Here is a 72,089-nt window from a genome sequence, read left to right on the forward strand (position 1 = left end):
TTGATAGCATACCCAGAAGAAAACGAGTCGGGAAATTCATTTTATTATCATTATCATAAGGAAAGAACCCGTATGTTCTTTCTTGTGTTCTTTCTATGTAACCGAAGAGGCTACCGTATAATAACCAATCAACGAAAATAATCAAGAACTATTATTACCACCGTAACTCGAAATTCAGTTCCACGGCCTCTATAGTCGGAATTGGGTTTTACAGACGGATGCTCTACCAACAATATATAATATTTTTTTTTACAATGTCAAACTAAAAATGTACAAAAACTTAACAACGCCTGATTTCTTTAGAATCGCCCTGTTAGTCATTCTTTCTATTATTATTTTAAAACAATTGATAGTTATTGTATTTGACAAGAAACTCTACGTACATAATATTCTTTATTACATAATATTAAACAAAATTCTGCATAATATTTAAATATTTTCTTACAATCTTAATATGTTAGTGTAGTTTTATGATACAAAGTGATTATGGCCTTTCCCAAATAAGGAGTAATTAACATAAGGTATGGCGGAGTAATATTATATTTTAGTTTAATTTTAATAGCATTAAATTTTTTGTTACTTGGGTTCTTTTCCAAAATTGACTATTTCCACAAATTACGATTGGTACAATATTAACCTATAGTGAAAACGCTGCAACTGTATGCTATTTCACTATTTAAAAACTATGAATATTTGCTAAGTAAAATAACAATTTAGATTTTTTCTAAAACTGACCATTTTCCTGAAAGTATTATTTTCCATAATGCACTTATTCTGTAAGTATAGGTTCAAATTATTTTTTTCAAACTTGACTAAATCCAGTGTTTATAACAAAATCAGATTCACAATAAAACGAATTTGATAAACTCTTACTTTTATTCAACGAAAAATTGACAAATTTTGAGAAAGTAGAATTCTTTAAATTGAAAAATAATTTGAAAATTTGTCAAAAAAAATACAAATCCTGACGGGAATTGAAACTAAGTGCTTTACCAATTAAGCTACAGGCGTCTTATCTAATTATGATTAAAGTAACAAGTATTTAGTTTTTAAATGAAAGTTGAACCAAATAGGATTCAAACCAAGGCCTGAACAAAAACGATGCATAAATGCGAGTGAGAAAGTATTCGACACCCTTATAATCTCTACGACACGCGCTAGAGTAAGATAAAAGGTTTACAGATGTGTGAGATGATTTTCTGTGGTGTCGCCACCAAATCGTATGTTGCATAGCTAAGCGTCGATAACCTGCGAGCGCGTGTTGCTAAAATTTATATTTTTTGTGTTTAACATAGTCAGTGGTAAATATTTTTAGTTAATTAAGTAGAAAAGATGGTTCTGTGTGTTGTATTAAAATGTGGTAACAAGCAAGAAGATAATATTACGTTTCATAGGTAAGTTGATAGGTTATGTTCGTGATAATTTATTTGTATATTGTTATATATTTTAATATCAGTGACCTAGTGTTTCTTTAAAATAACTTAAATTATATTGGATATCTTTACCTAATGGTTGCATTTTGACCGCTTAAAATACTATATGACATAAAAAAATAGAAAATTATATTTTTATTCTGAGCACTTTGGGCGAGCACTAGCGAAATAGTCTATGGTCTCAAATATTTGTGTACGAATGCGTTCGCTCGCCCACAAACCAAACGCACGGCATGCAGCTTCATTTAGCAATGCAATGGGTGGCGTCTAGATGTATATATAGTCTAAGATTCAAACTCACGTTATTCTCTTTCCAGGTGAATGCTTTGGCCTCTAAGCTATCACCAATCTATGATGCATACAAATTATTTTTAAATTATGTTTTACCTCAGGTACATCAAATTCCACCAATCAAAATGCAATGCGCTATATGATCAATAAGGGTAAATGAAATGAAATTACTGAGTCAAATCCACCTAGATATAAAAGTGAAAATTAAATAAAAATATTATTGTATATACTTTTGTATGTACACACAAATAACGTATAATTTAATTTAGGGTTGATTGACTAAGTTTTCTAACCGCCAATCAAGCAATATTGACATATTTGGCCCGACAATTATTAGTTTTGAATAACATTATCTTACAATAATACTGATTCTATTTATTTTCAGATTCTTAAACAATGATATTCACAATCCAGATTATGGTCAGAGTGCTATTGTTGGTGACATTATGGTGCTCCGCCAAAAGTCAGATCTTGGATACAAGCTACCCAATGATATTTGAAGACCCACAGATAACCATACCTCCTCTGGCACAAAGGAAATCATACTTCGGCTACTCTGTCGTGCTTTATTCTGGATCCAATACTACATGGTAAATACACAAAATATATAAATACTTCAATTTAATGGTAACTTTTTAAAGCACTTCCTGCTAAATCAATACTGTTGTCAAATTTACAATAAAAAATGTCTCCACTGAAAACTAATTAATTGCAAAGTACAAACCCATCTGCCACTAGAAGAAAATCACAATTCACAATTGAACAACTATTTTCTTTGCATACCTATTACTAAGGTATATGGCAGCTTAACTACCTTTCAGGAAAATGTGGACACACCGAATAAATGCACCAATTGTTTTCCACATGCTACTAAAAGACATTGCTTCCAATGTGTAAGATTCTCGTCCTCCAGCATCCATCTTGTTATGTTACAAACCTATCTGCCACTAGAAGAAGATCACAATTCACTGTTGAACAACTATTTTCTTTGCATACTGTTACACCCCCGTATGGTCCCCATTTGGGGATGTCTCTGTGTATTTGGAGAGGCCCGAGTCGGTATCAAATCCAACAAATAGTAAAGCGCTGATTACGAAAATAAATAATAATAATAGAGCCGAGCCGGCAATGCCGTAGATTATGACCGTTGAAAATATTGCAACGTCGCCGTTTTTCGACAACGCTTTCGTTGAAAGCAAAATACAAGATCGCGGGCAGAACGCTGCCAACAGCCAGATCGCAAACGCGTACATTTCGTCCTCCGTAAAATAAATTATTAAAAATGTAACTATTATATAATATTAACTTAAATATACCTTGCCGTTTCCAAAACAATTCCGTTGTGCTATTTGTTCACCTCCACATCCCGAATTCAGACGAAAAACCATACTAAAAATAAAAGTGACAGCCTGTTTCTCACTTTCCAAAATGGAGGCTAGTGATAATACCTATTACTAAGGTATATGGCAGCTTAACTACCTTTCAGAAAAATATGGACACACCGAATAAATGCACCAATTGTTTTCCACGTGCTACTAAAAGACATTGCTTCCAATGTGTAAGATTCACGTCCTCCAGCATCCATATTGTTATATTTTCGGCAATGGAAATCCTTACCAATGGGCCCCGATCCTTCACGTGAAACAACTTGGAGAGTAGAGCTGACTAAATTTTGAATACGTTGAATGGTCCGAGTTGAATGATATTAGAATCGAACATACATAATTTCGAAAAACATTTTCTGAGAGAATATATTATTATTATAACCAATAGAAAAAATCTTTTTTTTTAAAGTAAGCCACCCCGGCGGGGAATCGAACCCTGCATCTCCCGGGTTTACGCCCCATCCACGCTAATAAATTGCTAATAAATTATTAGCAAGTTCAAGTAAGTTACATCATAAAAAATATTGGAGAAATCCACGACGTCGGTTAGTAATCGAAGTAATAGGTATCTACTTTGATTTATGAAACAAAAATCGATTGCCAAGGTAGCTTGATTTGGAAGAGCGCTGATGAGTAGGTATTAAAATTGACCAATAGTTAAAATTTGTCGCAATTAGTATGCTACTGCGTAGCATAGTGGTAATACGCGGACGGGGCGTAAGCCCGGGAGCTGCAGGGTTCGATTCCTCGCCGGGGTGGCTTACTTTTTTCAAAAAAAGATTTTTTCTATTGGTTATAATATATTCTCTCAGAAAGTGTCTTTCAAAATTATGTATGTTCAATAATTAGAATGATACATTCTTAAATCTTTTGAATTATTCGTTGAATAAAAGAAATAGTTAATTATAGATATTAGAATCATTTACAATAGTATAAACTTAAAATGAAATAGTACTCGTAAGTAAGATTAGTGACGCTTAGTTAAAGAACAAGGGTTTATATTGTATATATTGTATGTAGTAACACAGTTAGATAGGGTGGATAAATTGGGGTTGATCAACAATATTATAATATTGACTAGGTACGTTGCAATAGTCGAAATCATACCGATCGAATATTCTTAACAATGGTACATAATTAGTAACGTATGGTGTCGATGAATTAAACAGAAGACAATTTATTATCATTGAGGAGATTATGGAGAGGGGAGTTATGGATACATAACAATAATATTAGCCCGGTTTCTTAACTATAAAGGATCATAACCTTGTTATGTCAATTTATCAAGAGCTTTTTTGGCCAAATTTGAAAACAGATCCATTTGTTTGTCGTGTGTCGTGTAAACAGTAAGTCTAGAAGAGTACTACAGCGTATAAAGTTTTAAAGAAATATATTTTTTTACTACCTTTAACAGTGTACGGAAAATATACGTTTTCGTTAAGGGGACGTTAAGGGGTTACGAAACCAATCGCCTTAAGATAGTTAACTTTGATAAATACAAGAATAATGACATATGCACGCTATTTTATTCGGTCTATTAGGTAAATCAATAATACCGAAACAAATGTATTGTTTAAATACTTTTTTGAGATTGCACGCTTTGCCACTGTTGTTGGATTATTTCTTTATTTATTTAAAAAAAAACACATAGTGCACATAACAAATTATTAATTCAAGACATTCACAACATGACATTCATAATAAAAAGTACAAATAAATCTAATTAGTAGAGAAAAAACAAACCAAGAAACATTTTTATAGCAAAAGAAATAAAATAAAAAAACAACAATAATTATTCACGAGAAATACAAATTAAATAATAAAATAGAATTAAAAAAAAAATACATATCGCTTCGCTAAAGATGTCTACATATCTAGGGAGTGCATTGACCAGCCGCACAGCCCTCGCTATTGGTGCCTGGTGAGCCTGACATGAGGAAACAGTTTTCACTCAAAATAGATCATGACGACGCATAAACATTAAAATTTTCCAGAATATCAGGATTGGAAACGATATTCTATTATGTATTAATAATTACATTGCATATATTTATTTTATCCGGTTCTTTTTATATAGGATCCAAATCGGTGCACCAAGGGCCAATTGCACCGCCCAGGAAGGAATATTTGAACCAGGTCGAGTGTATAGATGCGGCCTTCCAGGACCGTGTTACTACCTGCCGATTGAGACCTCAGGTACATTGATACTCGAACACATTTAATTTATTTATCTGTGGTCCACTAGTATTATAAAAATTTTACGGACATCTCATTTCTTGTCGGCGCGATTACAATTTGTAAAAGTCCCACAAATGCATTTTACTTATGTAAGGACATAATGCATAGTATATAATACTTATTTAAACCAAAATAATAAAATAACGCATACACAGAAATATGTGGCACCCTGGTGGTGAAATTAAACGCTGTCATACAACAATTTTGTATTCTAAATACACAGCAAGTAAATATAGTTTCAAATTTAATGTTATACTTACTTCCGGCGAAAGAAAAAGATTTTGACCACAAATTATCTACGTAGTGTCGCAATTCTTTCAATCCAAGAAAATAAATGTTAGGAATATTAAATTTGTATCCACTATTCAATTACCTACCTAAAAATAATAAAGCAAATATTTAATGAATTATATAACAAATAAATGTATTTATTGGACTACTATAAATGGTAAAAAAAAATCTATCAATACAAACCTCCACTCTGTGGATAATAATGATCCTATCAGGATCGGACATGGTCAAAAAAAAATGCTATAAATGGACTACTTATTTATAATAATTCAAATATATTATTATTCATTTATTCATAAAATAATTCAGTGTATATCTGAGATTTTCATATTTTTCCCATTTAACATCAATTATTATTAAAAATATTTTAATATTTTCAAATTCAAATTTTATTTATTTTTACATAATATAGTGAATATTGCAAAGTATCAATTTAAAACGTTCACATCGTGACATTTAGAAACAAAGAAATAATAAGCAACAACAAACAAAAGTAAAATAAGCTTTAACCCTTTATAGGACAAAGGCCGAATTGTGTGAATCAAATTTTTCAAATTTCAAATTTTATTTATTTTAACAGAAGTAAAGTGAACATTACAAATTGTTAATTTAAGACGTTCACAGAATGTCATTTAGAAGAAAAGACATTAATAAAACAGTATCATATAAAAAAAAGAAATAGAGCAGTATTAAGTTATTAAACAGTAGAAAAGTGTAAATACAAAACAAATATTTTAGAAAAATTACACCGATTGAGCTATGTAAGCAGACTCTATTTTAAGAATGGCAGGTTAGTTCTGCTCCTTGGAAGAACAAACAACTGATGCTCCCGATTTCTAAGATAGTCATCAGGGATACACAAGTCAATACTACCAAGAATGGCAGAGTTCTCATTTATACCACGTATAAGTCGAAAAAACTACGTGGCCAAATATGTATATCTTCTAGCATTTAAACTACAGTATGTGAGCATACCTAAGTGTACGTCCTGAGTGGCAGCGTTCGGCGCAGTGTTAAGCGTTTTGCACAACTCAAACGTATAACCGTATAAATGTATAACAAAAAAAAGACATTTTCTACGAACATTTTCACACACGGTTATACGTTTGAGTTGCGCAAAACGCTCAACGCTGCGCCGAACGCTGGCACTGAGGCCTCACACTAAGAGAAAGTTAGTTGGATAAAACCACGGATAGTATCCATATAACCTCAAATAAAAGAGTCTCAAACATTTCTTTTGAACTATATTTAACTGATGCGGGGCCTAAGCAATCGACCACTCTCAAGCCGGCTTCTAACTAAGGAATTATAAAGAATTTTTAATACAGTAACCATTTGAAAAGACCTGGGAAGTACGTAAGACGAAGCCCAACAAGTCGATTGTCATTAATAGTCAATAGGTAGGTAGATAATAATTATTCCTAAACTAAAATTAACTGTTTTTTTACACATGTCCATATTAAGTAAATAATATGTAGCTATAATGATAATACAATTAATGACAGCAATTACCATTTCGCAGGTAATGAACGCACTTCAGATTATTATGATCTAAAAGATGGCGGATGGTTAGGAGGCTCTCAAGCTGTACACCAAATTGGAGATCAGGTTGCTGTAAGTGTTATTATAATTCCCGTTCGAATACAACTATAATTATTATTCGATTAATAATAAATCCATGTTAACTGTATCATTCCCAGGGGAGTATCATACGGGGGTTTTAGGGGTGCAAAACACCCGGGCGGAGGATTTCGGAGGCGGCAAGAGTTCGAAAAAATATATGATATTATTAAAAACATTAAATTAATATTCTGTTAAAAATCCTGCTTCAGTAGTGTCATCTCCCTCCATTTACGAAAGTGAAAAGATGCTGTCACTTTTTTTTTAATGTTTTTTGTCTGGATTCGGGACTTGGAGGTGAACAAATAACATACCAGAATTGTGGTCAGAAACGACGAGGTTTATTACGTGAATATTTGGGGCTACATTTTATATAATTACAATCTTTTGCGGAGATCGAAATACACGTCGCACCCCCAGTAAGATACTGTAGTAATCCAAAAATTGGCATTTCGCAGGAGAGCCATTTGAAGTTTCAAATATTCTTTGTAAATACAGGAAAAGTCTGAATGTAAAAATTATTACTCATTTTTATGGAAAAACATGATTTATTTTCAACTGTATTCATGATTTTTCTCTAAAACATATAAAAATGGAGATATTTGAATATTTCTGTTACGACTGTATTTTATTAGGACATTTGAAAATTTCATGGTAAAATTTGAATCAACTCAATACTTCCTATGTAAAATTCCCTACCATCACTTTAATAATTTTAGCTAATTTGTAGGGCACTGTAAAGGAAGGATTTCAAAATATTAAGTTATGGTACAATCTTTAAAGATTTATTGAAAAAAACAAGAAAAATACAATTATTAGTTCAAAACAACAAAAATTATTTATATATTTAATTTAATGGCCAAATAAAATTTTTAGGTACAATTTTTAATTTTTAATCATCACTTGGAAGAGAAACAAAAAAAATCATAATTAAATTCATGATGCTTAGCAGTGCAGAGAGAAAGCAAATCCGTTTTTTTAATAGTCGTTATTTTTGGCCCCTCTGATTATGCTTTGGATAAATTGAGACCATCTATTGGTAACGGTTCACCTATTTTCAGTTGACGAACTTGTCTTTACAATGGTAATCTTTTGGCTGGGCACAAATATCGGTCCACATTTTAGAGACCTAGTCTTCGGCAGATCAATTGTAAAATGGACACTATCGCCTTCATTTTGGGCATGCTTGGTGACTAAAAACTTATGGGAGATTGTTTTAATTTTTGGTGAATTCCCGATGACTTATAAATACATTGCAGCAATGTATTTATTTTTATTCTGCTCGGCACAATTGTCGCTGTAAAAAATAAAATGCTCGATGTGGTGATATTTTACATAATATGCAATGTAATCAAGTACACAGCTACCAATGTCATTGGATCCTCGTGCAGCTTGACTTGTCTCACAGTTTGCAATATTTTCAGTGATATTATAGACTGTAAGATTGTACATTGCCAACTTTCGTTTATAATAGAAAGTTGACACATTTCCGCAAGGAAGCGAAAAACAGCCTGAAAATTCAGCTGAAAGCCATTAGTTTAAGACCCTGCTACGTCTTTGGTCTTTTCATCCCTTGCCTCTTTTTTCCATGTTGATGTGTCTAATACTTTTCTTGAAGTTTTTATTTTTCTTGTGGTGAAGAATTATTGTATAGGTCGCATTTAACGCACTTTCTAGTCTTTTTTAGGCTCAAAGAAGCCAATATTAAATTTTTTATTAATAATATGGATGCGTATAAGTGTTCTTTTCCACATGGCATATTGTAGTCAAATGACATATTGTTTCCAAATGGCAGCTTGTTTTTGTATAACCGATACATTTCAGCAATTATTGTTAATTTACCATCTAAATACTATCTAGACGTCTATGCATGCAAATAATGTGACTCGATCACTGGGAAAGATTTAATGTGAGCTCTCATATCATTTTTTAAAACATCATCAATTTTTTGTGATTGCCAAGGTGACCTCTTTGTTCTGGAATTGGCGTTCCGGAAAGGAGATCTCTTGTTTTCCACGCAATGGAGAAGTACCTTTCACTCACCCCAAATGTGTTGATAAAGTATTTTTTGCATACTTGTATTTTACTTCCATTTAATCGAAGTTGACAACAAAAACTGTTGCCTCTGCTGCTTCCAGTTTTTTGTTTGAATACTTTGGAACAATAATATCCATGCAACTAGTGAGAAAATTACGCTCTATCTCAAGATCTCCCTGTAGTAACAGAGTAACGACAGTATTTTTTTGAAAATTATTGTTTTAGTTTTTTAGAAAGCTTCTTGTAAAATACTGTCGTAACTTAGTTACAACACTATTTTATTATCGATTTAACAGTTTTCGGAAAGTAATGTACTGTATTAAGTGCTTTCTCTCTGACACTATTTGAGTTTGACATACGACAGTATTTTATTAAAATAGCAAAAAAAAAACGAATCCAACCACATTCATAACTCGAAAACACCCATTTCAGACTTACGACAGTATCTCACTGGGGGTGCGACGTGTTTATAATTTTACTGTCAAATCTTTCTTTTTTCTTCTGCGCATGCGCGCCAAGTTCCGGCGCAGAAAGCGATGCGCAAAATGCTGTGTTGCCATTCTTGTTAAATCACATATTAAAGCATTGTCAGATTTATTATTTATTTATTTATTTTCGCAATCAACCCTTACTATGAGTTGACTCTATTATGATTTGGGCTTCTCTAGATCCATAGAGACATCCCCAAATGAGGACCATTCCGGGGTGTAACAGTAGGTACTTCATTGGATACATAATAATAATATATCCATTTAAGTCGCTTTATATTTTAATTCACAATATGACATTATTAATTTAATTAAGGTAAAATATGCCATAAATTTTGTTACTTATATATTTTGATAAAATAATTGTTTCAATTTTTTTTGACTTCTGGCATATTTCGACTATAAAAAAACATTTGGGAGAGGAGGATCCTTTGGAGCATTCCTGACCTGTATAATGTATATTATTAGGGCTTATAATTCTGTGGCTATTTGGCAGAAGCAGATATGTTCGTTTTACCTATTTTTCAGGGGAGCAATTTGAATGTTGTGTGTCTGGTGATAAATACTGTGAAATTAATTATGAAGGAAAGTTAATGAAATATTATGAAAAAATTAACTGAGTTTTAATCAATTATAAGCATTTTTATTTAAATAGCACAGTTTTTCTTAAAAATCACTTTAAAGAACATATCAGGTTTTGGCAAATTCAATATTTAAAATAATATACCATATCTCACAAGTATCTAGGTTAAGCATATTATACATTATTATAGGTGGCTTAAAAATAACACTATCCATGTTATTCATGCATAATCGTCTTCGCTGGTTTCAGAATCACCAATATTGGGTACAGAAGGTTGAGTTTCAAGTGAATTATAGAAAGTATGATACACGGGATCTATCAAATACATCATGCTCACTTTGTCCTTCTTTTCTTGAGGATTTATTCGGCATGTGCCATATGAGTCCTCGGTATTCTTGGAATATGCGGACGCCCTCTGGAATTCCTTAATAACTTCATTGTTCTGAAGGGCTCCTCATCATTCAGAGAGTATTTGAATTTTATATCACCGAATAGTTTTTCATACCGTAGCCACTTTATACTGCGCCAATTGATCGGTTGCCCTTCAACACACTTTGGCTTCTTAATGAAATTCGTTTTCAGTAAGTCCGAATAAGAGAGAAAAGTTTCTGCTGACATTTCCACCGCATTAAACGGATTTTTGCCTCGTACAGTTCGTACAAATTGGTACCAGTGTTGTGGGATGTTAATGTTAAGTTCAATAGATTTTTTAGCTTTTTCTGTGCGGGCATGATCCGTGTCACATTCCATTCTAATGTGTCCCACTTCCAAAAAATGTGTTCTATAGAATGCACGTGTTCAGATTCACTGACATAATGCGACAATGCTGAAGAAAAGTTTACGTTTTTGTTTTGCCCTGGACAAGAGTCTGAATATACTGCAAATGCTGTACGAATCACAATGCTATTTTATCAGATCCCCGACCAGCAATCCCTTCATGCAACAGCTTGCGGTATCTGTTAGTCCACTAAGTTGGTATTTAGGGAAGGTGTGGGCAGGCATTGTTGCAAATCAAAAACTAGTATTCGAGTGGACTGACTAGTTTTAGATAACAATTTGTTGTGTTCTTTCTTCTTATATGATTCATCAGCCTTAGTCAAGTGTTGGTTTTTTTTCATTAAGTTCAGCTTTCCTTTCTAAATCGTTTGCACACTTAATCTGATTGTTATATGTATCACATACTTTACAAGTGTCTATACTAGGACTATAGAATTGAAGTATATTTAGAATATGTAAAAGGTTTTTTTCTGTTTGATAAGTCGTTTTTATAGAGATCATCTATTTTTGCAATATTTAGTTCCGAAGATAAATAAAGCTTGCGTGTATGTCTTCGGTAGTAGCGACCTGCTAATATGATTAATTACTTCAATTTTTTTCAATGTTATTTTTATTGTATGGTTCGTGACGTCCTCTTTGGTCACCGTCTATGATTCCTGTTTCCGAGCTGCGTTTTTTCGCAATTGCGACGTCAATTTTATTTAGGGATACGCCAATAATATTCTGAAACATCTTTTTGCAAATTTTTACTGAATAAAAAAAAATCCAAAATCCATATAGTACCTACCAAAACGGTAACTATATCTTGTTTTAGCAAATTGAATACATTGGTTATATTAAATACTTATTATTTTGCCAGAAGCAGATATGGTACCAGATATAGACCATATCTTGTTTTGGCAAATATGACTAGCTTAATCTTAAACATATCTGAAACTTGTTTCATTGATTATGTAGTCAGTAGAAGAGATAAACCATATCTGATTTTGGCAAATAAAAATATACACATAAAAGAACAAATCTGCATTTAAATCTCAAAACACCAAAAATCGAACATGTCTGCTTCTGCCAAATAGCCACAGAATTATGTAAACTAATTTGGAAACATTTGTGTGTTTTTGATATTCTTCCTCCATATCGAATCTCTTCAATATTGATTGACCATTTAATCGTCATAAAAATTCTGTTAAAGTACACCCACATTGCGTGTCTGGAAATTTTTACGTATTCAGTTTGCCGTATCATACTTCATCGTGAAATGTTGTGTCGGAAATATATGGTCGTATATTAAAGACCGTCCAACCTCTTTGGGTCGTATAGTACTGAAATAAAATTCATGTCTAAATAAAACATGGTTCTTGTCAGTTTACAGGAAGCCAATTGCAAACAATTTTTGAAAATAGCCGATATACTGGATTATTTGTTACGTTAGGTTAGGTTAGGTTTTAATAATTGAATTCATGAACTTTTGCAAATAAGAAAGCTCACGGCGAACTGTGCTACGGTGAAATGTAATACGTACAATTTACATGTAACCCCACATTGCGATGTATAATAATATAATAGTTGCCATATTATTTATGTACAGGTATGTGCACCTAGATGGAAGGATCAGAGGCGAAAAACTGAATGGGGGATGGAAGGTGCTTGCTATACAGCTAAGGCATCAGATGTTCCAGGAGAATCCTGGTTCAAGTACCTTCCCCTATTAGGTAATAGACTAAACACTGCCTTTTTGGGAATCGAATTATACTTGACAAAGACACGTCATAAAGTCAATGATGAATGGAATTCCATGACAAACATATTTTACATAATATTACAATGATGGAAAACGATATGTGAATAATAGGTACCTTCATTATGAACTAGTAGTAGAACGGCTCAAACCCTACTATAGTCGTGCAGTGACACGAAACTGTGAATTTTGATCATAGTGCTAGGCAGTGGCGAAGGGTTGAGGTAGACTATTAGAATTCGATATTAATAGTGCACACTAAACATGGTCAGTCATACTTAATACAGTTTGCAGAATACAATTTGATGATGATCCTGGGAAGTTTTTAAATATCAATGAAACCCTGCCTAACCGAACCATAATAGTTTAGGTATATTATAGGCGATTCGACAAAAATAGTGCACACTTTATCAGTCATACTTATTTGTTTTCGTCAGCGCTCGAAATGGAAAATTTTACGAACCGGAGCGCTCGATAATTTTACGAAAATATCAACTATATTATACTATACTACATTAATTGTAAATGTGATTTATATAAATAAGTGTTATTTTTTTTATTATATGAAATATTTAGCTCAGACGGTCAAATCAATATTTCCACGAGACGGAGCGATAATTTTATGGATTTTATGAACCGGAACGGCGCTCCGGTGCGTTCCGGTTCATTTCGAGCCCTGGTTTTCGTTGAATTAAAAATACATATTACGGATGGTGTTGATTAGTTTTTTTAATTCATGAACCCTGCCCACCAAACCATAATCGAAAAAAATTCTTATTAAAATATTCAAAATCATTTATGGTGTAATGTCAGAATTTGAGATATTTTATAGATAAACGAATCTTTTTGACTATTTCTACTATAATAAATTGATTAGGCAGAGCTTAATGGAATTTAAAAAACTAACAAACACTATTTATACTCTGTAGTCTTAGTTGAATGAAAACAAATAATATGCTTGATGCACTTTTTATGTCAGATCACATCCTACATCCACCCTCCGTTACTGGTGTTAGGTATTACTTTGAAAGCAATATCGTAAACTGTTTATAGAAAATGCTGATTATTGCATAATGAAAAAAAGGCTAATACATTAATAATATAGTAGACGACACATGAAATCGAAAACCTTTATTCGTTGCGAACTGATTAATGCCATTGCATTCGAAGTTAATCAATATCTAGCACTATCATCAAAACTAATGGTTTTGTGCAGTAGCCTGACTATAATATGTGATAATATGTGCTTTGGAATGTCCGCATAAACATACATTCTTGGATCGGAAACTTGGTATCTCGCTTCTGGTAAATTCACAAGTTATTTTTTACTTAATCCAGAGTATGAATGCGTTTAATAAACCCATTTTATGAACAATATTTGCAAAGAGACCTATTTTGTAAGCAGAAAAAATTCATGTTATAGCAGGGGTGGCCAGTGCGTCGATCGCGAAGGTATTTTTAGTCGATCGCGGACATAACAATAATATTGTACTATTTCTTGTTCGAACGAGTCAAAACTACTCGATGTTCCAGCTCTTAAAATCCGCTAGTTCTTATCCCTTCTCTTACATATCATTATCAAGAAAAACACTCATGAAGAACACAAGTGGTGAGAACTCGGAATAAATTCTACAGGAAAACATTAATAAAACAAATAATGTAAATTCCTATCCTTGCAATTTGACAAGTCGGTAGATTACACGGATATTGCACAACTATGCGTTTTTATTCGATTGGTTTTTAAAGACATGTTTGCTTCAGAAGATTATTAACAGTTTTACCAATGGAGGAACGATCCAAAAGAGAAAATATATTTTATGCATTTAAGTCGAATATTAAACTAGTATCGGTAACGACTGATGGAGTTCCTGCTATGGTTGGGAATCATATTGGGTTTATTACTTTATGCAAAAATTAGGCAACAGTTAATATGTCATTGGGCAACAGTAAGTAAGTAGAGTAAAGTAAGAAAAACACATGCCACAATTTTGCTCGAATAGTAAGAAAGCTATTTTCGTCAAGGGATATTTAAATTTTAAAATACTTGGCAGTGCGATGCAATTTGATGTGATATGATTATTGATGTAATTAAATGATAATTTATATTGTATAGAATTTATTTTAAGTATGTTTCCTGGCGAAGGGTTGCATCTTGGCTATTACAAAATTTCTCATATTCGATATACAGGTAAATAAAATTGTGTAACTATGTCGAAATTACAGTTAACGTGTACCTACTTAATTTTTTTAGAAGTGAAAGACATGATTATATTACTTAAGTACCTATACTATTGTCGTTAATTCGATGTTTCTGTATCGTTATTTTTAATATGTAGAACATATCTGTTTTCAAAATATATATTTGAATTATAAAAAATGGGGTTTATTGTTCTCGCATGATATAATTACAAGTGATATCATTCGATCGCCATAAATATTTTTTTCAACTAATCGATCCTAGAAAACAAAAGTGTGGCCACCCCTGTTATATAGGATCACTAAAAAATAATTCGAATCCCAGAAATGGGAAATTCACAAATTGTTTTTCCTCCTTACAACCTCCAATCTGTAGATGCCTATGATCTTCTTAAGGACGGATATGGTAACGAAAATGGAATACTATTCAAATATTTTCAAAATTACGACTTCCAGGAATATGACAAAAACACAAATTCTTACAATGAATTATTGTTGGATTTGTCTTATGGATATACTATACTCCACGAATTGTGTTGTCACATCAGAAAAATACTAAAGAAGGATTTCTTACAGCAAATTGGATAGTCTTTGTATTTGTAATAAATAACTTTTATACAATGGTTTTATAGACCAAGGAATTTTAAATTTTACTTTTTGGTAGGTCACGAACAATACGCACATCCTACTTGGAAAGACAGAAACGTCCACGATTATTTTCTAGGACAAGCCGGAATATCCATAAATTATCCACAGGATCAGGTAAATATCAATGCTTCTTATATGGTATCATATAAACGGAATAAATAAGCATTTTATTAGGGCGATAACGCCATAACATGTTTTTGAGACTCAACTTAACCCCATGAGTATGATATGGAAACACTCAATGCTTTCTCTTTGTAGGTGTTCCGAAACAAACCTTTCGTCCAGCTTGTCCTCGGTGCTCCGGGAGTTTTAAACTGGCGAGGCTCAGCCGTTTTAATGACCCAACGTGCTTCAGACCCAGAAGGTGTTAGCAAAAGAGAAGCGCCATTTTTTAATACGTAAGTACCTAAGGTGTAACAATATCATTACATGTATCTGAGACAAAGACAGGTGTCTCAGAAATGTCTATCTATAATAATCAAAACTATTTTTATTATATTTTTAATGAATAATCCCCTGATAGTTAATAACGATTCTTCACTATTCATACATTGACGTTAACTCTTTTGCAAAAAACACACTATTAGCCGGGTCGCACATCTAAGCTCGTCTTGACAGCAATATGTCGTATATGTCAATGTTATTTTTTTGATATTCACAGAACACACGTAATTTAATGTACCTACGCACATAGCTCGAAAGCGACATTTTAGTTTGAAAAAACAGCAGCAACAAATTTTACGCCCGACATGTGGCGCAGATATAATACTAAACTGTCACACTTCGTCATTCATTTTGGATAGCCGCGTGACGTCACTGTCCCAGTATGGAGCATCGCTTATGCGCACGGAAGAAATACATACATAATATTGCGCCCAGTTTTGACATATGATTTATATCCCAGTCGAAATGGTTTGCAATGTGCGACTGAGCGCAGTTTTAAAACTGGACCTTTACAGGGTCCATGACTTTCTCATTGCTTCAAAAGTTTTGTCGTTGAAAAGTTCCAACACGTAAAAAAATGGTTCTCTCTCTCAGCGTGACGTCAGCACGTGAAGTGATGGTAATGTGTTCGGGCCTGATAGAACCCCCATAATCGTGAAGTCCAATAGTTTTGACAAAAAATATGACATATTCGGAGCGACGCCGAGCAAGAGAACATGAAAACGCAATAGTCTTCATGTAAGAGCAGTCGGAATTAGTAATAACAACTGTTTCGCCATACATTACCGTGAGGGTTGGTAGTTTTGACATAAAACTAAACATTGTCAGAGTGGTGCTGATCGAGAAAAAGCGATGCAATATTGTTGATATAAATAAAGTTCACGACATCAACCGTAACAACAATGACAATTGACCTGTCTAATTGCTGCGCACTTGAAAATATCACATCTGCACATCAATGTTTAACTGTTACACAGGTACACAATAAAATATTAAAACCATTAATTATGACTAATTTATGGCAGGGGTTCTATGGATTCTGGATCGTACGATACAGGGATTGTTCCTCACATGATCGGATTTAAAGAAATCTATGATGCTGACTATTTTGGCTATAGTGTTACTTCTGGAAGATTTTTCTCCAGGACAGAACTGTTACACGTCGCATCTGCACCGAGAGGAAATTCATACCGCGGAAACGTATGTATTAACTCCATAACTGTATCCGTTTTATATCGTGTTATGTTATCTATATTTTATCACCTATTTTTTTGACATATACGCGATATAAATGAGAACTCTGCCATTATTCGTAATATACCTGTATGTCCCTGATAAATATTTTAGAACTTTAAAAAACGCCAAAAACCGTCAATACGTATGATCAAAAATTAGAGTAAATTTCAAAACCCGTGGTAAAATGGTTGGGTGTGCTTTTCAAATACCCCTAAAATGGATAAGCCAAATACTATTTAAAATGTACGAATTAAAAAATAAATACATAAAGTTCACGGATTAAATAGATATGAGTCTTTCTCATTTTTCTCAAAACTACCTAAATCGTTTTTCTCATTTTTCTCAGAACTACCTAAAATCGTTCTAGGGCAGGGGCGGGCAAACTTTTTGGATGGAGGGCCAAATTCAAGAATTAAAAATGAGCGGCGGGCCGCAAGTTAAATACCATTTTTAGATATACACTATTTATTATCACAAAAAATAAACATTACAAAAAAATAATGAGAAGAATGAAACTGTTGTACATTTTTTAACATTTTTTTAAATTTAGGTGTTAATTTTGTAGTTGATATTCTTAAAACTGCTAGTAAATGGGCATCGGAGATATTTGATCGTAAAGAATTTTTATTGAGGTTCATGATCGAAAATGTTTGTTCACATATATAGGTTGATCCAAAAATAACGAACATTTTTCTTGCATACCTACTCTTTAAGTTGGTCGACTTTGTCTGAATTAAGGGCATTGTAAAATTTGGAGATTTCTTCACGACGATGCAATTCTCTTAAACCAGTGTCACACTGCAGATTAATAATCTCAAGTTGTAGCTCTGTCGGTACACTATCAATATCTATTGAAATCGATGTTCAACGTAGAAAATCGTGGTTACATAGTGTGAGACGAGACGCAAGGAATACGTACTGAGATAATACATTTACGAAACAACAAATTCTTCAAATTATGATCTATTGTCAATATTTTTTAAAAAATTATAAAAAAGTTATTCATAATCACAAGTACAATTATCGATGGCGGGCCGCGAAAAAATACCCGGCGGGCCACATGCGGCCCGCGGGCCGCAGTTTGCCCTCCCCTGTTCTAGGGGCTTTTGAAACTATTCGCTTCATATAGTTAGTCCCGAATAGGCCACATTTGGTTGTCGTGGTGTTTTTAGTGTATTGAAGTGATATGTTTTTTTATAGGTTGACATTATATTGTGTTTATTGTAAAACAGGTGATAGTATTTGAATTTCCCTTTGAAACTCGCTTCCCACCGCGTGTTCGCTTTACTTTGCGTGGAACGGAAGTCGGTGGATATTTTGGAGCATCGTTGGCTGCCGCAGACCTCAATGGAGACCACCTGGATGACTTAATAGTCACAGCTCCTCATCAAGCCAAGCCCAGGGTCTACTTGTTCCTTGGCAGCTATAAGGTATATTTTTAATAAGAAATACTTCTACTGTAACTCCGATGAAGACACTTTGGTGTATGAAGTCCTTCATTTCGGGTAGGTACTTTGTTGTAGTGAGAGAGGCGTGTGGGAATTCATATCACATTATAATATAGGCAAAAGTATCAAATTAATAACACAGAACTTTTAATTTGTTAACTCCGCGCAGAGTTGGGTTTATTTTAGATGTAAGAAGATAATCCTAATTACACTTTTTATAATTTTAAAGGGGTTTTAGATTGCGCACGGCATTATGACACTTATGGGTTGATTAACTTTGCATTACTGGGTATTACGGTAGTCATTTTTATTAGGTTTCACTATATCGCTGACGGGTCACTTTTAAGGATGCTTAGATGAATTATTATTAACACAATAACGATAAAGAATCAGTGTTGCCAACCGTACTATAATTATAGTATATGTACTATAATTTAGGCCCGCGTACTATGAACGATTTAAAACAGGTATAGTAGGCCTAAAAAACTATAATTTTCAATATCGGAAAAATATGTTAAAAGTACTAAAATTTCGATATTTCCGTTCGATAAATTGGTGAAAAGTACTATAATTTTGCAACATAAGAATATTTCTAGAACTTGGAAAAAAAATGCTCGGAGAACGTAAAAAAGTTCCTTGACTTTAGTTAAAATAAAATATCTTGAATTCTTCCTATAACGCATTTTTGGTTGGAAGAGGTACCTACATAAAAAGGGGTCTCGGAGTTTCTCAAATTCTCTGTTATTTTTTTCTGAGAAACAAAAAAACCTTAACATTTACAACAGACGACAACGCGTACTATATTTTTTCCCCAAATACTATTATTTTAGAGGCTCTGTACTATAATTCCACATTGAAAATATGGCAACACTGTAAGGGATACGCTGACCAGTGTTGCCAACCGTACTATAATTATAGTATATGTACTATAATTTTGGTCCGCGTACTATGTACGATATAAAACAGGTATAGTACGCCCAAAATACTATAATTTTGAATATCGGAAAAAATATGTAAAAAGTACTAAAATTTCGATATTTCCGTTTGATGAATTGGTGCAAAGTACTACAATTTCGCAATATAAGAAGATTTGGAGAATTTGTTCAAAAAATTGTTCGAAAATCGTAAAAAAACCCTTGACTTTGGTTAAAGATGAAATTTCTTGAATTCTTCGGTAAGCATTTTTGGTCGGAAGAGGTACTAAAATAAAAAAGGGTCTCGGAGTTTCTCAAATTCTCCGTTATTTTTTTCTGGGAAACAAAAAACCTATACATTTTCAACGGATGAGAACGCGTACTATATTTTTTCCCCAAATACTATAATTTTGAAGGCTCTGTACTATAATTCCACTTTGAAAAGATGGCAACACTGACGCTGACTGACTTGTAATATTAAAATAAGTGAGGGTTTACATTGCGAAGCGTAAGGCGTTGGTCACGCCGCAAGAAATACCGTTTTTGTCGGCTTGGTGGTCATTTTGGTACTGCCTGATTTTTCAAAAGGACTACTGACTCTTGGGGAAGTAAAATACCGGGGAGAGGGGCAGAGGTTAAGGCACTGGCCTTCCATCCGGGAGCTCTGGATTTGATCTCTGTGAGGACACAATATATTTATGTGATTTTCTCAAAACCTGGCTATTTGTGATTGTTCAAGATTACTTACAACCACCTTGTACGAAAAAAGCAAGGACATGGTTATTAATAATAATAAAAAAACACTAGTAAAAAACACTATCAACACAGCTTTGAATTAAATAACAAACCCTAATTCTTCTGGATAAGAAATCACATAGGCGTAGCAGGAAACGAGAAAACTGACAAATACGCTAAGCAAGTAAAATAATTTTCAATGAACGTTATTGTGAAAACCTTTAATTCGTCTTGTGTCATAAAAATCTTAGTTTACAACTTAACCACCAATATGATTAAAAGTTGTCATCCTATATACTGAATATAATTATTGAACTGTTTGTTTTTAATTTTAGAGGTCTCTAGCTGCCCCACAAAATGGACCTCAATATCTTGAAGCAGGCCCACAACTGGGAGACGATTCACAATTCGGAGCTGCAGTGGCTACTGCTGACTTAGACCAAGACGGATATAACGGTAAACATAATACAATTATACAAGATTATTTTTTGACAGCACAGTGACAGTGTTTCAACAATATATACTTACATACAACGATAGATTATCAATCTTATTTTGATGCGTGTTTACGTATTCTTTAATGCGATCCTACCCTTCACATGTATAGATATTCTGGTGGGAGCTCCTGGTGCTGGATCTGAAGGCAGCGGTGCGCTGGTAGTTTTCCGAGGAGGACCACAGGGCATGGATTCTGAGAAGCCGTCTCAAGTTGTCTTTGCAACAGATATCACGCCTAAACTGCACATAGTCGGCTTCGGAAGCTCAATATCTCCACCTGTTGACGTTGATAACAACAATTACCCGGGTAATATTTTGGATTACTCACTAAAAATAGATGTCACTAATATTATAATTTAGAAAGGAATAGAAGACTTTAACTGGGTTAATCATAATTTAAATTTCTGCCAGAAATTATAAGACCGATTTTACAATAATATTTTTTTTATTTGATCAAGAATATAATTTTTACTCATCGTATGTTGGTACTTAATCCGTCATCGGACGTCTCTGGTATTACGATACGGCGGGATCATTTCCATATAAACTACTTTCATATTTAAACTGATTTTATTAGAAGGTAATTAATATAATAATATATATATAACAGATTATGTTTTTGGCACTTAGGCCTACTTCTGTTTTTACGAATTTTTTAAGAAATACCGAAAAACCGGTATTGACATTTTCATTCGGTATTGCTATTCCTAGTCCGAGGCGATAAACTCACCAAACATCCACTATTTCACTAGGCCCTGACGGCCTCAAAGCACGCATGGATTAGATTAAATTCGCCACACATCCCAGAAACAGTCTTATTTGATACAGTTATTGAATGTAGTCGATGCGTCCTTCTTTAAGGTTGAATTTAAACTGAATTGAAAAGCTATTTTGATTAAGTATATTACATAAAACAAACATAGACATTACGTACAGTATTCTCAGACAACAATATCCGTTAAGCCGCGTTGACACGATCCAAGTTGACTTGGACCGCGCGCACTCGTACGAGACATCTTCATACTAATTACTCATATCTAAGCTAGCTTGGATGGAGTAGGATGCGGTCCGAGTAGCTTGGATAGGAGTGATTTGTATGAAGCTGTCTCATACGAGTGCGCTTCGATGGCACTCGGTCCGAGTGTACTTGGATCGTGGCAACGCGGCTTTAGAAAGAAGTTTGAAACAATGAGCGATAAATTTAATATACATTGTATTCCAGTTGATTAGATTAATAAGAACAATGGTGCGATAAAACAAATCTATATCAAATGCATTCTCAGCCATTCATTATACATGCTTATTAATACTTGATAAGCATACAAAGATAAGCTCAAAGCTGCGGGGATATAACACTAGTGATCTTTTCCTTATATGTTGTTGATTTAAGCAGGGGTTTAAGTGTTGAGCTCAAACTAGTCTCTGGGAGTATTTAGCCAGGCCTCTGACAAGGCCTTGCTTTTCGGATATCTTTCGTTGCATAAATGAATGTTCACTATTCTCACGAAATTCAAAATACCTTCAGATGCCTTGGACTAAATTTGTAAGGAAAGCACCAGGGTCAGTATCTCAGTAATTAGACCACATTATAAAAAAATATAGATTAATACCCCGTTTACATGTGCATGGATTTACTGCTGACAGTACGTATTGTCGCGGCCATAACAAAAAAACGTGTCCGGAAAGTTTTTCGTATGCAGTTCGGCGTATCACACTTCACCGATAAAGGTTGTATCGAAAATATATGGCCGTATATTAAAAACCGTCAAACCTCTTTGGGTCGTATAGTACTGACATAAAATTCATGTCTAAATAAAGCACGGTTCTTGTCGGTTTACACTTTACAGGAAGCCAGCGGCAAACAAATTTTGAAAATAGGCAATATACTGGATTATTTGTTAGATTAGGAAAAGTTAGGTTTTCATTCTTGAATTTTATTCATGAATTATACCAAAATCAGCTATGAAAATTGAATTATTGTTCATATTGAATCTAATAAAATTGGAGATCGTATAGTATATGGTCATCTCTTTCCGATAGACAGCTCACGGCGAACTGTGTCTCGGTTAAATGCGTTACCTACAATTTACATGTAACCACAAAAAAATCACGTGTTAACCTGCGCCTCCGCAGTAGTATGATAGTGGCCAATCTGCCGATAATAAAATAAACTACAACGCGATGATACGCATTTTGAAGTTAACCAATTTTCACAAGTGGGTAGTACCATAAAATAACAACATCGCGGCTCACTTAAATTTGAAGAATGAAATTTGCGAGACAGTCAGCGCTTTTACGTGTAGACAGTTATTACCGCGATACTTTAAAATACACACTACAGTAAAACACCGATTCTATGGTTTTCATGGGACCCTCTTTCTCCTTGATTTTTTTCGACGTCTTGAATTATTCTCAGTTTCTCAGCTAGAGCTCTAGTTTTCTTCATGGGGGGCATTTTAGTAGTGACTTATAAAAATTCGTGATACGAGATACGAGGCAAGCCTGAGCGCCGACCGATCTGTACAAATAAAGCGACATGACTGAAAGGTCTGTATGTATCATAAGCAATTCTACGAAAGCGGAATAAAAAATATTCAACAAAAACGGCAAATCGGGATAATATTTGTGACGGGACCATAATATTTAGACGATAGATCGAGAAAAACGATAAATCGGGGAACGGTTAATGCGAGATTATTTAACATTGTTTTTATGGGTGTTTGGTGGGACTTGGGAAAAATGAATGATCCGTGTGGGAAAACGATTTATGCGAGAACGGTAGATCGGGGTTCCACTGTATTGATGCAAGTATATTCATGCACCTGTACTGGCGTTATAAATTAAAGCTATCAATTTCATGGCTCCAAATATTTCTATTGATTGTATATTTCATTAATTTTGTAGAAGCAACGTCTGATTGTCTTTTAATCTATTCTATGCATGTATCCAGATGTGGCTATTGGCGCATACCTGAGTGGACACGTAGTATTCCTGAGGACCAGAGCGAACGCGCAGTTAAGCGCGTGGGTGACAGGTCCTGAACAGCTGCAGAGGAATACCACGTCGTTCATCATTAACGTATGCATGCTGTACTCGCCTCTAAGACACAAAGTCAAGCCTACTATTGGTAAGTACCAAACCCCTCGTTATGATACAGTTATTAGGAGCTCCAATATGGACGAAAAATATATTAATAATTATTCTAATTAATTTTAGTTTGGTGTTCTTTCATTTTTTACGAGGTGGATTACGCCTTTCGACATCTTCAGATACTATATGCTAGTAGCTAAGACTCCGTACTAGGTGATTATTTAAAGCCTTCCTTCCAAAGAAAAATATTTTTGAATTGCATATTGACGTTTTTAAATAATCACTTATATTCAATAAAATAATTTTATTTGCCAATGACATCTGTCGTATATATAGGAATGTATTATAAATAAATACAGATTACAGCACCACATGTGAAAGGTTTAAATATGCCACGGCGCGCCATCTGTCTTTAACGTACTTATCGGATTATTCGACGTAAATGCTAATGTTTTTTTTGTATGGACTTTATATCACATGACCTCAGCATGCCTATCACAGTGTATGCAAAACGATTGACTCTGACGCGTAAGACTTTAATCTTTGCGTATAATATTATTTTCTATGACTGCATTATAATTAGATGATTAAAAAAATATATTTATATGGCATTCATATAAATAATATTATATAAGTATATAGATTGTTTTTAAATAATTTAAGTAGTAGATTTTACTAGACATTTATCTTGATTCCGGATTATGAAGATAAAAGATAAAGCTTTTTGAAAATAGTGGTCAAATAGCGGCGGTGGAGTGGTGAGTTGAGGAACATGTGAAATAATGCGCACCTACATTCAAACTTTATCGAATAACACACTTGCAACGAGTCAATACGAGTAAAGTAAGTAAAATTATCAGATTGCATGGTTTTCAAAAAATTATTATATTATTATTAATAAATTATTTTCATTTGTTTTGTTCATCTCTCATCGACTTAAAAATAATGTTTTTTTTTAAGTTGGAACTGCTATCGGGGGTTAATCTGTGATGCTGATGTAGCCCCGATGTTATTGATATCTGATCTGGAAGGTTGCCTTGAATGTGCGTGATAATATTGTACTTCGGGTAGTGAGGAATGATACACAGTGGTTGCATTTCTTGGTTTTGTATTGTAGATATAAGTTTGGATACAAACGGCAAAACACAGGACTGTCACATTAGTTTTTATGTTGAGTTGATATGCTTACATTGAAATTTGGAATTTGATTTCAAGTTGAACGTTATGCGGAGTTGCGCGCATAATTTGACTATACTGTTGAAGAGCCGGGATGCAACTAATCTATTGACTGTCATTTCCTGTTCACATTAATATTTATGCTATATAAATGAGCATAGACAATAATGCGTCAGTCGTAGGGTTGAATAAACCTCTACACTGCGCAATAGATCCGTGCTCATTTCTGGCTTTGATTCTCGAAAAATATAAAGTGGTAAATAGTTTCTGTACATTGATCATTAAGTAGGTAGGTTTAAAAAAAACAATTTCCCTGCTATTTTCAGTTGTTGACAGAACGCTTAGTGTGGACAGAGTACAACGGCGAGCTTTTTTTGAGTTGGACCCATCTACTTCTGTTCACATCCACAAAAGAATTATTCAACTTTTTAAACAAAGCTGTGAAGAACTGACGATCAAAGTTAAGGTACCTAATACTTCATTTATTGTTTTACCTGTAGCGGCAATCGCTTCCCAGTGAGATATATATTCACTTAACAACACAAACATACAACCTCTGAACCAGGGATTCACAAAGTGTGTCCCGCGTGACTTCTTGATGTCTCCCGCGAGATTTGTGTTAAATCTGTATTATGTTTTATTCTTTATATCAAATATTAAAAATTACATTTAGAATTAATTGCCCGTAAATATGCAGTTTGAACTAATAGATTCGCAAGAGAACGTGGAGGCAAATGCATCTTATCGTGAAAAGAATTTAATTGAATTCTACAAAGGACATTCACTTGAGGTATATCCAAATATAGTTAAATATGCTCATCAATGACTTCTTTTTTTAGAAGTACTTATATTTTTGTGAAAAAAACATTTTCTACAATGAGCATTTATAAATCAAACTTAAGATCAAAATTAACAGACAACCATTTCGCATCTGTTTTGCGTATTCACAACGCAAAATTTGAGCCTAGGTTGCAGAATTTAGTTTCAAATAAACAATTTCATAAATCACATGGTGAAAAAGTTTACACAATTCAATATATTTTTTTATTTTTTTGCCTTATATTTTAAAAAAAAAGAAAATATTCACAAAAGAATGGGCGGCCCGTCAAATATTTTTGATTTCAAAAATGTCCCTTTGACGAAAAATTTTGTGAAACCCTGCTCTAAACCAACCACCCCGCACCACACTCGGTATCGGTGTGAAGCATCAGCAATTTTTACGCCTGGGAATATCTTAGTAGCAGATACCCAAGACTACTACTATTTGGGGTGTTGTTCTTTTGTTGGGGCACCTGCACCGCGATTTCCTAACTCTCGTCTCGTGTGGCACCAGACGAGATGACGTAATTGTGACGTCACGCTCGAGGCATGCCGACCGCGCACAGAATAACCATAGAAAATTTTATTATGATACACCTATATGTGTATGGTGACAATGAATAGCGCCGCTGTCTGACCACTCGCTATTTTCTCGAATGCTATTATCACTCCGGTAGTACGTCATAATGATGTCATATGACGTCATCTCGACCGGGAAGCTTGCACTCGCAAGTTCTAACATAGGGCCCCTGGGCGCTAGGCTCTTATCCTCCTCATCACTGGTGTGTAAGTTTCTGGGATGTGTGGCGAATTTAATCTAACCCAAGCGTGCTTTGAGGCCGTCAGGGCCTAGTGAAATAGTGGATGTTTGGTGAGTTTATCGCCTCGGACTAGGAATAGCAATACCGAATGAAAATGTCAATACCGGTTTTTCGGTATTTCTTAAAAATTTCGTAAAAACAGAAGTAGGTCTATCTTATCTTATCAATAAATAAAGCGATGGAAATCTTTTTAAAATATTATTTTATAGCAAAAGTTTACATACCTACATTTATAATGTTGACATTTAAAAATATGTATTGATCATAATAATTGTAGAAATAGTGATTTTTTACAAATAATTTGAATATATTGATAATTTTAATTAAACCCCTCAAAGTTCATCAAGTGCAAATAAGTCCGGCTGCAGGAAAAGCTTCTTAAATTCAATGCTTTTAAAGTCTTCAATAATTATAGAATAATTGAACATTTTTGTCACAGATGTTTTCTATTTCAAAATAATATTATGATAATTCATCGCGACAATTACTTGCATAAATATATTTGATATATTTTTTTTTTATTATTTTTTCACCTCTGTTAGATTCACTCAATATATTTGCATTTTAGCAGCACATAACTTATAGTTCATTTTCAAAAACGTGAACAAGTGTGCTTTATTAATAGGTACCGAAAATTCCGGTATTTTGGATTTTTAAAACCGGTATTTCGGTATTGATAAATACTTGAATACCGGTTTTGAAATACCGGTATTTCAATCACTACCTAGGACCGTCTTTGATGTTCTTTCTTTCAGTGACGTGGTGGTGCAGGACTAACAAAAATAATGCATCGTGTACAACAGACATACGACATATTATGACATCTACAACACCATCGTAAAAAATTCACCCCACATACAAAAAACCGAGAGCAAATTCCTCTCGGTCAAAATACGTATGTGCATTAGCGGCTTCTCCCTTAGGTCATTTGGTCATTGACCTTCCAAAAATAAATATCTTACAATCTATGTAGGTTATAATCTAAGATGTAGGTACAATGTCTTATAATTATCGGTTAACTCGTCAACTCGGGACGCACGCTAACCGTGTGTATAAAATTTAAACAGAAGGAATCACGATCGGTTGCTGTGTAGTGTATACCTTGGGTCATTTCGGAACCTGCCGGGATAAAATATTTATAAATATTTCTCTTTCTCTCTCATTTTTCCTATGTCAGACGAAGAGAAGAACAAAACCTTTTTCTTTTTCTTCATATTATTTTGTCGCCGTATTAGGCGTGACTTTGGTCATTGCCAGAAATGAAAGAGATGTAAATTTTCAATGTGTTAAAATGAAACAGGTATAAAATTAGCGAGCGTGTTTTGTTTTGGTAAACCTTTTTATTCTTATTTGTTATCGCTTCCTATTGTTTAAAATTTGCATTTGCAATTTCAATGTTTGTATGCAGTTTAGTTTAAATCCAACCTTTGAGTAATAGGCATTGATTGGATTCATTGTGTTAAACCATTGTATACAAGTTATCGCTTAAAATGTCATCTGCCATATTTATCATAAAATTTACCTTCTAATAAAATCAGTGGAAATATAAAAAGTGTTTTATATATATAAATGATCCCGCCGTTCCATATCAGTACACAACACTTTTTCTGACAGTGACAGTTAAATGAAAAATGAAGCTAAAAAGCTACGTTATTTTATTAAATGTGTTTGATTGTTTGATGTGAAATGGACATTTTTTGAAGAGTAAGTAGGTACCTATCTATAACAATTTCTAGCACTTTTTTTATAATGTTTAAAAACCCAATTTGCATTACGTTTTTTAAGTATACAACGAAAAGCCAAGCTCCAATAATATTATTACTTATTTAAAAATGACCCCCTAAGTGTTCTACCTAGGGCCGCCAATGCGTATGTGGGTTCTCGATGCTTGGATGGCTGATGCAATTCCTTCTAGTAGCATTTTATATTTTTTGCTTTTACCCTTGATCTTTGGTTTGGTATTTATGCCACATGCACTCGAACCTGCATCTCTCGGGTTTTGCGCCCATGTGCATATACCACTATGCTCTATGCGTCATACTTAATTGCAACAAATTTTAACTAATAGTTCTTAATATGTACTCTCTGAAGCGCTTTTCAAATTGGCGCATGAGCACTAAGCTCGAGAGTCGCAGTTTCAATTCCTGCTGGGTGTCTTATTTTTTTCAAAAATGATTTTTTCTATTGCTTATAATATATTTTCTCAGACGTGTTATACTCAAAATTATGTTTATAAATAATTGTGATACATTATAATAACTGAACGCCTTAAGTAGTCTGTGTTCTTAAGACCTAAGTATGTCTGAAGACTCGCAGACCCAACCAGATTCAACGATCGTCGTGAGTAATCGTCGACTTATAGAACAATGGAACAATTATTCAGCTACCAACCCAATCGTGTTGGCGCTTGATTTGATTGGCTGGTGTGAATAGTTATAAGTAAAGTAACGAATGAAATTTAGACAAGTTACGAGACGTTGATTGTATTTACTAGGGTATTATTTTTGTTTTGTATTATTATTGTCTGTTAAGTTAGTTAGTTAAGTCAAGCAATCTTCATTATATAAACGTCAAATTTGTGTTGTTATGTAAAACGCAAAACATGACACCTGCGTACATCGCGCTACTCGAGATCAATGATAATTTACACGATCGTGCCTAAAAAATAGTAATTGTTTCAATTTGCTCACGACTGCTCACACCTCCAGAGAACGTCTCAAAAGTGACTTTTCGTGGACGGTTGGCCTGAAAATCTGTAAAAATGTAATTTGAGCTTATATCTTGTTCATCTAACACGCGCAAATGATCATGTAACTGAACACCTAGTTTAAAGATTTGCAAACAAAATTTCTATGATTTTATGATATCAAGAATGATCTCCAAATACGATATTAATATCAGAAGAAAATAGAGTTTTGACCACAATAAAAGAGTCTACTTTTAATGCCACAAATAGCTTCTACAAGCTGCAGAATAAGCAGCCTGTAATTTTCGTCATTCAAATAAAAAGCTGACATTTGAATTAATGTATTCCGTTATTAACATTTTGTTTTACTAGAAAGACCTTCAGGACTTCTTTGACCCCCTTGAAATAACTGTAAATGTTACGGTATATGCGAATAACAATGCCAGCGACCCCATCATCATCCGAGGAGATAATATTAAAGGTACTATAAATATAATATTACATCTCAGTATCATCCACGATGGCCGAGTGGCTTAAGCGTCAGCCTATAATCTCATTGGTCCCAGGTTCGAATCCTAGGTCTGTAAATACACATATTATTATTTTCCAATTTGTGTTTGGAATCAAAGTATGGACTTTATAGGTTGAGCAAGTGGCTAACATCCACTTCTAGTAAAAGCGAAAATCTGCTAATACAAACCTCCACGAAAGAAGAATTATAAAATCTGCATCATCCGTATGCTTTCCTCACTTCCATTCTTCCTGCCCCTACACCTTTATCATATACGTTGATCGCATCAAAGAAACACAAAAATAAGGGCACTGTGTTACTTTCTGGGTGTGGCTGTAAGAAGGTACTACTCTCACGTGTGAAGAAATATGGATTAAACTAAAACACTCGTCAAATAATATGTTATTCTGAATCAAAATCATCCGGGTTAATCAACTGCTGGATGAAGATCTCCGCTAGTTTTCTCCACTCATATCAGTCCCTATTTCTTTGCTTCTACGTACCTACATGGCCACCACCATGAAACTTTTGACTTCGTCTTTTCAGCGGATTTTAGGACGGCCCTACGACCGTTTAGTTTTCCTTAGCTTCTACTGTTCGATGGCATTTCTCCAATGGTTGTCTATTTTCCAAGTGATATGTCCAGGCCATTGCAATGTCATTTACTTAGCAATCATTTCTGTCTAAATCATAATATGGATTGAAGTTTTTCAAGTAAACGAAACGCACATTCGATATTGGTAATATTTAAGAAGACTTTGTATTTTTGCGTTTTATACTCTGACCGTCAATAAGTCATAAACCAAAAGTGGTTTCATAATCTTGGTGACTACTTTCGCATTTCTATCATATTTATTTGTTCTGTGATCACAACCTTTTTATTTATGTTTTTGGCGAAATGGTTTGTCAGTTTTTTAATTGAACTGGCATTTACATAGTAAAACTCCATTATAATGGTTTTAAAACAAAGTTATTTTTGTTATTTCGACTTTAACTAGGTATATACCTACTCTAAGTTAAAGTGAATTTCACAAAAATAACTTTGTTTCAAAACCATTCCGTAGTCTGCCCGGACTGGTTCCGTATCCGGAAATGTGTACGTATGCAGTTCGGTGTATCACACTTCACCGTGAAATATTGTATCGGAAATATATTGTGGTATATTAAAGACCGTCCAACCTCTTTGGGTCGCATAGTACTGAAATAAAATTCATGTCAAAATAAAACACGGTTCTTGTTGGTTTACAGGAAGCCAGCGGCAAACAAATTTTGAAAATAGCCTACTGGACTATTTTTTTAGGTTAGGTTAGGTTTAAATTGGAACATTGTTGTCTGAAATGCTCCACGAACAATACGTATTGTGATGAGATGACCGTATAATATTCGGTCTTCTCTTTCCGATAAGAAAGCTAACAGCGAACTGTGCTACGTTGAAATGTAATACGTACATTTTACATGTTATCAATCGGTTCACCTGTTTGCAGGTTCTAACAATATCTAGTTGGGTAATTTCAAATTTGGAGCATTTAATAGTATATTAATAAACACAAAAAAAATACTATGACGAATAGGTACTATTGATTCAAATTATAAAAACCATACACCTGCAACCAAAGTGGCCCAAGATATTGAATAGTTTAAATTTTCTCTAGATATTTGTCGCCACTTGCTACTAAGTATGGGCAACGGAGCCATGGAGAATAATATGAATTAGGTACATAGTGATTTCCATTGAATTCTGTGTTCATTAATTTGCAGATGTACAGGGTTTTGACAAAGACCAGCCAGTTGCAGCGCCCGCGGACTCCATCTTGAGTCTACCGTTTGCCACAGAGTGCGGAGACGATGGCATCTGTGATGCTGACCTTCGAATCCAGGCTTCTTTTCCTGAAATTGGGTAATAAACTGGTTGATGATATCTTTTTAATAATGAATTGCCGCTTTACTACCACATTGATAATAGAGTAAGTAATAATTTAAAAAAATACTATTTTGCTTATAAACAAACCAAATGCGCCTTAAATAAGGTGTAGGATATTGCAACATACTTTTTTTTCGGTCTAATCAAATGAGTGTCAGCACTTCGCTAAACCAATTCCATCTTTCTTCTGGATCCTCACTACTACTAACTAACTACACTAACACTACGCCACTGTGAGGAAAAATAATCTCGGTAATATGAATACCCTGTAATGCAATATGGGATCCTCGTAGTCTAATTCCAAAGGTACTGGTTTCTCATTCAGCGGCTTCGAAGTTGATCCCCAGTGAAGTCAAAGCTCAAATATGTGATTTTTCTCAATGTTTCACTTGTCATTGAGCCTAATCGTATGTCATATTTTTAAATAATATTTTGTGTTCGAAAAGGTCCTATGCCGCATTTACATAATGAAAAAGATAAACTAAGACATGTTTTCGTCGGAAATACAAGACCATGTCACAATTCTGTCTCTTGCGATGTTGTCACATCTGGAAAAGCGAACGCCCTCGCGGTCGCCATACTTTTTTGTTTTGCATCCATCAGTGATCACTCTGTCTCCCATACTACGAAGATTTCTTCCTTTAGGATTCTCAAGATGCTTAAATTTGGTTCAAACTTTAAATGATATTAAAAATATCATCGCTTTGATCAGTCCTTTTGTGTACCTAGATTTTTTTATATTCTGGTTTCTTTTCCATATCTTGATAAAAACAACTACTTACGTTCTTGGGCAACGTCTTCAGTTTCATCCAATTTTTGTAGCTACAAAAGTCATTGAGGCTTGGGTCAAATATTTAGTAATACGAAGTCACTTACTTTTTCCAGACGATTTCGATTCCAGGTCAATTTAGGCCATCTGCTCACGTGAATACTCAAAGAAAAGACGAGACTCAAACTCCAGTATCTCGCTAATGTATTTCAATGGCGGCTCGCTGACGGCGAGACTGGAATCTCTCAGTTTCAAAACGCCCAAGACCAAAACCGAAGAGAAGCGACATGCTAGTCTCCCAGTCTCTCAGTTTCCAGTCACCCATAAAATAGTGATACCAATATCAGTAGATTCGATGAAAAATCGTATTTTCTTACCAAAATTGGGAGCACTGAACTGAACTTGAGAAGCAATAACAAGTTAAGACGTCAAAAGTTAAAGATGTGCCAACCGATTTTTAAATTAAAATATGTGGCAGATGTTGAGAAATACTCCTGCCTGTATACTTACAGGCTGTCAGAATATTCATATATAAAGATATAACGGGAAAAACTTATAATGGAGTAGGAAAGACAATGGGTTTGACAGTTTGAGGTGATTAGATTATCAGGTTTCAGTAGCGCCGTGTACGAAGCATCAGTCACTGGCCAGTTTATGAGTTCCATCACCAACCAGTTCGTCAGACTTTAGTTCTTGCGTGAGTGGATAGCGCTACAGTCATCGTTCACACATATTTTTTTTCCTTATTATTAAATGGCGATTGGAGATAACCATATTGACTCCAGACCACTACACCAGTCAATTTTTGACATGCCATGGTGGATTCGCCCTTGTTACCCGTCTTATATGTCAATACGGCGGAGAAAAACAGGATGCGTTTCACATCCTCTGGGAATGTCCGCGAATGTGCACCGAGAGAGAAAAGATGCTCAAGTCGGTCCAACCAGCTGTTGGGCCCATCGGGCCATCTGACTTGGTTGCCACAAAGCCCAATTATGTTGCTTTTCATAAATTTCCGGCATCTTACTACGGGCGTGAAGATCTCTTCACATAATTTTTGCTGTCCGTTTTGCTAGCTTTGCTTATTGTTATACTTAAACTAAATTCATTTTCTTTTATGTAATTTCCATGTGCCTTTCTCTCCCCGGCACTTTGCTTTAGACTCTTTAAACTAAGTCAAAGCTCACTTAGAGCGTGGCAACCTCAGTCTTGGGTATCTGCTTCCGGGATATTACCAGGCGAAAAAACTGTACAGATGCCTCACATCGCTAACGTATTATGCCTCGTGATACGCTTTACTAAGCCCGAGTGTGGTGTGGGGCGGTTGTTTGGAGGGTCCTAATTTTTTTTTAGTCATTGTTTAGGATTACGATTTGATTGATAAAATAATTCAAAGAAAACCTAGCTTTATATTATGGTTACTTAAAAAAAACAATTAAATTTTGAGTGTAGGAGTTCCGGGTTCATATTGGGGTCTTCAGATAGCGTGCGACTGCAAATACAGCTGTGGAACGAGGGTGAGGCGGCTTATCTGGTGCGGGTGATCGTGAAAATACCTCCGCCTGCAGCCGCTGCCAAGATTCCACCTGCCTGCCAGGTGGAGGCCACTCAACATCTTCTCTGCAATATCGACCTTGCGCTGCATCAAAACCTCAACAAGGTGGGCAAAAGGCATTCGCGAAGAAACGTGCCACACGTAAACTATCAAGGTGTGATCAAATTGAGGTGCATGTCGCTTACTGTCACGCTGTCGTTCAGTCAAATTCAGTCTATGGTTTCGTCATTTTGCAGAATATTTTGAACCAACCGTCACCATTAAACTCACTGAAAAATGAAGAAAGTGAAAAATGAAGCGCGAACAATGAAAAATGAAGAAAACGCGTCCATACATGCCAAACACCTGAACTCATCGGACGCGGACGACACGGCTACTAACTGTGTCTTGTGTGATTGAATTAGCATGTTATTTAAATCTGGAAAATAAAAATTAATTAAAAGGTACGCAGTGATTGTGTTAAGCGTCAAATACATTATCATCACATTATGTGGTGTCACAGTAAGCTGTCGATACGTGAGAAAAATATGTTAAGTCGTTATTCTTGGTATTTACGCGTCTTTACGCGCCGTAAGTACACCAATTCTTACATGTATTACTATCGATTATCTCATTGCGGCATAGAAAGGATTAACAGACTGATGCTCCCATCCCGTAGCACATTTTGAACCGTTAAATGAACATTGTCAGTTAGCAAAATCTGCCGAAATCGCCAGAACAACAATGGGGTCACCTCACGTATATCGCACTACATCATGAATCGCACAAGTCAGTGAACGTTTTTATCTATTTTCTGCAGGCCTAGGTTTTTAGTGGTTTTCTCTGTGGATTATCTATGAAATCAATATCTATGTCTGGTGATTACGTTTATTATCTATAGTTTACTGGTTGGTTTCTGTTCAAAATATTATCTATGGATGCAATATCGCAAGAAATTTTAACGTACGCAGACGTAGAAACTGTTAAAATTAGCATGAATAATGAATAATAATTCAAAATAATAATACATCGGTTCACAATCTCCATCATTGAATTTATAGAGATAGTGACCATTCAAAATATTCTGTGGAATGACGAAACCATAGACTAAGTTAGTCGCCGTGATAGCACGTTACGTAATCACAATGTGATAGCCGCTTTAATAAAACGCCGGCATACGTGTTCCAATAAGTGGCGCCACTTATTCTTTAAGTATGTATGCATCACATCTAAATTGTATATAACTATGTAGCCGGCATTTTGTGGCGTTTCTAAGAAATGCTCATGTGTAAGGGTTCTATTAGTAGTGTTGATCTATGCCTTCCTGGTAATACATGTACCTACTGTTACTATCACAGGATTGTAAAAATAATGTTAATCGCGTGGTTAAAATCAACTGTTCAATCAAAATTGTGTCGGATACCGTATATCGCACTCAATGGCAAGGGGCGGAGGTAGGCTGTTAAGATCCGATATACATAGTACACAATAAAGTTTGTCAGTCATACTTTATTTGTTTTTATACTAACTAATAATACAAATTACAGAGATGGTGCTGGTAAGTTTTTAAAAATCAATTGAACGCTACCGAAACCAAACAATATAGTTTAGTAGTATACTATGGGTGATCCGACAAAAATAGTGCACACTTTTTCTGTCATTTTCTTTTGTTTTCGTTGAATTAAGATTACATATTATTACAGATTACAGTGTTGGTGAGCTTTTTTTTAATTCATTAAATCATGCTTAAACCACGCCATAATACGTGAAAATATTCTTCCACCTATAGCATAATTTTAGATATTTTATAAAGTCGAATATTTGTTGACTATTATGTATTATGACTTGGTTTGTGCAGGATTTTATATAATTTTAAAAATTGCAATCTGTAGTTTTAGTTCAATGAAAACAAATACGTATTACTTACAAAGTTTAGTATGCACTATTTATGTCAGATCTTAACAGCTTACCTCCAACCTTCGCCACTGTGTCCACTACATAATGTGAATTTAAATAGCATCGTTTACAGGTCAGATATAATAATTGCAATACTGCTCTTTCAAGGAAAACTTGTGAAATTTAGTTATAAATGCCATATGTTAGGTAATTTTGAAAGCTATAATATATTCTGTTCACTTTAAAATCAGTATTATCACTAAAATACTGTTAAAATCCTTAGTGAAAAAATTGACTAAAATGATACATATTTCTTAGCAAAAAAGCAGTTATTGCACATATTTATTGCATTTAATGCTTGTTTATTATTACTTTGTTTATATTTTTACATCCTACTAATAAAAAATATCAATGTTTTTTTTTAAATTCAAATTACTAAAATTTGAAAAAAACAAATTATGCCATTTATCTCGAAAGTGTGCGAGATTCAGTCACTGCCTTCTTCATTGGAAGGGCAGAATAGTACCTCACCGTTTATTATATCCTTGTTAACTTTTATAGACGATATCACTCGATATAGACATGCGAAGCGTAAAAGGAAATGAACTGCAGTTCCTTGTGGAAGCCATCACCAAGAGTGTGGAAGTCTCTCCAGAAAACAACGTCGTTAATGTGACGCTGCCTTTATTGGTAGACGCCAGGTTGCAGATTGCAGGGTGAGTATTCGCTGAATAATTCAATACACGAAATAAAAAACAAGAACTATGTGCCGTACTATATATAAAAAAATGATTATTTTTCATTGAATTCGAATACCATTAACCGGTGATTTCCCTAGACAAAGTGCCACCCTTAAGAAGACTTAGAATGCGGTCCGCTTTCGTTTTTAACTTCAAATTATCTACAAATCCGTTAGACTACCTATTTGCTTACTTATTTTTGGATAATTAATTAAATAAATACACAGAAAATCTTAAAATTTACTACACACGAATTATAGAATTTCTGCAAAACCTACTCTAATACAGTGGTGAATTAATTAATTTAATAATTAATAAATTAATTAATAATTTAATATAATTAAAGTAGGAAGTAAAATTATGTTAACGCGCGTGTTTGAACATGTACCTAACCGAATTTTTTTTAATTTTTTTTTTAAATGATACATGTTTAAACACGCGCGTCAATATCATTTTACTCCCTACTTCAATTATAGTTTGTCAATTTATGGCTACGGCCGTATGTTGTAGCTTAACCACTGGGGAATGACAAAAGAAATGGCGTATTTCAAAAAAACACTACCTTATTCTTAGGTCAATAATTATTTTAAAGCAATCATTATTCATAAGATGTTTATCACACTTGAATGGTCAAAGACAAAGCTTATGATAAGTATCTTTAGAATTATCTTCAAATGTGTAATCTTGCCGATTTTTTGAATAATAAAATGCCTAATTCTTGTCAAATTTGGGATCACAGAGATTATCAATATAATTTTTTATCGTGAATATTTTACAAAAATTATCTCGTAATAAATTGTACTAATGGTTTCATAAATGCGTTTAAAAATTAATAAACGTAAAAAATCTTAACACCACTGCACAGTTATGTACCGAAATATGACTATATTCTAAAAAAAACATTAGAACGAGAGGTCTAAAAGAATACTATTTTATGTAACAAAAATACTTTATGCAATCATCAAATGTTTAAAATAACTATAAAGGATAATAAGGCTTCAAAATTATGTAAATAGATTATCTACAACAGTTTAAGGAGTGTCCAGGATCATGGTTTGAAAATACAATAAAAACTCAATTTTGACCTACGACGAGCACGTGGGCCGTTAATGTAATATTAATACTTTGATTTAAAATACAAAACCGACTGCCAACAAATTTAACGCAATTTAGACAGCGCTTCTGCGCATCTATCCTACATACAAGACTGCTATCGGCGGCTATCGAGGGTAGTTTATCATATCTATTTATTGAGGGTTATATTAATTATTATTCAATTATTGTTACAATAAGTTAGCCGTCTAAACTGTCCAAAATGTCTACCTCGCTTTAAAGGTTAACACAGCCCAAGAGAAGTGCTGTTAAAACAGCACTTATTGTAACTTACTACTACTAACTTCTTTTAAAAATTATAAAACATCAATACAAAAATATGAAAAACTACCGTCGATAGCTGCCGATAACAGTCTTGTGTATAGAATAGATGCGCTTAGAGGATTTTAAAAACTGAGCTGAGGCTGAGGAACCTGGGGTGACATTACAGTAATGGGAGTGTTAACCAACCTTTGACATACGTGATGACTACCCGACAAACTACAGCAACGTTCAATAATAATTATTATAGATATGGCATGGAATCATTATTCTTATTTAGTTGGAAGAAAACTTGTTATTTCTTGGATTCTTAATTATTCTAACGATTCAATGCTTTTTCAGAAAATCAATGAAGGATGCTTATTCTTATTTGGGATCTGATGATCCCCACCCCGAGGAACTCGTCCAGTTCGAGCACATCTTCGAAATTCAAAAGTTTGGAGATAGTGCAGTGGACGACGTCATGATATCCGTGATGATCCCACACAAGTACTCGCTCGGCAGCCGTCAGTTCACATTCACTCACATCCACCAGCCCGAAGGATTCCAGTCGGGACAACCCTTCTCTTGCCAAGATACCGATTTGGTATATTATACCGATGCGGACACAGGCAATGAAGTCACAGAAAACACGACAATAAACGAAGAAGTGATCAAAAGAGCTGGAAGGTCTCGTCGTGATGTATATGATGAAACTAACGTTCCAACAGTTGTATCTAATGAAGACGTGTTAAGGACGCTCGTTGTGGTTGAAAATGGAACTAATCCAACAGTGATCAAACAGAATGATAATGATGGCATCCTCAAACTGGATGAAGGCACGAAAGAACTGCCGGAGAACAGAACAATTCGGATAACTTGTGAAGCTGCCGGCATCGTGTGTCATGAGCTACGCTGCCTTGTCGGCCCTTTCCGAAAATCGCAAACTGTCGCCAAACTTCTAATTACCATGAAATTAAATGTTTCAATACTACGAGGTTAGCAGTTAACTTTCTTGTTTATCTACTGTCATCGTATCATCATATTATATTTAAATCACAAGGGGTTTTTAACTGATATTTATAATATGTAACCACTTCCGTTTCCGTTATTTCAATTTTAAAATTCATCTTTCGAAAAATCTAATAGTCATTTTAAGCATAATTAAAAAAAAATTTACGTAATATTTAATCTATATTTCTATGACAGTTCTCGGTGACAGAATTATTTTGTTTTATAATTACAAGGTAAAAAGAACTTTTCTTATATACCACGTTTTTAAATTTTCTGTTGAATCATATAAACTTGACAAATGTCATGTATTAATAAAAACTTTTTATTGTACTTGATAGAAATACTGAAATGTCATTTTGACATTTTATATTGATTTCTATAGTAACGCACGTATATATTAATAATTTAGTTGCTAGGACCCCCTTAGCAACCAACAACAATAATAACTTTCCATACAAAACAGAATTAACTGAAAATGAATTAAATTCTGCTTGAAAACAGCTAAAGGTAATAAAAAAATGCATTGTCGTCGTGTTCTGATATATTCTAAAAGTTTCAAATGTCTAGCTAAACTAAAAGTACAATTTTGCAGATTTTGCTGGTTAGTTTTTAAAATTCAATTATTAAACCCTGTCTTAATTTAATCGTAATTCTAGTCTAAGTTTAAAGTTAATTTTAAAAATAAACTAACAGTCAAATAAAATAATCATTTATGTTAATCGAGTCGTGAAATAAAACAAATAATAAGATACTCTGATATTAGTTTGACAGATGATTACAGTACCGTACTAGCATATTGAGTATATAGAAAGTATTAAACGACATTACAATTTAATTTGTGATAGATTATAAGTATGGTATTGAATAGAAAACACGATTTTTAAAATGATATATCTCTGAAAATGTATTTTTTTAAGAATATGCTCGATTCAAATTGAAAAGTTTTGGTTGTTGATAAATCAAAGTGAAAGTGTTATAAAGTCAACAAACAACAACGGCTTTAAAATGTTGACAGGTGTCACCTTGTATTTTTTTCTGATATTATTATAACTATGTACTATTTTTCTTTCCAGGCACAATTATGGGAGACAAAGATATCATAGTTTTTCAATCACGGGGTCTTGCAGAAGCAACAGGATCGAGCACAGAGGGCGTGATCAATGGGGAATTGGCAACAGTGAATTCTGTGTTTTTGAGCAAACCTCCTGACAGTCACGTGGACGCTTGGGTCATTGCCATGTCTCTAATCGTCGGAATGCTTATACTCCTATTTATTGCTATGGGACTTGTCAAGGTGAATATTCGTTATGAACGGGTTTCCTCAACTGTCAAAAAATATGAATTTCGATGCTCAACAAACTTGGCATATACTGATATCACAGCGGCATCATCATCAGCTTTGTTGTTCACCGTGAAAGTATTTTACTACGAGGGGGGTACTATTCAAACTAGAGATGGGAAAACTGGTCGATTTTGAAGACTTAATATACTTACTACCAGTATAAAAAAATACTTAGTATAGAAAGTTGTTCCAAAATACTTACTAGTATTTGGAATACTATATAGAGCGTTTGGCGTGCGTATGCGACAAAAGTTTCATACTCAACTGAAACTAAAACCAACTCCATATTAGTATTTGAAATACGTATCGGCTCAGGGAACTCTGACTGTGTATCGGCTTCAATAGAATCGCTAAAAATACGCTGAGCTCTGCTTGTCGAAAAGTCCCATTTATTATAAAATTTTAAACACATTTAAAATTTATGAGTTCTGTTAGGTTGCAATATTTTTGTTAACAAAAATGAATAACAGTGATTTTTTTTAATTTTAAACATGTTTTGATCAGTCATATAACAAGCCTAAGCCTGTGCGTCATCTCACCACTGTATATATACACAATTTATGACCTATTATTCATAGATTCAAACGCAATAGACTAATTAATTAAAATATACCTATATTCAAGTGCTATCTCGTTCGCGCGCATTTAATGTCAGTAGTGTTGAAAGTCTACCAACCGGCGAGTGCACAGAACAGCGACTCGCGATGATATCATCACAAGTTTTTTGGAATAAGTTTATTGGGCCACACATACTGAGTATGGGTAGTTTCATCCGAAACTTGAGTACACAAACTGGTGAGAGTATTTCCAACTCACCTCTTATTCAAATACTCTCTCAAGTAACTTTGTTGAGAGTACATACTTAAAGATTATGACGTGCATAGTGTATATCATAAATCGTACCACATTTGAGAGAATGTCTCGATATAAAATGTATAAATAATACTTCTCAGTATTTTTTTACTTTTAGTTTTATTTTTATTAATGTTGTCTTTTTATTACAGGCTGGATTTTTTCAACGTAAAATAAAAGCAGAACTTGAAGCCTTGAAGGAAGCAGCGGTAAGGAAGACAACCGATTCACTAATATACTTGTATTTTGTATCGAAAATACTATGCGCATCTATTCTATATATAAGGCGGCTATCAAGGGTAGTTTATTATATTTATGTATTGAGGCGGTTAATTGTTATAATAAGTTAACCGTCTGAACTGCCAACAAGTTTTGCTGTATTAACTTAACTAAACCAGTTTGGACATTTTAGACGGCTAACTTATTGAAACAATTATAATACCTCAATACATAAATATAATAAACTACCCTAGATAGCCGCCTATAACCGCCTTGTGTATATATAATAGATGCGATGACAGTCGAGCTGATAAGTTGTCGGCCTATAATGTCGTGGGTCCCGAGTTCAAATCCTGGGTCTACCAACAAAATAGCACATGTTCTTTTATCAATGTGTGTTTGGACCCAGAGTATGAACATAGTAGGTTGAGCAACTGGCTAACATTGAACTATCTACCAAATTGTAAAAAAATATATATTAACTTATGTGAGCTCTCTGTGAGTACCATTAGTATTTAGAGCGCGATTCATAACCATACTTAAGGGCGTAAGACCCTAAAATATGTGGCTATATTTAGGAGGCGAATATAGGCAACTTAGATTACGGCACCTATAGTACCCATACTTAATATGTAATATACCAGGTAGTAAATCTTCAGAAAAAATGATCCAGAACGAAACCGTTTAAAATACATCGAGCTAAATTAGTAACTCTGTTTATTGCCAAATTGGTCCAAATGGTTCTGCAATGCGCTCTTAGGCTAATACAAAATTTGGCAAACTTCTGATACAAGTAATTACCTTTCTTTTATTTCAAGAAATATATTATATTATTTGGATAGAACGTAAGCTATACTACAATAATTATTAGACCTTGTAGTATGTTTTTAAAAGTATACGAATTTATATTTTGGTCGTAATAGAATCTTGGGTTTCCATCGCGTGTACTTCTTTCTTCTTTCCTCGACTTTTCGGGCTCATTGCTGAGGCCATTATCAAGCCTGTGAGTGAACATGAGAGGGCATATCGACTAAAATACTACACGATGTCAGCAATTGCCGAGCTGGTCCGGTATCTACGGTCGTAACGATTGACACATTACTCTGAGCAACGTTTGCTGTTTAGCTAATCGGATTCTTTTTGGCAGTCTTAGAGTAACGTTTGCATTCATACACTCCGTAATAACACATATCTCTTGTTAATGGCCTCTGACACGAGCCCAAAACGTTGAAGAAAGAAGGAAGGTGTGCACGCGGTGGAAACCCAAGAATTTATGACGATAAAAATCTACGGTGAAAGTCTCAAACATTATAATATATATTTTGGTGTTTTTCAGGCTACTCAACAATCTGAAGACCCTGATGCTGAATGGGTCGAAGACGTGACCAAAGACAATGAAGTTGATATTAGTTTAGAAACATGATTCTATCAGTATTAATTATTATAGTTATATTATGTAGGTATAAATTTTATTCTAAATTTTAAAAAAATCGAATTACCTATTAAATATACCTAGGAACAAAGCAATGTAACTACCTAATGTTTTTTGTAATCTATCTAATCAGTAATTTGTGATAATAAAATGCTGTAAGTTTAATGCCTTTATAGTTTCAATTAACTTCGCTATAATTATATATGTATAATTATATTAGTATTTGATATTTCGTCGGTAATCCACATAGGTGATGATCGTGATTTCCGCTGATTGAAATGGATGCAACTCCTCCAACGACATCTTTTTTTATACGACGCAGCATTGGTGACAAAAATAAAGATGCTAATTCTAATATTATATGAAATCGACTATTTTATTATTTTTTTTACTGTAGAATAAATATTTTTTTGGACGATCCTCTTTATGTACTTACTACTTTTCTGTATTTATCTTTATTTATTTTTTATTTTATTTTTTCTGTATTTATCTATTATTATTTCTGTAGTAAATAATAATATAATTGAGAATATGTGTCCATATGAAAACATAATAATGTGACCCTATCCTGATTTTTTGTGTCCAGAGCTAATGTGCCGTTACTCGTTATAAATGCGAGGAAAAACTGTTCAGTGTAGCCACAAATCTAAGGAAGAAATAGTTTTTGGTCAACCTATATTTTTAATAATACAAACACTATGTTTATTTTAAACCAATCAAAAACAAGGAGCATCGCGATAGAATCGATGCGTGGAATTGCTTATAAAGACGATTGGTCACGACGGTCGGCGTGGATCGTTGGATCTGGTTGGATCTGCACGTCTGCTGGCGTAATTAAGCCATAAGATGATCCGGGGATAGTTTTAGTAAAAAAAAAAACTATATTCCTGACATATTAGTAGAAAATAAACGTATTTACGTATTAAAATATGGGGAATAAATATTCGCACAATTGAATAGACTGTTTTCACAAAGCGCTGACAACATTTAAAAAGATGTTCGTCACATCGGAAATGGATGATATTCACAAATCAACTACAACACTCAAATGATCGATTTGCACTAAGGAAAAAGTAGTCTTCACGTATCAATATACTATTGTAACCAATTAATCGTAAAAGAATACAAACACTATGAAAATTAGGTTTAATGATTTTAAAAAATATTTTGGCAAAACATAAGTATGTATTAGGTACCTACTTTCAGATTCTAATAATACTATAAATACCTATTTAGAAAGTGACGTTGATTAAAACTTAGGTAATTGTGCCGCAGATGCCGTCATGAGCTTTTATGATTTTTTTTACGAAAACAGTTTATTCCATCATCATCATCAGGGGCGCGACAACCCGGTGTGGGTCCTGGCCTCCTCCAACAGGTCCCTCCACCTGTCCTTATCCAGTGTGGCCGCTTTCCAATTTGGTACCCCCAGAATACGGCAGTCACTGGCAGCTCCATCTAACCAGCGAATCTTTGGCCTCCCTCTTCTTCTACGTCCTATTGGATTGCTGGACATCACTCTCTTTGGTGGTTCATTGTCATTCATACGGTCATTCATAACAGTTTATTCCAGTAGACAATTATAATAAATACCTTTTTCTGTCAGCACATAGGTTTTTCGATCCAATAATTGTTAATTTAAAATTTGAAATGCTCATAGATTTTGATACTTCATTATCACAATCTAAGATATATTATTAGGTACCTAATATTAGGTTGGGGTAGGTTAGGTTAGGTTAGGTTGGGTTAGGTTAGTTTAGGTTAGGTTAGGTTATGGTTAGGTATTCGCATCGTGCATCCTCAAGACCAAAGAAGAAGACGAAAGATCTCGGCGAGGAGAACAGGTAGAAGTGGCCTAACAAAAAGCAAGGACATAGCTGCCTCCCTGAAGTAATGCATAAAATGATACTTATACAATCTCATGACGGCATTTGCGCCACATTTACCAAAATTTATATCGATGAACCGAAAAAGATATAGGTACCTAGGTGGTGTTATTTGGTTGTAGATTTACATCAAATAATATATTAACGATAGCAGCACGAATATGTGTATATTATATATTTATATTACTGCGTTTAACATTAATTATATTGACACCTAAGCATCATTTTTGCGATTGCCTTCTAATAAATTGTATTGCTGCTACAATTATTAGTTTGACATTTGTGAATTTCTACCTTTTCTTTGTGCGATATATTATTTGTCGGTGAAAACAATTTTACAAATGTGTGCAGTTGTCAAAATTGAGTGAATTTATATTTACAATGAGTGATTTATGATTTTTGTTTTGTGAAACAAACTATTTTATGTGATTTCATCTATTTATTTGTGAAATCATTTAATATATGTGAAAACTACTTTCCAAATGTTAAAGTTATTTTTTTTTTTGTGAATTTTGATTATTGCATTGTGCGATTAATTCCCACCCTTAAAATATTAACTTTATAAATTTATATATTTTTAATTCTTAATTAATTCTACAAAAATTATACATTTATAAGGGGAATAGTTGTTATTTATTTGTTTAGTCAAATACCGCCGAGATTTTATTACATTTTTTCAGAAGTTTGATTTTTTATTTGACATATTGTGATATTGTTTGGGCAGTATTGAAAGAAAACACGCGTGGGTATTTTGGTATTTACATAGTTGATATGGCACAAATACATTAATGGTATCAAACGGCAGATAGGATGACGTTATATAAACTATGTTTTTGAGTGTGAAGGTTTATCCTGATTCTGTTAACTTGATAATTTGGAAACGACCTGAGTGCCCTTGTAACCTCTACATATTATATTGAAGGTCTCTAGACAACTGTCATTTCCGACTCACCATTGTCTATGCTCTAAACATGACCATAGACATTAACGTGTCAGTTCTAGAGTTGAGTAAAACCTCTCGACATTTAGCCAACGACATCTGTCTGTAGATATTATGTATTAATACATATTGATTGTCGGTTTGCCCAACTGGGTATGTCTAGTTTTATATTTTTTAAATATTTTAGAAACTTAAATTCTTATTATTGAAAATACATTATTTTGAAAAACCTCAGCAGCATACCTATTAGGAAAAAAAACTAGAAAATGAGTTAAGCTACGTGGAAATTGAGCTTCGCATTTTTCAGTGTCCACACTAACGTTTCGTGGGGGTAGGTAGGGCATGCGTTGCATAGGGGTGGAAAATGGCATGGAATAAATACACATATGGCAATTTTTGAGAGGAGTACCTACCAGTTTTTCACAAAATAGACGATGCGGTGGCTTCATTAGAAAATATCGACAATTTAGTTTTTAAAAAATACGGAAGCATATAAAATCCTGACAACATAACCATTGTTTTATTTGATTCCGATTGTAATACATAATATATTAATGGCAGTATATCGCACAGGCAATATTTTCTCAAGGGTGACTCCAAACATGCCAGCTTCACAGACCTGCACGTATCTAAAAAATACCACTGTTAGGGAGTAAATTTTATCGAAATGCTCTGGCAGTGTGTATGTCAATTTATAAAATATTTTTGTCATAATACATAACGAATTTTCAGACAATTTGAAACTAAAAATAATTACAAGATAAAAATAATTTATCATTTAGAACGTTTTTAAATTTTCTGTTGAATCATATAAACTTGACTTGACTAGCTTAAACGATCAAAAAAATTTATACTTGATAGAACTAATACTAAAATATCATTTCGTATTGATTTCCATAGCAACGTACGTATATATTAATAATTTAGTTGCTAGGACCCCAAACCCCTAGCAACCAATAAGAGTGGATTGGATTACGGATTTCTTCCGAAATAACTTTTCATAAAAACAGAATTAACTGAAAATGAATTCAATTCTACTTAAAGATGGCTAAAAGTATTTAAAAAATGCATTGACATTGTGTTCTGATATATTCTAAAAGTTTCAAATGTCCAGCTAGTCGGGAAGTTAGTTAAAAATCGATTGCAAGATTTGTACTGGATAAACAACCACCGGACAAATAAGAATACGAGCTAATAAAAACGTTGTAATAAAAGGGGATGGCATTCTAATAAATCTGCATTAGGGCGGCACTTTGCCTATGGACGTCACTGAGTGTCCGGGTGGATGCTCGTATCTGGTAAGATATCGACTCATACTAATTAATTATATATTATATAAGTAAACACTATGATATTTTCAAACGCCAATTAAAACTAAAATCCTATTTTATAATGACAAATATTTTTTTCTAATTATTTTAGTATTTCTTGAATGCATGGCCCCCACATCCTAAAGCGGGCCCCAATGCTACGATCTTTGTCGGGCCCCCCTACCTATCGCCAAGGTTAAAAGCAGTGTAACGTTCTACAGTGGCGTTTACCAAATGGTGTGCATGGTAAAATTAAGGGTATTTAGTGAATTTTTTATATTAAATTTACATTTACTTGAATTATGGAGTTATCGAGTAATGAATAATGACACACAATTAAAAATTGCATCGTACAACCATATATATTTCAAAATATAACTATCACTTTTTTAACTATTTGAGAAAATCTGTGATGTTTTTTATCTCACTTATCTGGACGACTCGCCACGCTAGGCTCCTAGCCTAGACCCCTCTCTTTGTGGGGGCCATACTTGAATCATAAAGAATGATTTTTGAGAAAATAATTATAGTAATTCATCCTATAATATAATAATGTATAAAATATCGAACGAAAAATGTTGCAATTTTTCTAAATAAACACGAGTGAATTAAAAACGCAAACACACTGTTTACAGCAAATAATGTTATTAATCTTTAAATTAAAAGTATAGTGCACAAAAATATGACATTACTCTCAATCTTCTACGACAATTTGTAATTAACTTATTTTTATATTGTACTGAGGGGTAAATAGCATGCGTTCTTTTTTAATTAAACCGTGTGTACGGGGCAATTCGGTAGTCCATAGGTAAGTCCATACATTGGGTTCAAACACACATTGAAAAACAATATAGGTATATATGTTTTTTGCCAGACCTGTGATTCGAGCCCGTAACCCGTAACTGCTCGGTCATAGTGGGCGACAATTATTATTATATTTACAATAAAATATTTATTTTTATGATGAGAAAAAATAAGCAATAGTAGGTAGTTGTATAAATTGTTAACACTTATCTCCCAAATATATCCAAAATTCTCTCTTTTTATCTATATACGGCACGTGGGCCCTTAAACAATTTCAAATTTGGAAGAAACAGACATACAGATTTTAGTTATATATAGTTAAATACACATATTAGATTTAGTATTCCCCGGTTATATATATATATAGATATAGGTATACATTTTGAGAAAATGTCAGGAAATACAATCAATATCTACCACATGTAATTTAAAAAATCCCAAAAACCACATCCCATAGAGTGGTGTTCAACTTTTAGTTTTATATACCTACATAAACTAATATACTAAAGACAATATCGTATTAATTGACATTTTGTTTCTGGTGCCATCGAAGGAATGATTAATCAAATGAAAATTGTCTATGATATTATCAGTCGTGTGTAAATTTGTTTTTCTATTTATTTAAGAAAACAAATTATTGTGGACATAATAAATTCAGGACGTTCACAACATGAGATTTATATTATAACAATTAATATTACAAAGAGAAAAGAGGGGGGAAATAAACATAAATAATATGTAATTGTATGCAGTAAAATAAAATTTAAAAAGCAAAATGCACAGTACATCATTGAAAATGTTTATATTGTCTTTGGAGAGCGTATTGACTAGTCTTGTACCCCTCGCTAATGGTGCCTGATAGTCTTGTACAAGGAAACAGTTCCGATCCAGAATAAATAATGCGACCACGTAGATAATTGACAGGTGCATATTAATTCAAATTCTTTATAACACCAGGATTGGAAAACATCCCTCGTGATAACAGGCAAAAATGTCTTAAGAGCAGAAGTGACCTACGATATTCAAGAGAGTGAAAAATGAGCATGCTTTGTAGAAAGGCAGTCGGAAAGTAATCGTTTGACGAATTATTAAAAGGAAGATAATTATATATCTTAAAATAAAGATATCGAAGAAATTTCTTCTGGGCGTGCTCTAAAATAATCTTGTAGGAGACTTCATAAGGACTCCAGATAATAGACCCATATTCAAGAATACTACCCACTAACGAGACATAATATAGTGTATGTGTGACATTTGGATTCTTGAATGGTTTTCCTTGTCACACGATGAATCCTAGAAGATTACTTGCACGTAGAGCTGTATAAGTTAAATGCGAGTGAGAAGATAACGAAGAGTCAAAAATTATGCCAAGATCTTTCACATTTGATTTACCATCTTCCAAAAGATAGCTTCAGATAGCATATCATCCATATAATACAAAAAAATACTTCATTTGAGCGATAGCAAAAATGCAGCCACTTAATAATTTGTATTATATTATTTTCTAGACGAGTAATATGTGATGTTTTGTTTGATATTACGTGTTGTAAAAATTCTTTGTTATTGAGGCCACTTCTTCTTGGTCGTTCACTCGTGGCTAAAGATCGTGACCACCTGAAAAATTTGTAATTTTTTGAGCGACCAAGACTTTCCACCCCTCTCGAGCTTCTGGTTCTCTCAGGCCAGAGTGAAACCTGTCCCCAGTCACCTCCTTCACTTGGGCGCTCGACGCTCTTCTGTCAGGGCCGTTCCTTTATCTATAGTCTCTAATAGATTGACTGGTTTGTTTTTTTCTCAAATTTTCATTTTTTTTTACATAAGTGTAGTGAACATTACAAATTATTATTTTAAGACGTTCACAACATGACATTTAGAAGCAAAGAAATATTAATAAAACAGTATGTACAAAAAGAAATAGATCAGCATTAAATTGTAGAAAAGTGTAAATACAAAAAAAAAAAATCGATACAAGGAAGTACACCGAATGAGCTAGGCAAACCCTATTTTAAGAATTTATTAAACAATGCCCACCTATACTCATCCTCACTTGAATATGTCAATATCCGAAGTGATTTGGTTGAACAGAGTTATTGCCCTCCCAATTGGCATTACCAATGGTAGGTTAGTTCTGCACCTTGGGAGAACAAACAACGGATACTACCAAGAATGGCAAAGCTTCCATTTACACCGCGTATAAGTCGGAAAAAATATGTAGCTTAATAAAGATCTCTTCTAAACTTTAAGCTACAGTATGTAAGCATGCCTAAGAGAAAGTCTGTCGGATAGAGCCACGGATAATATCCATACAGCCGAAAGGAGTCTCAAAAATATCTTCTGGACCCTCTCCACCATAAGGCCGTACTTCAACTGATGCAGGGCCAAACAATAGACCCACTCTCAAATCTACTTCTAGCTGAAGAGTTATAGATAATTATTTTTAGTACCGTAACATCTGAAAAGACCCGGGAAGTACCTACGCAAGACAAAGCCCAACATTTTTAGCGCCTTTTTACAATTTGTATCCATATGACCACTAATTTTCAGCTGAGTCTATGCTCTGTTCAAGAAATACAAAGCATTCGGCGTGAATACGACATTCTGAGGGCATCAATTGCCTTCTGCTTCTTTGCCTTCGGTGTCCATGACTCGACATCATAGAAAAATACGTAGAATACTAATGTTTACACAAGCATCATTTTCGTAGTAATTAAAATTCCTTGATACTCTCATAAAGTGAGTGTTAAGACGCGTCATCGCATTTTCGCAACCTGTGTGCGAATTATTATTTCTGCTTCACATCCGCCTTTTCCACTAATAGTCGATCACGATAACTGAGTTTTCTTTTCTCATTACATAATAATAAATTGTCGTGTGAATATGATATAATAATTTGGCCTTTATATTTAATTCTGAATCTAGCAATCCACGAAGAGCTATCAAACAAATTTTCAGTACAATAGCATCATTAAAAAACTAACATTATCTGGAGCTCTGAAACCCCATGTTTGAAGCACTGGACTGCTCTCAAACGTTAAGAGAATATATTATTATTGATGCTGCATTAGCACCTGTCTGTATATCAAATATATCAAAAAGTCGAGAAAAATCCATTGACAGCTGTTTAAAGCATATATATAACATTATATATATTACGTTATTATACTCGGCTATATGTACATACATATTATTATAAAACCTAAATGAAGTTAATATAAAGTAGGTACCAATATAAAATATATTTGGTAATATTATGAAACATTGAAAACCCCTGATTATTTTATTTGCCATATTAATCGTTCAAATATTTTAATAAATTATATAACTGAATATATAATCAACTCTTCCTTGTTCACTGTGATTCAAGTCTCATCACATTGAGTAATTATTTTAATTTAGCCTATTTTTTACCAGGAATCTAAGGCAGTTATGTTTTAATCATGCCTGCCTATTAGTAGAACGTAATCCATTATCAAAATCAAGTAAGTGTGGTTGCTTTCTTTTTTTTTAATCCTGTAAGTAAGCCATTATCAACCTCCCCCCGGCACTGGAAGGTAAGGGCGTGGTGGTACATGGGTATTGGAAGAAGAGGTGGCTGTATCCTCTACATATACAATATAATTGAAGTAATATTGTATTTTTAATTTTTCTGTTATAAATAATTCTGGCAGTTAACATATTATTAAGAGCATACTTCAGCGAAACGGCAAATAATTTTCAACTACAGGTGCGACGAAATTTCGGACTAGTTCCCAATCGGCGAGAAAAAGTCGAGCTGTGAACACGTCAATTTGTTTTGTGATGGCGTCGGGGTAATTAATTCTTAAATCGTGTAAAGATTACTAAAAAACGTTACCCATTTACTTGAAAAAGAAAACATGTCAATGAATAAATTATTATTATTACTAATATAACAATAAACACAACATTAAATGGACGCATGTTGAATTTTTATGACAAATTATGTTTTGTTCTGCACGCGTCGTTTACACAATCTTCGCGGTGCGTAGTCACAATCGTTTTAGACCGTGCCTCAGCTGAAGCTATAGCTATGCTTTAATAATATAAATTCATTTTGAAGCAATAAACATAATTAATTGTGTTTTAAACAGATTTGCAATGAAATCGTATAATAAGACATTCCACTACTAACTGTGTATAGTACAGTGGTTCTCACGTGAAATTTAACTGTGGCCGCACAATTAACATTGATAGTTCTATAGAAACGTCTGGTGGCCGCACCAAATTTCACTTTTGTTGTGATTGAAAAAATGAAAGCTAAATTTTATTTACAAAAAAATGGATCAATTTATTTATAGACATGTCCTTTTAATCAAAGACATTTCAACATTTTAGTAAAAATCTATTTATTTAAAAAAAAAAAATGGAAATTCCTCAATACTCCTTTCTTCCAATGCGAGCCTTTAGAGTTTACATATTCTATCAACTGGCTTCGATATTATTTGTTTTTTATAAAGTGCATTATTATACTGAATGATCTTTCACAGTATACAGTAGTAGGAAAAATCGACAATATTAATAAAGTAATTGTTGCCAATTCTTTGAATTGACTTTATTCTCAGAAACGGAGTATTTCACACACGAACTCATCACAAAAACACATTATGGTTCATTTGAGCATGGAAAGAAATTTAAGACAAGCCATGTGTATTCAACCAATTTTATATATACATTTTTGAAATATTATTCTGTAAGGTGCCGGTGGCCGGTCATGAGAACCACTGGTATAGTAGATAAAAGGAGCAAAGAATTCAAATCGAAACCTCCCATCTACATCTGTAAATCATTTAACGTAATTTGGAGTCATAAGGTTTTATCAGATTCACCGGTACTCTGACACCTGAGTGTACGCAGACCTAGCGCCCCGTATTGACAAAGGCCATTATACAAAAACCAATAGCCAATATTATTAACGCAATTTGATGAAGATTTCATGTAAGAACTACTAGATAAAATCTTCGTTATTGGAAATTGGTTAATTGGAAAAGCAAACTGGCGTGAATCCAGCGGTTACAAATTAAAGTCTCGTCGGGTGTCGTATTTTTTCAAATAATGTATGTTCAATTAATATTCCATTGTCTCTCAAATAATTCATAATAACCCCACGAAGGAGAGTACATATTGCGGCATAGCAAGGATAATACATTTGCTATCTGCCATGTACTGCTTTCGATGAGACTCGGTATGTCGTACCTAATAAATGTAATATTCATGAAACTGGAATATTATCATCACGTCGCTATAGGATTGGTTTGTCGAAAATCCGTTTTTGTCCAGAATGACCTTTTAATCCAGAATGATTTTTTTGTATCTAAATGGACCAGAACCATCCTTTTCTTTAAATTTCTTTGTAATGAAAACAGCATTCATATGCTGTAAAAACAACAATATAAATACCTTCATGTATTTAAATATATGATAATCAAATTTGCTTTTCGTCTCCTGAACATTTGACATTTGCTCTATTCGACAAACCAATCCTACAGCGACGATCACGCATCACTTTGTAAATAAGTTAATAAAAATTACTTTGTCCACTCCACACTTAACCAATGCTACACTTAATCATTTTTATAATCTTCTGTCATCGAATATTAGGTAAAAATAATCTATTTTTAAATTGCAATGTCTAGTAGGGATTGCAATACCGAATGAAAATACCAATACCAGTATTTCGGTATTTCTTATTGAATACCGGTAGTATGAATACGTGAAATAAAAAACAACAGAAGTATCTACTAATAATAATATAAGTATTTAAAATCACGTCTTATTAGCAAAAATATCTAAATATTATGTACATACACGTAAACCTTTAAAATAGATAAAGGTACGATATGGTAGAGATACTGATGTTTACAAATACCTACGACTAAATTAGGGTACAGGCAAGTCTAATATAGTAGGTATAATATTCGCCACTAGGACTGAGGTTACTATTGATTATACAAACATACAATATTTAACCGCGAATTCAGATATATCTAAAAACATACCTGACAACTTGTGGGTAAGTACCTATAATGCAAATGTATTTCGAAAATCTGGACGTTTCATTGCTGGTCACGGACATCACGGACCGAATCTCAACAGAAGTAAACCAGACATCGCGTAACCAGATAAAAAAAATTACAGTCCTGTTAAACCTTTTGTGTTGATTAATACATTTTGTTTCTATTTTCAATACCAAATATATCGGTATTGTCTGATTTTTAAAATCGGTATTTCGGTATCGAAAAATACTGCGATACCGTTAATGTCTAGTATAAAAAAATATTACATAAAATCATATATATCTGTCTATAAATAACCTTCACAATCTTAATACAACACTTTCCGCCGGTTGAAACAGTACAAAAAAATCAAATTACACCACTAGTATGACAAGGTATAAACTACAATGGTAGGTACAACATATTTCATGAAAAATTTCTGAATCAATTCTGACGTGCTTATGTATCAGTTATATCCAAATGTTACAATGCTTGCATTTCGAGTGGAGTTTCAACACTTCTTCATTTGAAAACCAAAACAAGAAATAGATTGATTATATAAATGCGTCAATGAGAAATTAAAAATTATTTTTTCTTAAGAAGATAGGCTTTAAATAATCGCCTAGTATGGAATCTTCGCCACTGACTGATGATAATTATGTAATGCAGTTTACTCATGTCAATTAACATGTTTATGTATGCAGTTAACAGTTTTACTTTAAATGTAATTTGAAATAGGTAAATATTGTTTCCTACAAACTCTGACACCATGTGAATGCATAAACAAATATATTAATATCGTTTTGTTTCAGATACTCGCAAAATGATATTTCCAATACAGATTATAGTTAGAATGGTGTTTTTGGTGGCATTGTGGTGCTCTGCCAAGAGTCAAATATTGGATACAAATTTCCCCATGATATTTGAAGACCCACAGCTAACCATACCCTCCATTGGCACAAAGTAAATCCTACTTCGGCTACTCTATTGTGCTTTATTCAGGACACAATACATCGTGGTATATATAAACATTATAATCTAAGCCGAGAATTGTGTACCACACCCTCTAGTCACATCTTCATCTGAATCCAAGGAGTGAGATATCGATAGGTTCAATCTATGGAGCAAACGAGCATAAAAGAAAGACTGGCGACATTCGTGGGGCTACTGCCAAAAGTCTGGAAATCATGTTATGGAATAAATTCAATTTTAAGTTTGACATGCTTTCTAAAATCAGACATAATGCTAATTTCTTCGAGCTTTATTTGCATATTCTATATTTATATTGAATGACCGTGAACTGTTTTTCTAGCATACATTTTTACAAAATACCTAAATTATCGACTTACCTACTTTTGGCAGCAATCCACGATATATTCCTGCTCTTTACTTTCTTCTTCTTCTTCTTTGCCCATATCCGCCCCTTAACTGGAGCATAGGGACACCACGCGGCGCCTCCAAGAATCCCTGTCGCTCGCCAGTCTTCTCGCTTCGTTCCAGGTCAAACCAGCATCCCGTAGCTCCACCATATACACTCTGTAGATTGTATTTAGCGGCCTTCCAGGACGCCAGAATCCGGTCGGCTTGAAGAACAAGCAAGCCAGGTTAAAGTTCTCTTCTGGCATCCGCAGCACGTGGCCGAGCCAGGTCCAACGTCGCCTCTTTACTTTCAGCGTGATAAGAGGCTGCTTGGTACGTTCTCTTATCTCCTCGTTGCTCCTAAAGTCATACCACCGCACACCCAGTATTCGTCGCAAACATCTGTTTTCGAAGCTCAGTATACGGTTGCTCTGAGCCTTCGTAAGGTGCCATGATTCGCTACCGTAAAGCAGCACCGTCAGAATGCAAGCGTCGAATAGGCGACATTTGGTTTTTACAGAGAACAATCGTGAGTCCCAGACATTTCGAATCGAGTTGAATGTTGCTCCAGCCATTCCCATTCGGATAGCGAGCTCTTTCTGCAAAATGCCATCCCCCGTGAGGTGTACCCCCAGGTACTTGAAGCTTTCGATGCTCTCGATGCTTTGTCCATCGCTAACCAGAGGGAAATCTGGATCAGGACAGGTACTATTGCACAAGACGTTGGTTTTCTTCGCATTGATTTTCAAACCAACGCGAGAGGAGTTGTTATGCAACCTGTCGATTGTCTCTTGAATGCCCTCGATTGAGTTGTCGAATAGGACAGCATCATCGGCGTATCCCAGGTCACATAGCTTCACCGTGGGGGTAACAGGTATGCCTCGGTCGGGTGGTATTGACTTCCGTAGTATGAAGTCAAAGAGAATGATAAAGAGAAACGGTGCAAGGACACAACCCTGTCTGACTTCGGTCGTGACCCCGAACCAATCCGTGACATTGTCTCCAATTCTGACACAGCATTTGCTATTCTCGTGCAGGCTTTTGATTATGGCAATGATCTTGGGAGGGATCCCGTATGCTCCCAGTATCATCCAGAGGGAGGGGCGGTGCGGACTGTCGAAAGCCTTCTCATAATCCACAAAGCAGCAAGCCATCGGACTGTTCAGCTCATGGCTCTGCTGGAGAAGACATCGAAGGTTGTGGATTTGGTCTGCACACGCTCGACCAGGTAGAAACCCGGCTTGGTTTTTCCTGAGGACGTGCATTATTGGGTCCCTTATTCTCATCAAAATGATGTTTGCCAAAATCTTTCCCGGAACACTGAGTAGCGTAATGCCTCGGTAATTGTCGCAGCTTAGAGGGTCAGAGGGCTTTAGGTTATCATTATTTATCTGTAAACATTAAATAAATTAATTACTTTAATGGCAACTGCAATAGATAGAAAACCATACCGCCGAACTCTACTAATTTATTCATTATGACCAGGGACGCTTCAAGCAGGGGTATTGGGAGTGCACAGAACTTTGATGACAGAATTCAGGAAGCAACGAATTATCATAAAGATATAACAAAATCACTTATATATACTGATTCGTGTATTCAGTGCTCGAAATGGGAAATTTTACGAACTGGAGCGCTCGATAAATTTCCAAAAATATTGACATATTTATGCAATATTTATGTCAGTGGCGAGAGGTGGAGATAGGCTATTAAGATCCGACATAAATAGTGCAAACTAAACTTTGTCAGTCATATTTATTTGTTTTCATTAACCCAATTGCATAAATTGGAGATTCAGAAACTATCATGGTTTGGTTACGCAGGGTTTAATTGAATTTTAAAAACTTACCAACACTATCTGTAATTTGTAGTCATATTTCAATGAAAACAAACTGTAAGACTTACAACGTTTAGTGTGCACTTTTTATGTCGTATCTTCATAGCCTACCTCCACCCTTTGCCACTGAGCTGTATGTATTATTATTAAGCTCAGATCGTCAAGTGGAGAAACTATCTTTAAACTTGTGGCGTCCAAGTTTAGGGCATAATGCTGTCGGTTTCGCAGACAAAAATCGTGGTTTACGTCTTAAATATTTTAATTTTATTATTCGCGTCCTCGAACTTTTTCTAAGAGACGGGGCTTTAATCTTGAGGATTTCACAAACAGGAGCTGCGCTCCGTGCGTTCCGGTCCATTTAGAGCGCTGCGTGTATTGAAATATAAATAAAGTAGGTTGCGTATGTGGCATACCTGCCACCAAAGTGCATCAGTTTTCAAAAGGCGGAAAACCGAGGAATCTCCGATCTCTAACAAATACATAACAGTAAATAGCAGAGTGCTGGAGCGGACCCTTTTTTGAGTTGCTCCGCTCCAGGATCATATACTTTTTCCGGTTTTTATCCAGGGTCTGCTCCGCTCCGGGTAAAAAGTTTTAATATATAGTATATGTATACAAATGTTAAAATTTTTTTAAATAATGTTAATTATTCGTAATTTTCATTATTATTTTATTAAGCAAAACGACAGCAAATCGTCTTTCATGATCTTCCTCTACCCACTTAGAATTAATTCAAATAATTCCAGTGTTGTAAAGTGTGAAATATAATATTTTCATTGGATTTGGCTTAAACGTCAGCCGATAGCGCCATGGATCCCAGGTTCGAATCCTGGGTCTGGCAAAAGTACACGTATTGTTTTACAATTTAATGAGTCAGAGTATGGACCTAATAGGTTGAGCATGTGGCTGACATCCGTTTTTCGTAAAAATAAAATCTCTTAATACAAACCTCCAAACCGTGGAGGCCCATATTATGGTCTTATTTGGATCGGACATGGTCGAATATAATATAATAATATAATTTAATAACAATAAAAAAACATCTGGAATAGTGGAGCACTACAAATTTTCGGTGCTCCGGCTCCGCGTGAAACCCCATTGCTCCACTGATCCATGCTCCTTCTTCAAGCTCCGCTCCAACGCTCTGGTAAACAGAGCCACCCAAACGGACTCAACTACCATGTGAAATAATTCAGAAAGTCTCTATACCTACTTCCCAAAAACTACATGCATTTTCCCATATACGTATTATAACTAACTAAATAGGTATGCCTGTGCATATTCTTGCGATTAAAGTACCTATTATGAATGGCATTCTGGTACTGTGAAGTGCATTTTCAAACTAAAATATGCACATGGGTCAGTACAAGAGGTGGCGAAAGTTTGCTTGATGACCTACCTGACACCATTTATTGTAAATATCTAAAAAATACAAAATGCCTCCTTATGCTAAAAAATAATATGATTTACGGAACACGGACAAAACAGAACATGACAAAACAGAACATGACAAAACAGAACAGCCAGGGGAAAAATAAAACATTCATTTTCGCGGAATATATCGAGTGCTTAAAGTCAGACAACGTTATCTACAAAAAAGTGTTTTTTATTTTTTTTGAGATAACGTTATTTTACATTTACGGCTACATGATAGTCAAACAACGTTATGTCAATCTTTTTTAATTTCTTATTAAATCGTCAGCAAAGTTTAACGCTAACTACATAAGTTACCCTTGTTTTCATATTTTTTTTAAACTATCCCTATAAATTTTAACATCATCATAAGCAAGATAAATGTACAATACACAATAAATTATAAAATATTAACATTAGGTTTTAAATAAACATTTCCCTTGTTGAATTACAAGAATCTAAAATAATGATTTTTGGCTCTCCTGTAAAGTTGCACTTTTGTAGATAGTGTTGTTTGTCACTAAGCCCTCGATATTTAATAATTAAATACTAATAAAACTTAAGTTTATAAACGAAATATACATAAATTTTTAATATATCAAAATTTTTCAATTTTTAAGTGAAATCATCAACTGTTCATTAGGTACATATTTTTTTTAAACCGTTATTTAGAAAACAATGCATTTTTTATATTGTTATGTACCTAGGATAGACTATGTACCTAGGATAGTACCATAGAGTATATAAAATGTTGCATGATACAGGAGCTGATGACCCAAAAAGAATATTGGCAATTGGGAACGGTGATCTACTCTCAGAATTAAACAAAAGATATTATTTATGAAGACGGAACATTTTGATAAATTGAATATGAAAATAATTTTTACCCCGAATTGCCAACATGCAGTGATTACATTATAAAATTTTACATTATCTATATTATCTAGATATTATATTAAAAAAATGCATTATTTTCAAAATAACGGTTTTGTAAAAAAATGTATATATACCTAATGAACAGTTGAAGATCTCACTTAAAAATTGAAAAATTTTAAAATATTTAATATTTATGTATATTTCGTTTATAAACTTAAGTTTTATAAGTATTTAATTAATAAATAGATTCTACAAAAATGAATATTTTATTTTTTCCCTGGCTGTTCTGTTTTGTCATGTTCTGTTTTGTCACTGTTCTGTTTTGTCCAGTTACCGTTCTTGACATATAATGAAAATGGAAGTTTTTTCACATAAATTCAGAAGGGATTTCTAAGGGAATATTTTATACATATTATATAAGTAGGTATAAAACATTACAAAGCATAAAACCAACAATAAGAATTATTAATACTTATGTCATCGTCATGATTAATTGAGAAGAGTTTATTGAATGCGAGTCTATCAACCGTCCATCGACAAGGTAGGGGGGCGGCAATTTAAGACTTGTACCTGGGCGGCAGCCACCCTTGTCGCGGCCCTGATGATAACGATTGGAGTTCAGTCTCACATACTTTATTGTACACTTTTTCGTAAAATATATCGATTCTCTAATGGATATAAGTTTTGTATCCACAAGAATTTAAATTCAAATTCCATCAAGTACCATCGGTTAATAGTATTTCTATTAATATTATTACGGTCTCGTTTTAGGATCCAGATCGGTGCACCAAGAGCAAACTGTACTTCTCAAATGAACATCATTGAACCGGGTCGGGTGTATAGATGTCCTCTTCCGGGCCCATGTTACTACTTACCCATCGACACATATGGTGTTGATAATTTAAAAAAAAATATATATTCTAGCTAGTCTAGAACTGTCATAGAGTCATATGCTTTAACAGCTCCTCTCTCTTCTGTGTCAACTTTTAAAGCGAGATAGACAGTTTTGACAGTTTAGAGAATTTTCGTCGAATTTATAATTTATTATAATAAAAAACATGTATATTATTATGCATAAATGTGTATTTTAAGATAATATGAAATTACAAACAAAATATTAAGTAAGTTATCTGCTAAGTATAAATGTTTCAGTAGTTTGATTGATAAACTACTTAGGTACTGGATGCCGGACGAAATCCCGAAGGCCGAAATCCAGAATGCTGAAATCCCGAATGGCCGAAATCCAATTATTGATGTTTGTGTTTTACATTTTTTTATATTTCCACAAAAAATGGGTTTTTGTCTCTCTTGCAAAAATTGCGCAATTATTGATGTTATTAAATTAAATAAAAAAAAAAATTTTCGGGATTTTGGCCTTCGGGATTCCGGCCATTCGGGATTTCAGCGTTCGGGATTTCAGCTTTCGGGATTTCGGCCATTCGGGATTTCAGCATTCGGGATTTCGGCTTTTGGGATTTCGGCCTTTGGGATTTCGGCCTTCGGGATTTCGTCCGGCACCCAGTACCTAAGTAGTTTATCAATAAAACTACTGAAACATTTATACTTAGCAGATAACTTACTTAATATTTTGTTTGTAATTTCATACTATCTTAAAATACGCATTTATGCATAATAATATACATGTTTAAGCTTTATATTTATATTAAGTCAATAAAACGCTGAAATATAATGTTATTTTCATTCTAACATCTAACATTATTTTTAATATTTAATTATAAATAAGTACCCATGTATAGACAAAAAATAATTGATTATGCACATCTTTAAGTTTTAGCGAGGGAAGAATTATTTTCTTTTAATAAACATCATAAGGCATAATAATTATTCTCAATCTATATTAAAAATGTGTCAAGCGCAAAATGTATAAGGTACAACTACTGAGAAGATAGAAGCATATTAAGGCCTATGGGTTCATTCGTAAGAATCAAATTTGACGTAAGCGCCTCAACAATTAGCCATAAGCTTCAGCTCATATCAAAGTAAAAAAACAAAAATTGCTTCGCTCCGCGTCTCCGGGAGTAGATACGAAATCAGAGGTTTTAAAAGTGTTGAATTAATAATATTTTTTTTCTAACATATTTTATAAACATTTTTGTGGTAGGTAGAATAAATTATAATAATAAAAATAGTAGACCTCCAAATAAGAACCTCATATTATTGATATGCTGAATTTGTGAAGTGACACCTTTTCTTGAACCTATCATATTGTAGGTTCAAATTCAGTCCAAATATTTTTCAAAAAAAAATCTAATACTTATGTATGTTTCTGAGGTGTTTCAAATTGGTATATTAGTTATATATATCGGTGTGTATGAATACAAAAGTTATTCATTTTTTCATGAGCTAACATTACAAATTATAAGTTTAAAACATTCACAAGATGGCATAAAAGATGTCTGTTATTATTGCGTTTTTATTGAATTACAAAAACATGACTCATAAAAGAAAGCAATTCAATGAATATTTGTCGAGGCACAATTTTTTTTAAAATTTAGTACGCAACAATCAAGATTTAAGAAACCATTATTATAATAACGTGTATTTGACGGCAGTACGTTTTGGTCGCCGCGGAGGATTTCGGAACATTAGTGTATATAAAATTAATAATTGGTTCTTTAATTAGTGTACAGGCTTAACGGTATGTAATGTATTAGAATAACTATTATAAATTATTATTTTTTAAATTTTTTTTATAGATTTTATTAGATAGCATCTAATATAATTATTATATTGAGGGTTTCTTATATCCATCAACCGTGTTAGTCTAGGATCAACGAGTTCAGGCAATATACAATTCATATACATCTTGTCAGTTGTGATGTAACGAGTAATATTGTTTTTATTATTCAATGAACTAGGTTCTTACCTCAATATATTTTTTACTTGTGTTAAATAATTACTAATAAATGCCTAAGGTGATTCCATTCAATTCAACTCGGCATTAAATATATTAAATTCTAATGGATTTAAGTTTTGTACTATTTCATTTGAGTCGTTTTATGCGATCCTGGTTTCGCCTTTCGACATCGTCAGGCACTATGCGCACTCATCAAATACACACTGACAACGAAAGCAGCTAATTCTCACTTAACAATAAATTAATACAATAAAGTAAGGTAAAAACTTTATCACCTACCTATTAAGTCAAAGATCACTATGAAAAATTTAACAAACAATTAATTATGAATAGTTGAATTGTGGCAGTATGAAAAAAAAGATTTTACCACAAACCATCTGAAAAATACATATATCATAAAACATATACGTGATTTTGTGCCCCAAAAGACTTTTTTTATTATTATTTTAACGATTAATAAAATTGTGACACATGTTTCAGTGGCCATTACGATGACAACATTAGAAAACGTATTTTACTTTAAATTTTCGGTACTGTTCGGTTAAAGCGGATACAGCGGAAAACGCATTTTGATAATGCCAATAAACATACAACTGGATACGTACGTCCCTTTGAAAATAACAAAACATGGCCACCCAGGTACATAAAAACTGTATTAAGTACATGCAAAGTTTTTCAAATCGCTTAAAGCCTAACCAAGTAGGTACATATTTATCAAAACAATTAAAGTCCACCTATATTTTATCTAAACTGCTCAAGACCAAAATATTTTTTTTTTTATAAATGGGTCACCGAACGAATACCTTCAGTACTTCCTTGTAGCCATCGTGGTTATTAGATTCAATTATCTTACAATATCTCACATGCTGCAACCATTTCAATAACAAGATAATAAATAATATAATAAATATAATAAAACTACATTTTTTTCAGTTTGACAATCAGTGGTACTATATGATGTTTGATATTTTAGTCAACACAAATTATAGCACCTGGCATGCTTCCTGTGTTAGGAATAGAACGATACAAATAATTGCGACTTGCCAATTTGATTGTTACTGCAAAGAGAGTAGAGGTCATTTTTCCATGAGTCAAATAATATTGCTTCAGACTAAATTTTGGGGAAAAAAAAGACGTCCTTACCCGTTGAAATTCCAGATCGTACTAACGTTAGAAATAAGAAATTAGAAAAACTGTATGGATTAATCGATCAAATGGTCTCTTTTTGTTAATGTTGCAAAATAATTATATTTCTAAATTGTCTGAAAACAGGATAAATACATGAAAATGTACGACGTGTTTTGGTAATATAGCGTCACTAATTGTACCGAATTTATGGGGTTTTATTTATTTTTTTATTATAAATTATTATTTATAGTATTACGGAAATGTTATATTATAATAAAAAAATATTTTTATTGTGCAGTATATATTATTTTGTGAGAAAAAATCATTCAAAATTGGCTGATGTATACTCAAACTAAAATGGCTTTAAAATCTTTATTTTTCTGAAATTAAAAAAAGTACGTAGGTTAATCAATGAAATGTATTGTTTTACCCATTTCTCTCATACAATATATACCTGCAAAACTATTATTAAGTTCAACATTCATTGTGGCGTGACAGTCGTTTTGACCAATTTCGAAAACAGGACTTACTATTTGTCATTTATTTTAAAAAGTAAAGCGATTCGAAAAATTTTAATGACACAGAACGTTTTAGTTGAATACTATTTATTAGATTTTAAATAAATAAAGAGTTTATTGTGTATCAATTCGTTTTAAATATGCTTATCATTTCCGCGATTCCGAGAAGACAGGAAAAAACGGGTCCAATGGCCTTAAAATGACTCGCTTATTTACTCCAACAAATCGTAACGTACGTCAATTCCTTTGCGCATTTAAGTCAACTGTGCGGCGTCCAATCCTCCCGGAGGCCAGTTCGCGGTGCCAAATCGTCCCATTCCCCCTACTAAAATATGTCCGCACACATGTTTTCATCCCCCGCACAGCCCTCACACAAAAATATTGTAAAAGAAAGTTTCAAGAAGGGATCACCATATCCGTCCCGTTGTATCGCATGCCAAAGTATGCGAAAAAAGATACGTATTTTAGTTTTTAGCCATGACCATCTATGTGCCGGGTCCTCTACATTTCTTAGTCTTCAACAGTCTCATAGTAGTCCTTATTGTGAAAACATCACAGTTCTTACAAGAAAATCGAAGAGATGTCGGGCTAACTTTGGTAACCACTCCACCTAGTACAAAGTATTTCCCCACTTCATTATTTTTCTCTGGTATTCACTACCGGTGGCGATGAAAATAAACTCATTATTTATAAATATAATGTACGTTTGATATATTATGTGTGAATGAATTGAATGCTTTGAAAGGCTTGAATAATTTATAAAATTATCACAAAAACCATTAGACCTAAAAATTCGAAATCCGGCCAAAATGATGTTTAGATAATTTCATAAACGTGAATATACATATTAAATCTATGGCTGAGAAAAACTAAAAAACTCCATCCCTCGCCAAGAGATGTTCGAGAATGGTATCAAAAGATAACGGGTCTTTAACGATAGATTTTTAGAAAGAAAGACTGTGCCCTGGGTAAGTTTAGAATCCTGTAACCTTCAAATCCGCCAATCAAAACAATTATAAATAAAATTTAAATTTACACCATAATGTGTAAGTACGAGTATATAAGTAAATACATGATAAAAACCTAAAAAATATTAATATCAAAGTATAATAAAGAAATCATCACTCTCACCAATAACATATTATTATAAGATAGTGGCGAAGGATGCTTGTTGAAGGGTGGTAAGCTGTGAAGGAACAGAAAAGAGCATTTTTTTTACAACGAAACTCCTAAGAATATCAAATGGCCCTCCACAGAGTAGAGGTTGTATTAAGGCGATGTCTTTGGCCTAAATAACACATATAATGTGAATTTTACGCCATCTATTTATATTTAAAGGCATCTACCATGAATTTCTAAAAATCTGTTACTAAAAACTTTGGTCAGTTTCAACCAGATGGCAGTGAGTTAACATAACTAATTTTAAAAGTAAATTAAAGTTGCCAGTGGAATGGAATTCTAGATGAAAAAAATTGCTAGACAACAATTCATTTACATATTATTATTTAAGAATATAATAATATATTCTAATATAACCTCTTGAGACCCGAGGGAGAACCAGCCATCAAAAAAAATATTTCTTTGATTTTATGATAATTTTAAGAGAAGTATTAGTCTATTGACAAAAATTTTTTTTAGGTTTTTTTTATTTTATAAAGTAAAATATACTATATGCACATACCAGGTCACACTGCAGATGAATATTACCTACTCTATAAACTTAAGGAAGGTAAAGAAAACAACTTGTCATAGGAATGGTCAATTTTAATAGAACATTACACAATAAAAACAATACAAAAACATTATAAATAGGATAATTAAATATATTTACACATAAAATTAGTTAAAATTATGAAATAAAACCCTAAATATGTACTTTAAAATTGTTTTGAGCTGCATCCTATACTGTGTGATACAGCTCAAAGCAAAATTTTGTGCACACGTATATATTGCATTTTATGCAAATATACCTGGTGCGGGACTTGCATCCAGGGTATCTGCACACGGATGCTGAATGGTGGCCAACGCTGTCCAAACGTACCTCAGCGATCGTTTGGGGAACAACCGTTCTCCTGCGAGCTGGTGGCTCTATGTCTACCTGCGATGTCGACATGTTTCTTGGCCGACCTCGTGCTGGCAGTGTTAAAATGTTGCCTACCCGATCTTCATACCGAATCATAGCTTTCGCTAATCTGATTCAGTACGACAACAGTCCCATAATATCCTTTCGGGGTACATTTTCTAGTTTACAATTCCGCATATACATTAGCCAACAGTTTACCACCGCCAAGTCCACAAAGTGGTTAAAAACCCTCACAGGCCATTTGCATCTCTTCATCGCAGTCCTGTAATAAGCAATTATCCGATCGCAAAGATCAATGCCACCCATCGACAAATTGTAGTGCTTTACAATGGCCGGCTGAGTGGCACTGATCTTCCTCTTTACTTCCTTCGACCATCGCATGCAGGTACCAACAGGAGTACTGCCGACCGCAGTGGAAAATAATAACACGGATTTATTATCTTTCCACTTGACTACACAGACTTTGTCATCCTACCGAACCTTCTCATCCCAATCTCCCCTCTGCATTGCCTTATTGTTTTTTTAATTTCTTAATCACATCTCCGATTCTATTACTTCTGACAGTTCCAGTTAAGAATATTTTGTCTTGAAGTAACGAATCGGCGAGCTTCAAACTAGTGAAAAAACGATCAGTATAGACAATGCAGGAGGATTGGGGAGAGTCCGGCAGAGTAACTTGACCACACTTGCGCCCAGACCGAACTGCTTCATATCTCCATCTGATACCGTTCCCTTCCCTACATATATGTGAAAAACTATCACTAATCCATCTCTGGCCGCGAGAACAAAATTTTTAAGGCCCACAGGATTTGGCTTGTTAAGCACAAATTGCTTGTGTCTACAGCGGCCAGTGAATGGCATCATTTGCTCGTCGATGGAGTTATGAGCAGGTCTGGGCAAAGTATGGCATTTTTTTAGAACCTCACTTAAAAAGGGACTAATCTTCCAAAGTTTATCTGTGCAGCCCGTGCGGTCAGCAGTGTTATCTGCAAAATGAAAGTGATTCCGCAGTTTGAAGTACCCGTCTCTGGGCATTGCTTGATTAATGATTGGAATGCTTAGATCATAACACCAGTACATTCGAGTCTGCGGAAACCTTAATGTACCCATCATAATTTGGATGCCGTTGAATACGAATTTCGAATTCGTATTCACCGACCACAAGTCCCTTTTTTATGCTGAATATAAATTTGTCTGCTCAGCTATTTTTTCGAAGAGAGCGAGGTTGAAGTATTCGAAAAAGGAGCTGAGGACATTGTCAGCAACATGCCCTCTCGCCAACAAATCTTCCTCCAATTCCGGACCAGCATTCGGCATACTGAAACAATAGGAAAAAAATATTATTACATAATCCATATTTCCTCATTAATTCAAGTATTTAGCAGTAAAAATACAAATAATGATGGGCAATAATATGTTTTGATTGAAGTTTACTATTAAAACCATCAACTCCTCATTCGAGACAATCGCTACATCATGTGTACAAGATGTAATGAATTCTTATTTTTATGCCAAAGCATGTAATGAAAATGAATCTAGTGTATGACCGGATGGTATGTATATAAAACCAATAAATATATTATTAAGAAAATTGTAAGCCTACCATTTTGTGAGCCAGGGAAGAACCCTGGATTGTGATGTCGAAGGTTGTAAATGTCAAATGTAAATGTCGTCGCAGTCACTGTCGTCCAATATTTCGTCGAGTTCATCAGTATTAAAAGATTTATCTATATGTAAACAAAAAAACATAACCTCATTACATTCATATACTCGTGTCAAACTTATCACTGTAGATAACGTTTTCAATTTACGATTATGTTGTATTAAAAACACGGACACGTGTTTGAAAGCACATAAAATATTTGATTATAATCAATCATTGGTTACATTATATAGCATTGTGAATAATTATAATGATGATTATGAGATACATTTTCGAGACAAGTTTCAGTAATTTTAAATGAAATTAAAATTTTATTTTATTAAATTCGGTTCTACAATCATATTATGCGAATGAAAGAAATTCACTATATATTAGATAATTTACAAAACGTACAAGATAGGCTCGATGACATTTGTCATAAACATAACCCCGAACTGCCGTAAAGTATTTATAATTTTACGAAAACGATGAGTCTACGCCTAAAATAATTTATATTGATGATAAATGCATGATGGTGATTGAAAATACAGTATATGTAACTCTTTTAAATAATTTTTGAGTGTTTGTTTGACAATCAAAACTGCGTGACATAGTTTGTCATTTTGATGTACGATAATAATATTATTTATTATACACTGAAAAGTTTACTTACTTGACAAAAATGTTACTGATGAGTCGATTCCTTCCTGTTTTCAAACAATATAATAATGGCCAAATAAAGAAGAATTGTTATAAACCCGATATTCAATCGAGAGCACGAATGCTACCATATGTTAAAATGCGAGATTTGTTTATTTTGTTGATTATTTTTATCATACATAATGATAAAAAATAGTTGTAATTTAAGCAAATACTAATTGCAAATAATTCGCAGTTTCAAATTTTGAATATAGGGCAGGTTTCTACGTAAATTAAGTAAATATTGTAATTTCAATTATTAAGTTATTTTTATTCATATGGCAATTTCGCCTCAAACTGATAAACTGATTTTTGTCAAAATGCCGAGAAATGTTATTTTGTCTTGTCTATGTGTGAGTTTCATTTTCAACGTCATGTTATGGTATGTGTGTGTATTTTGTATGGAGATATTTTGTTTCCAAATAATACCACGACGGCAGCACCAGACGGCCAAGCGTCGGCTAAGTGTTGTCAACATGTTGCCAATTTGAGCAATTTTTATGGTTTCGATTTCTATCGATTCGTTAATTTACAAAAATACAAGATTAAATTTAAATAACTGCGGTAAAAATTAATAAATAATATTTTTAATAGAAACGTTAAGCGTTTTTCGCGATTAATTGTGTCTAAACCGAAATTTTTCGATTTTAATTGCGTGCTTTCTAACCTCTAAATCGATGTTTTTTAAATTTGAAAAAAAAAATATAAGGATATAATAAATTCCAATTTTCGTTTAGCGTTTCCCTTGGTAAAAGATTTACGTACATTTTTATCGTAATTTTGATAATAAATCTTATGTCATTCATTCTTACCACCCGATAGAAATGTACCGAATTTGACACGTATTTTTGGTATATAGAACTCCATGATACTTCTTAATTTTTTATTTTATTTTTCTCATTACTTTTGAATATATATTTACCGATTAATAAACTTTTCCAGCTATTTTTCGATAACAACTTTACCTAGAGACATCACCTTAACACATTTTTGTTTTTTTTTCTTACGAGAAATGGATGTCATCCACGTGCTCAACCTTTTAGATTCTTACTCTGGGATCCCAACCCAGGACACACGTTATTAGAATCCGACATGGTAACCGCTCAAACATCGTGAGTATGGACACACATAAACAGGGTTGCATTTTATTAATTGGGTATTTAACTGATATAATTTACTGAACATAAAATATTATATTTTTCTTTTTATAAAAGATATTTCACTAAAAACGACAACATGCACTTAAATAGATAATATACAAAAAAAAATGATGCCGATCCGGTTTGTAATCGAACTTGCGCCAAAAAATGTAGTTTCGCTAACTGGTCCAATGAGCCATCCGAAGTGTGATCGCCGTGCGTAAATGTTATGTTAAGTCAACATAAACAATGATGACTTAATGCAGTGGTTCCCAAAGTAGTTCCTACAGACCCCCAGGGGTTTTAGTGACCAATGAAGGGGTCTGCGGCAAATTAAAAATAATTTGGGGGTGCATGGACAACGTCGGGGGTCCTCGAAAGGTTTAATATAAAAAAATATCTGTGACAAATTTTCATTATTATGAAAGTTAAAATAAATAGCAGTTCGTCTTAAAGTGCATGTTTGGATCGATTTTATGCACTCTTTGATTCAGTGTTGGAATTTCTGGAAAGTAAATACAATGATATGCGGCTCAATTTAATTGATTCAAATGACATAGCTTATACTGACTTATTTGCCAAATATAACGAAATCAATTTGAAGCTACAAGGTAATCGTTTAAATTTAATCAATACGAAGTATAACGCTTGCGTTTGTTGCAAAAAAAAAATCTATCCAAACAAAACTTGGTAAGAGGAGAATGCTCTCAGTTTCCAAATCGTAACAAAATTAGATAAACGAGATGACGATTTGCTAGCTTATTGTCAACACTTAACGGCTCTTCATTCTGACCTCAGCCAAAGATTTGAAGACCCTTTTGCAAGCAGACCCAGAGGAATCCATACTAATACAGCAGCAATTTATTGAATTATCCACAAATTAGGAGCTGAAATCAATGTTTGAACAATTTTGGTTGCAAAAACGGATACCAATTTTATATCCTGCATTATGGGCAGTGACGTCCCTAGACAAAACGCCGCCCCTAGGCAGCGCCAAAATGCTGCCCCATTTTTATACAGTATTTTTTATCATCCTTTCATGACCAAAATATCTAAGAAATGTGTTGTATAGATACATTACTAACAAAATTTATACCACTAAATCAAATTTAAATGCCATCTCTGCTTCAATAGACAATATTGCGAGTCCACGGTTTCAGATATGTACATTTATAAATATACCTGACGACTTCCAAAACTCGCGAGTGACGGGCAAACATATTTGGATACATTTTAAATTAGGTATGTATGTACCTAACTGTAATTCGAAAATCTGCACATGCCATTGCTGGAAGTAAACTAGACATCGCTAACCCGATAAAAAAAACAGTCCGGTTAAACATTTTATGTTAATTAATACATTTCGTTTCTTAATGGAAAGATATTTCCGTTATTACTAAGTTTATGTAGCTATTTCTATATTATATACCTAATGATTCTCCTCGATTTGCCGCCCTTCGAGTAACTGCCGCCCCCAAGCGACGTTCAATCTGCCTACCCCCACGGGACGTCACTGATTATGGGTCACACTGTACAGAGGCTGTTGATTGCTCTCCCGTCTTACTATTTAGTAGAACATGGATTTAGTGCAATACACCCGCCGTGTCTTCCACAGCGCTGTATTGCGACATAATGAATATTTAATTGCCCGAACGGAGCCGCACGGGACAGATTATTTGCAACCTTGCACCTCGGTGCTTAAGACTGACTCTAGGAAAGTGAACGATCGAGATGGACAGTTGGCGTAACATGTAAAAAATATTCAACAGCTCTCCATTCCGGATACATGGGGTTCAAATTTCAAATTTATTTATTTTACATAATAGAGTTCACTCTCAGTAATCCGTCACCCCAAAAACCAGACAAGTGTCCAATTAGTGAAAACGGCCGATTATAGTGCATACTCACAAAATAATATGGTAAAATTAAAACAGGTACATAATATTTCGTAAAAATAGTTTTTATTGAGAAATTTGTACTAGAAACATTATATAATGTTTTTCTTTATAATCAAAATCAAGTTCGTCGCTGTGACGCTGCCGCATTCGTCGAGTTGCGATGGCCAGAGCCTGCATGTCGATATCGTCCAATATCGACTCCGCGCATGCGCACAGCCGCACAATCGGCCATTTCTCTCCAGACTGTCACCGCTTTCGGAGCAGCCGCGATGCGGCGAATGTCGATGTCACTAGACAGATATGCGAGGTTGTGTCATGCAACACTTGCCGCCCGTTCTAGGAAGTTTTGATTTATGGTGGTCAGGCACACGAGTCGAGTTGTGATGTGTGAGCCAGCTAATATTTGCACGCGGCGGACTACTGAATTTGACATACGCATACCGGCGGATTATAGAGCTTGACTTTGTGCTTTCAACCAGTAAAAATAACGGCG

At 33.9% G+C, this 72,089-nt stretch overlaps 1 protein-coding gene across 1 annotated transcript; it reads left to right on the forward strand.

The window, feature by feature from the left end:
• Nucleotides 1–355: 355 nt before the first annotated feature.
• On the forward strand, nt 356–43,595 carry LOC147071121 (integrin alpha-8-like). The gene is made up of 21 exons (XM_085948264.1): nt 356–521; nt 2,110–2,314; nt 5,187–5,305; nt 7,161–7,252; nt 12,732–12,855; nt 15,742–15,839; nt 15,984–16,123; nt 17,195–17,369; nt 18,638–18,835; nt 20,838–20,958; nt 21,110–21,307; nt 23,951–24,127; nt 25,593–25,732; nt 29,965–30,073; nt 31,862–32,000; nt 34,246–34,453; nt 36,785–36,939; nt 38,680–39,314; nt 40,404–40,624; nt 41,677–41,733; nt 43,080–43,595. Exons 2-21 carry the CDS (start codon nt 2,121–2,123, stop codon nt 43,164–43,166), a joined length of 3,387 nt encoding a protein of 1,128 aa, XP_085804390.1. The 5' UTR covers nt 356–521; nt 2,110–2,120; the 3' UTR covers nt 43,167–43,595.
• Nucleotides 43,596–72,089: the final 28,494 nt, after the last annotated feature.

This window comes from Rhyacophila brunnea, unplaced genomic scaffold (genome assembly GCF_057557595.1).
Source record: "Rhyacophila brunnea isolate RB1 unplaced genomic scaffold, BYU_Rbru_1.0 scaffold_20, whole genome shotgun sequence".
In the NCBI taxonomy this organism is placed as follows: domain Eukaryota; kingdom Metazoa; phylum Arthropoda; class Insecta; order Trichoptera; family Rhyacophilidae; genus Rhyacophila; species Rhyacophila brunnea.

Coding starts and splice junctions, on each gene's coding strand:
- LOC147071121 (XM_085948264.1), top strand. CDS start 2,121: ATGATATTCACAATCCAGATTATGGTCAGAGTGCTATTGTTGGTGACA. Junction 36,940..38,679: donor GCCAGGTTGCAGATTGCAGG/GTGAGTATTCGC, acceptor ATGCTTTTTCAG/AAAATCAATGAAGGATGCTT. Junction 39,315..40,403: donor AAATGTTTCAATACTACGAG/GTTAGCAGTTAA, acceptor TTTTCTTTCCAG/GCACAATTATGGGAGACAAA.